Source organism: Sminthopsis crassicaudata, chromosome 1 (genome assembly GCF_048593235.1).
Source record: "Sminthopsis crassicaudata isolate SCR6 chromosome 1, ASM4859323v1, whole genome shotgun sequence".
Taxonomy (NCBI): domain Eukaryota; kingdom Metazoa; phylum Chordata; class Mammalia; order Dasyuromorphia; family Dasyuridae; genus Sminthopsis; species Sminthopsis crassicaudata.
The window spans coordinates 612,185,776-612,257,864 of record NC_133617.1 but is presented as its reverse complement, the minus strand read 5'-3'; the positions used below and the strand labels follow the sequence as shown (position 1 = coordinate 612,257,864).

General features: G+C 34.3%; 1 non-coding gene across 1 annotated transcript; it reads right to left on the bottom strand.

Moving 5' to 3' along the window:
• Positions 1-30,818: 30,818 nt before the first annotated feature.
• On the bottom strand, positions 30,819-30,923 carry LOC141552315 (U6 spliceosomal RNA). The gene has a single exon (XR_012485121.1). It is a non-coding gene; the product is annotated as a U6 spliceosomal RNA (small nuclear RNA).
• Positions 30,924-72,089: the final 41,166 nt, after the last annotated feature.

Below are 72,089 nucleotides of genomic sequence, written 5' to 3'. Positions count from 1 at the left end.
AGAGCAGCATGGCATAGTAATAAGGAAGCTGAGTGTAAAACCAGAAAAATCTGGATTCAATTGTGGCTTTTTATACATAATGGCTATGTGACTCTGGATAATTTGGTTAATCTCTCACTGCTCTAGGCAACTTTCTTAGACTTTAAGACAGAGAAAGTACCATTTTGCATTGATAGAAGATGTTTTTTCACTAAGGAATTCCAATGAAATGATAAGACAGTCTCTAACTTTATATAGCTCATCTACATTTCAAACCTAAATAAATATTTATTAAGTACTTACTATATCTCAGACATTATGCTAAACCCTGGAATTTAATAATGAAAGGAAAAAACATTCTCTGCCCTCCAGGAGTTTAAAATTAAATGTAGAAAAATACAAACTCTGTACAAATAAGGAAAACAGGGTTAAATGACATAGCTAGTAAATGTTTGAGATCAGACTTGGATTCAGGAAGAGGAGTATTTCTAATGTCAAATCTGGTACTCTATATACTGTGCCACCTAGCTGTAATAGCTAAGCATTTGACAGTAAGGATTCCTTCTCTTTTTTCTTATAATTTGCTATTCTGCCCAAAGAGCAGTTTGAAGAAAAATATTGTGGGGTTCCTTAAGGATGAAATTAAAAGAAGAAGGTATTTTAATATTTTAGAGGAAGTAAAAAGAAAAGAAAAAGAAAGAATTTGGGCACATAGAGGAAAAAAGGAATTCAAGTTAAGAACCTTCATTTTGTATCACATATAAGGAGATGACCTTTTACTTTATAGGAAAGTGGTTTGGAAAATTTCCTACATATACATCCTTGAGGAAAAATGTGGGGAGAGATATAAGGTTAGTTAAATACCTTTAATAGGCACTTCAAAGTTCTGGTTATTAAATCATTTCTACAGATTTTCAAGAGTTATCAGTCCCCACTGCAAGCCAAAGCCACTCCTTGATAGAACATCATAAATTTGAAAGACAAATCACATGTGGACATTTTACACAAAGGAGAACTCTATCTCCTACACAGGGTACATTTTTCAATGTCGGTATAGGGTTGCATCTGCCAACTGACAGATGTGAAACACTGGCCTATGGGGATTACTTTTTTGCTAGTTTTCAGACCTACATGATTTTGCAAGAAGGCTTGCAGTAATACTTAGAGACACCAGCTGGTTCTGTAATGCTTGATTGGTTCTGTTGACTTATAGGAACCTAAACATCTCCCCTCTCTCTTCCCCACAGGTCTCACACCAAAAGGAGGTCACAGACAATAAATCAGTCAAAGTGACCTCTGTGGGTTCAGTTCTTTATAAAGTAACTAACTCCTGTTGCTGCTCATGAGGAAAAAGAAGGCAAGAGTAATTAGGCATATTCCCTGCTATTATTAATCAATCAATAAGCATATATTGAATGCCTATTGTGTATTAGGTACTATGCAACTAGGTGTTATTGCTAGTTATACAATGACAGAAGTGAAAAATTACCTTCCATCAGTAAGCTTACATTGTATGGTGTGGATTTCTCTTCTGATATATTTTACCCTCATGACAATGCCTCTTGGAATCTCTGTTCAGTTCAAACAATAATGAATGGAAGCATCTTTGAAAAATTAACTCTTAAAGGTGATCAGTATTACTTAATCAAATCAATTTTTCTTTGTCCTTGTCCTTCTTGACTTATCTCTAAGTATGCAATACATCCTTGACATACTTTTCTCCTGACTTTTATTTTATCTGTAATGACCCCTTCTTTGTCCCACCTTCAATACTCCTGTATGCACCTCTGCATTATTTTTTTTCAGTTTTCTTTTCATCTCTTTTCTTTTTATGCTCTCTCAGTAATCTTATTAGACTCATATGGGTTCTCTTGTAATGTCTAGTACAATGTCTCCCTAGTACTCTTAGGTAAAAAAATAGGAACTGCTGTGTTTGCTCTTTGAAGTCGTTTACCATCTAATTCCAACCTGTGTTTCCAAATCCTTCACATCATTTCCCTTAAAGTCTTCACATTCTGAACAAATGTGTGCCTTTTTCATCTTTCCCTTAGCTGGAATATTTCTCCTTCTCTTTTCTGCCTCTTGATATCATTAGTTCCCTTTAATGTGAGCTCAAGGATGTTCAAGTCAAGTCAAGTTAAGATTTTCCAAGTTGTTAATGATTTTTGTTTTCTCCTAAGTTACTTTGTGGGGTGTTTTGGAGTATACATTTTGGTTTTGCTTTTTACTTTTCCTTGTACATGTTGTTGCCTTCTTCCCTTGCCCCCAGAAATTTCCAGTTTGGTTTAAATGGATCACTTCACATTTATAGTGTCACCTAAGTTTTTAAAAACCATTATGTCAGTAGTTTAGAAATGCCTTGGTTTGGTTCTAAGATGGACATCCCTCCATTGTATGGATTGATACTATCACTGGGACACAAATACTATTTCTGATGGTACAGATGTCAACAGGCCTTCTCACCTGTGGTGCTACATTTGTCCTTCAAGGGGCATTTCAAGAATTATCTGTTCCTTCTTTCCATCCAAATATAATTCCATTTAGTTGATATTCATAATTCAATAATTAAGAATAAATTTCAAATGTTCCTATTAAAATGCTAATTCTATGAGAAGAGAGAATGCATTGAACTTATTCACCCTTTATTTATTTAGATGTTAGATCTCATTAATACGGATATTCCTTGTAAAAGTATACATCCTGGGGCAGGTAGGTGGCACAGTGGATAGAGCACCAGTCCTGAAGTTAGGAGGACCTGAATTCAAATATGACCTCAGACACTTAACATTTTTAGCTATGTGACCCTGGTCAAGTCACTTAACCCCAAATGCCTCAGAAAAAATATATATCCAGGTTTTCTGATGCTATATGATCCTTGCCTATGTCTTACTATAGCTGCTCCATAGTGGGTCCATCTAACATGTTTAGGGGCTTCTTCTAGGCCTCTTGATATTATTTAAATGATTATGGGGCATGCATATTGCCCATTATTTTATGGAATTACCCCACCACCTTTGTTTTAAAGTATTTATCTGTTAATATTTCTTTACCTTGCTTCTATTAGTAAATGTATCAAATGCAACCATCCATTCATAGTTAGTTAACAGGATGAAAAATATCAGCAACACAAATGTAATCATTTGTGATACAGAGGACGGAAGTATATTTAGGTGATTATGTTATTTCTATGACTCGGACCTACTCAGAAAATCTGGAAAAATTGTAACCTGCCACCACCAAGTAAACATTAACTTTCTTTATACATATGCAGTTTATTAAAGGAGGTGAGTTTTATTCAAAAGAACTGGCAGAAAAAAAAAAAAAAACAGAGCACTTGGAAAAGAGATGGAAGCTTCCAACAGCCCTCTCTCACAAATTTATGTAACTCCTAATGACACAGATTTCTATATATGACAGGTCACAGCTGTTTTTGCTGTTTGCCTATGGCTCTTTGATATGATTCCATCTGCAATTCCTGGCATTTGTAGCAGGTAACATCAGGTGTTGTCTTCTCTCCAGGCTCCTCCTCCAGTTGCTCTCATTAGGGAATTCCATATGTGTAGCTTCTCCTCTTTTATTGCTAGAGTTATCTTTTGAGCAAGTAGGGCCAAAAAGAACCTTATTTAGGCTATTTTCCCCCTGTCACTGGGTGTAATCTTTATCACCAAGGGGATAAATCTTTATGTCATGGGAGAGACATTTCTCTGCATCACTTAGGATCAGAAAACAAATTTACAAGGAACTATAAGTGGTTTTAGAGATCATGTAATAGAGTGCTTTCATTTATGACTAAGATACCCCATTGCTACCCAGTTTTAGGAAAATTCCAATTCATATTTAATTTCAGTTACAATGACTACTAATCTCAACCCCTTTCCTTCTCTAATAAGGAAACTTTTTAATCCAACAATACACTCCTCACTTGTTTGAAAGTCTTCAAGAGTCTTACTTGCTTCCCAATTAGTTCTCTTAAATGCCTGAAACATTCAAATTCCCAAGGGTTATCAGCTCCCTTTGTTAAGTGCCATCCTTGCCAATGCAGTATTGGGTCAGAGGGAGGCTGTTGTATCATTGCCTTTCCCAGAAATCTGACATGTACACACTAGGAGAATTCAATTTATTTGGGGAAAGGGTAGAGGAGAGAAGACAGTCCTCGCCTACACTCAGTACTGCCAGCACTTCCCTGTGAAAATAGAATCAAAGATTCATAATAATACTAATAATATTCATATAGTATACCATGGTTTACAAAGTCCTTTAATTATTATTTAATTTAAACTTCACAAGAATCCTGTGAAGCAAAGGCATTAAATCATTTTATAAATGAAAAAAATTAAAGCAGATTTAGATTAGGTGATTTATTCAGAGTCACATAGGTAGGGAGTGTCTTAGGAGGAAATTGAAGTTTTTTGTCTCCAAACCCAGCATTCTGGCCATTCTGTGTTTTTCTCAGAAGACAACAGATTTGGAATGAACATTAGACTCAATTTAGATCAACTATATTACTTTATGGAAGAGAAAAAAGAGGCTTAGAGAAGTTGTTTACCTAAGTTCACATAAGGAAGAAATAGTATTCAAGCAGAAGTTCTTAAGGCTTCTTAAACTTTTTTTACTCACAACTTCTTTTTGCCTAAGAAATGTTTATATGACCATGGGTATATAGGTAAACAAAATAGGCATACAAATCAAATATTTACTAATGATGAATCATAATTTTGTGATCCCTATATTTCAGCTGTGCAACCCCATATGGGATCATGACACAAATTTTGCTCTAGACTCTAAACCTAGCATTGCCTTCACTATACCATGCTAACTCAAAAATGACATTATAATAGACTTTTATGGAGGGAAATGGCAAGAATCACAGAAATTGCATATTCAGACAGAATGGAATTAAGGGAAAGTGATCATCTTTATTATGTCTTTTTTGAAAGCTGATGTTCTATGTGGCCCATTCAGAATAGTACAAATTGTGCATGAACATTTTAGTTCAAATTAAGGAAGAGCTACTTTAACAATTAGAGCTATCCAGAGTAAAATGGACTGACCTGTGAGGCATCTTTTGTCACTGAAATAATGAAATAGACTACCATTTGATGTGAAGGTTGATATTTATGTTAAGGTATAATTTGGAATAAAGATGACTGAGACTTAGAGTTTTCCAATTCTAAAATTCCATAAATGGAGTAGAAAGAGCACTGGATTTTCTCCCCTATTTAAATTTAAACTCCATGAAATTTTTCCTGGTTTTTATTTTTATTTTTCCCTATATTCCCCAGGGTTTAGCATAGTATAAGCTCTTATAAATTCTCATTGTCCAACTGATTTTTTTGGATCAGAGAACCTGAGCTGGAATTCCCAGCTCTGCCATTTAACAAGTATTGTGAATTTGAGCAAGGTACTTAACTTTCCAAACCTCAGTTTTTTCATGTTTCAAGTAAGGAAATTGCTAAACTCTCTTCTAGGTCTAAATCTATGATAGTGTGATCATAGTTTGTTTGTGTTGGTCATTTAAACAGTGTTAGAATAAGTGGAGTAGTATATGGTGCATACTCAACAACTTACTGGGAAAAAATGAGTATGCTCTACCCCAAAACTTATAGATATAATTCAGTAAGGCATCTAGGAAGGGCAATGGATAGAATATTGGATTTGGAATCAAGAAGATCCATGTTCAAAGGCAGGGAAGCAAAATGGAGACTAGTAGATGGAAATTGATTTGAAGGGTGGAATCTGCTACTTACTAATTTGGGCAAATTACTTTATATGTTAGAGTCCAGTTCCTCTAGTAGCAAAATGAGCAGTTTGGATTAGAAAGCCTCTAAAATACCTTCTGAGGTAGCCTAAGTGGCATAATTGAGAAAGCACTGGGTTTGTAAGTCAAGAAAAACTTCCAGAGTTCAAATTTGTCCTTGGACATTTATTAGCTGTGTGACTCTGAGCAAGTCATTTAATCCTGTTTATATCTATATCTATATCTATCTGTCTGTCTGTCTATCTATCTATCTATGATTGCCAGTAATATTCTGAATGGTACTAAGGGAATCTTACTTAGAGTTACTTCTGGAGTTATAAAGGCCTAATTTAGGCTGAGATAAAGACCAGATTGAAATGAAGGATCTGAACTTTACTCCAAAGGAAAAAATGTTTCCTATCTATTCCCAAGGAGTATCTTGAGTGCTAACCTTGCAAAGTTGTGGATCTCCAGTTCTGTTTCAGGACTTTAGATACACAGTAAAAAGAAAAAAAAAACATCTGTAAGTGTACTTGAATACCTCAACTCCAGTCACACAATGAGTGCGGCTGTATTTTCACCTTACACTGCGTTTTTATTTCTTTGAAGTTACTCTTTGTTAGAATTAGAAATCTAGAATTTCGTCTCTCCTTGTTTATTTTTTTACTTTAAGTTCAGAGGAAAATGAGGTTTCTCAATGCTTGCTGTATTGAGAAAGAATTGTTCCAGAAGATTGCTGTGGGTTCTTTGGGTCTCCGAATTAGACTAAAGAGGTCCAAAAATGCTTGAGGATTTAGCACTTTGCTGTTGCTGGTCACTGACAGGCATTTTTTTCAAAGTTGCAGAGACAAATTTTTAAAAAAAGATTCTTTCTCCTAAATCCAAGGACAATGGCCAGATTGTATCTCTCTTGTGAAAAGTGTTGAGGTTGTACATCACTCATACTCATGAATAGCAGCATCTAAAAGCATCCAGCAGCTACGTCAAAAACAAAGGACTGGGAAAGGCCGATTGAACAGCAGGTGGCAGCAGAGGATATGTTAAGAAGGGTGATCCTTAACAGGAGGAAACCACAGTGGCTTGTATAGATTCCTATGAGTGAATTCTATAAAGACCAGTTTCTCATGATAATTGACAGGAAATATAGCAGGGATGGTCAGCTGTTTGTACTCATTTCCTCCAAGCCGTTCAGGAGAAAACATCAGAAAATCTAATGTCTGGTTGTACCACCTATATTAAAAATCTAATACTAAATCCTCTGGTTTTAATGATTAAGAATTTTAAACAGCATTCTACAACTATGGAATTCTGGTTTTCCACATATTAGGCAATTGATAAATATTTATGAAGTGAATGAAGGAAATAACTTGTAGTATTGTTTCTAATTTTAAACTAACATTCTAGTATGATAGAATTACTCTAACATAGACTATCTCTCCAGAGGTAAAAGTCTCAGCCAAACTCCAAATGGTTTAGGGCTTGGAAGTCCTAGAGAAGATGTCATTTCAGATTAAGAGCTGGAAGAGATTTTAGAGACCATGAAAGTGTGTTTGAACTAACTTTGAGGGGTAAATGATTAACAGCTGGAGAGTAGAAAGATGAGTAGCATCTCATCTCCCCATAACAGCCATGGGCTTGTCTCTAATACAGCCATATTATCCTTGTCACTCCTTATATCTCCACACAATCCCCATTCTTTGCCCTTCCTCCCACTGGATTTCCATTTTCCAGGATCTGGAAATTCAAGAAGACAAAACACAAGGTGTAAAAAGCACCTGCTCAAACAAAATCCCTTCCTAAAGCTTGGTTCTCCCAGTGTCTCACACCTCAATTCCTAGTTTGTGGCTACTGCACATCCTTCAATAGTCTTACACTGATCTCTCTGCTCTGGGGTGGGAGCCAATGAGTAATCACCTCCACCCTGACCTTCCCCACTCCTTTTCATTTGGGGTATTTTGTTTTGGTAAAAAGAAAAAGTTTATATTAGCATAAGCAGGTATGAATAAATTGAAATAGATAAAATGAAATTGAAGTAGATTGGAATATGAATAGATTGAAAAAATTGCTCCACCATTCTCTTTTCCCATAAATGAATTCCTCAGTTTCCCTAAAGGACATCACTATCTTTTCAGTCTCCCCTATTTTCAACCTCCTCATCATCTTTGATTCCTTACTTAACTAAACACTCCCCAAATTACTAGTGGTTTCTTAATAGCCATATCTGATGACATTTTCTCAGTCCTCAGCCTTATTGACCTCTCTGTATTATCTGACATTGTTTACCACCTACTTTTCCTAAACAATTGCTATCTAATCTGGATCAAAAAAAACCAATAAATGTTGATTATAAAATACTCATGTTGACACAATTAATAAATTTAGAAATAATTTTCTAGTAACTTTGAAAATCTTCCAAATGAAAATGAGTTTTGAACAATTTTTAAAAATGTAAATGCCATACCTTCTGATTAATTTCTCAAAACTAACTAAGATCATAAAATATGAAAATTTACTTACCAAATTTCAGTAAAGACCTTTGTAGAACTGGTGGATTAGATTGAAAAACAAGTATTATGATTTTGAAAACATATTCAGTGATATAGTTCTTTCATTTGTATCCCTGTATCTTTATGAAGTATCTTTTTTCAGTAATAACAACTATATATAATAACAATAAGTAACTATTTCAGTAATAACAAGAATCAAAATAAACTGAATTTTGAATGATTGTTTCACAAAATATTAAATCAAGGTGTTTTAAAAATAATTTTATTATTAATAAATTAAAGTTTCAACATATTTCAGCTTTTACAGAATGGGAGATGCAGCATGGCTCCATGGCAAGGGATTTAGCCAGGCAAACATCAATTTAAGTCCTGCCTCCAAAACATATTACCCTAATAACCCTACCCAAATCACATTAGGTTTCTATGTTCTAGGCCAGTTGTATTTTTATTTTGTTATTTTTGTTATTAAGTCATTCATTTATTTAAACATTTCCCAATTACATTTTAACCTAGTTTTAACTACACTCAATTGGCACCTTTTCTCTAGGCAACTCTCAGAAAAGTCATCTACTTTTATTGGTAGAAATAGTTTCCTTATCTGGGAGATTCTTATAATCAATGAAATCAAAGTCACAGCCACTATTGCTTTGTATTATATATAATTATTAGCTGTATAACATAATAATATAATTTATAAATAAGTAAACATAAATATTAAAATTATGTGATAAAAATCACTGATCAAAACAGATTTGGAGAACTCTGATCAAGTCTTTTACTAGAAAGAGAATCTTATACCGGTAGTTAAGTGGCAAGTCTTATGACTCCAAGTTCAATATTCTTTTCACCATGCAAATGGGTCTAGAGAAATGAAATGTACAACAAAGAATAATTTTGCATTATACCATTTTTTGCATGATACCAGTTCATGTGAATGGCTTTTTTTTTTCTCATGAAAAATTGAATACAGGTTTCATCAAGGATACCACTCAGACTAGTATTAAAATGTGTCTGCCAGAGACTTGTGTGTCAATAAAGCAAAGTATTCTTAGCCAAAGAGAGATGTTAATGGAAAACTAGTCATTATTACTTTAAAGAAATTAGCAGTAAAGATAAAGAAAACAAGCATTAAAACCTTTGTTCATCTTAGATAGACCTCTTTGGAAAAGCAATAATGGTATAGAGACAAAGGTCATTGTAGAGTCTGAGTATTTCTGCATTAACTTCAACAAAACAAAGTAAAACTAGAAACTTTGCAGAGTCAATCAAGAGGAACATCCCAGGGGCACATGGGGTGAGCAGAGACTGTTCTTGATGACACCAATTTATAACCTAGGCATCCGGCTACAAGAAAAAGTCAAAGAAGCAATGAAGCATTAACAAGAGCTCCTGAATATCAGAGGAAAACAACTTTAAACATCTCAATGAGCATATGCTAGGTACAGATTATACTTCATTTGTGTTTGTCTCAGTAGTGTTAAGGAGCATACATTCATTACCTATTTTGAAGACAATGTCAAATTCCACTTGCAAACTGATTCCACTAATTAAAAAGATCTTAGAGACAAGCATGACTCCTCACTTAGTGAGCCCTTGGGCCTTCCTGATTTCACTTCAGAATCCCCATTTTTCTTCTTTTTTTCCTCCTTAAGTTTATGAAGAGTCTTTGAGCCTCAACTCTGAAATTCTATGATTCTGTGACCTCTGCTTTCATGACAGTTCTTCTAAGAGGCCTATCTGTGACTGTCAACGTTTCCCCCTTGATAATGATCAACACTGAATCTGCTACCTGGAGGGGTCAACACATTAACCCACATTAACAGACAGTTTTCATTATCTGTGTCTGAGGATCTTCTTCACCAACTCCCTTTGAGAAAAGAAAGCTAAGGTGGTTAGTTGAGGTCAAATAATCTTTTTCAAGGAAATCGAAATGGAAAATCAGTGGAAAAATCAGCAAATCACAAAGATGAATACCAAATACCAAATCTAAAATTTCTTACTTAGCATATCACATTACTCCAGGTTGAATATTATATTAATAGTGATGTGCTATGAGCGAGTTTCTTCCCCTTCCCCTGTTCCCCAAACTTCTCCATCATCTGTCTGAGGTCTGAAATTCCAATAATTATAATTACTCTTTTGGATACAAGATTATTTACAAAAGTCATCTGAGAAAATGAGTACATAGAGTTGGCACAATTATAAGATAGGTGGAGTTTGTCATTAGCACATTCTGGCTTTCTTACTTTTCTTACCTTTCACTACAAATTGTCTACTTGTCTTTCTTTTTATTCTGAGCTTCTCATAATCTCCAAATATCTCCTATCATGGAAGAAAGATAATTAAAATAATTTAGAAAAATTGTAAATGAATGATAGCTTAAAATGTTATCCTTTACAGGGATGTTAGAATTGTAAAAGAAAATTCTTGGTGATAGAAAGGGCATGAATGTCTCATGAAAGAATTTTGGAAACTTTGACATATGAGGAAGTTGGTGTGTGTGTGTGTGTGTGTGTGTGTGTGTGTGTGTGTGTGTGTGTTGTGGTTTCCTATTACCTATCAAATTAAAGCATGAAGGAAATCACCTTTTCCACCTATTCGTTAATATGCACTAACATGGATGATTTAACTCATCTAGCAGAGAACAAAATTTGGGATGAAAGAGACACAAAGAAGGTAAATTTTGCAAAGGAGATCAAGAAAACTCCAGAGATAGTGAGGAGAGGCACAGATAGGATGTAATGTTCTTCTCTTTGAGCTCCAAGGAAGGAAGTCATGGAGTTTCTAGAGTAGGGAAAGGGAGAAAGAAGGTTAACTCTAATTCCTCTAAATTTTTATTTTATGTCTTAATACAACTTATCATTATACATATACATTTATCTCAATTATTTTTTGTATTTGTATCTTTAATTTAAACAGTCTAGAGGAGAGATGATTTTATTTTTAAGCAATTGTGTCAAAATAAAAAAAAAAAGATTTCAACTATGAATTTTTAGTTGTCAAGGATACTGTGAAAATCTTAAATAGCAGCAAGACTTCAAAGTAAATCCTTTGACCAAACTGGTACTTATTTATTATCAAAAAAATTCACAAGGTTGGAAAGTATAACATAGATAAGCAAGTTCTGAAGCTCTTGTCATGGATGAGGTATGGAGTGTGAGATATTTCAGGACCAATGCTTTTGAAATGTTCATTCTTTCAGCAACTTTGAAAAAAATAGAATTATCTCCTAAGAATAAAAAAAAGATATTAATATGTTCAGTTCTTCATTTTAAGGCTTTATTAGAATGTTTAAAGTGAACTAAAATGGGGCACAATATCGTATGTTTTGAATAAACATGAGAGAGTCAAGCTGAACTTGTAAGGCCTATGCTTTCTATGAGTTTTTCTTTATCTTGCCTAGGTATAGGTTCTTTTGAGTTGCCACATTCCTAATTGATTTCTGCTAGCACAGTACACTAATGATAAACACAGCAGAATCTATAGTTATCCAGTCCTACAGTTTGCCAGCTATTGATATTGACCTGATTTTGATGGAGAATTGAAATAGAAAAAGAGTTTTCAATGTGTTTTGCCTCAAATCTTCTCTGAAGCTAACTGCAAACCAGTTCCATTTCTCCCTTTTATCTTTGCTAAACAAAAATAAATAAATGTGGCAGGAGAAACTTAATTTAATGGTTTCCTAAAAGTAGTTTGTGAAGATTTATGGCTGTTATCATTAATGAGGATAAAAAGTTACTGAACACTATGATCAAATGGTACTTAATCAATGTGGATTGCAGGATGAAAGAAGAGAATATGTAGAAATAGAATTCTTTTAGGATATTCCCAAAATCTTAGTTCACTTTAAAGTTAAAAACTTAAGACTTTGGGGGCATTCAGTATAATGCAAGACACAATAATGTGTGTTTTGGTATCAATTATACATACAAATCAAAATATATAGACAGAAAGAGATGGATAGATAAATGGATGGATGGATAGATGGATATTGATTGATAGATGAAGATAGATATCAATAGATTGATATATAAAAAAGTAGATAGATAGATATGCTAACTCTAGCAGAGGCTAAGGTCCTTAAAAGAATGAGGCACAGAGCAGGTCAATTTTGAAAAAGAGATTATGAATGTTGCAGAACATAGATAGGGAAGATCCCAGTTGTAACGAAGTGTCCTTTCCCTAGGCTCTAAGAAGTCAGGAGGTCACTGAACTTTTTTATATATACATTCACCAAACATACATTGACACTTCCATCTAACTTGGCTGTTGCACTAGTATTCATTATATAGAAATAGAACATAATGTATTTTAAGATCATTTATAACAACTACAATAATGCATTGACAATACGAATGTATTTTGAAGATTACATAAGTTAAAACTTTCAGAGAAAGGAGATTCTGAACCCTAAACTTACTAAAAAGCTGCAAGTCAATAGGTTTCAATTTCTCCATGTTTTAAACAAGAATAAAAATATTTAATGCCCCTTAAAACTCTAAAAATCCTCAATGTATAAAAATGATCTGAATCTAAGACATCACAAAATAAAAATGCAATAATATTTACAGCTTCTGCCCTAGGGTCCATTGTTTTGTATGGTAAGTGCCCACCTGGCAAGTGCTTCACCTAGTCCACTATTTCAGACAAGTCTCAAGCATACTTTACTTTATGGCCTACTTTATCGATAGCTGTCTTCTTCACAACTATCTTGCTTACATGTCCATTTCCTTTTCCTTTCTCACTCTGAAATCTTTTATTATTATTATTCTTAAAGTTTTTTATTTACAAAGTATATGCATGGGTAATTTTTCAACACTGACCCTTGCAAAGCCTTCTGTTTCCTTTCTCCCAACCCCTCCCCTAGATGGCAGATAGTCTAATACATGTTAAATATGTTAAAATAAATGTTATTTCTAATATATGTATACATTTTATATAGTTATCTTGCTGCACAAGAAAAAACCGGTTCAAGAAGGAAAAGAAAAAAAAACTGGGAAAGAAAAAATGCAAGCAAACAACAGAAAGAGTGAAAATGCTATGTTGTGTTCTACACTCAATTCCTACTGTACTCTCTCTGAGTATAGATGGCTCTCTTCATCACTGAACAATTGGAATTGCTTGGAATCACCCTATTGGTGAGGAGGGCCACGTCCATCAGAATTGATCATCATATAGTCTTGTTATTGCCATGTACAATGATCTCCTGGTCCTGCTCATTTCACTCAGCATCAGTTCATGTAATCTTTCCAGGCCTCTCTGAAGTCATCCTGCTGGTTGTTTCTGAAATCATTTTAAAATCAACTATGACTTGATTGTCATTTCTTGTAGAAGGGAATGTTTCAATTTAATTCCCTATGGTCCTACTTAGCATTCCTAAAATTTTATGGATCAAAATACTTGACCATCACTTCTCTGTATGTGCTGTTTTTCCATTTGAATGTAAACTCCATGAGGATAGGAACTCTCTTTGCTTTTTTATCCCCAGCTCTTTTTAGCTCTTGATTAATAGCAAGCACTTAATAGTTTTCATTAATTATTTTCAACCTTATGTCGTTTTTTGCCTAAGGGAACAGAAGGATTGTGGTAGCATGGATTTGGAGCTGAAAATGATCTAATCCTAAACCATTTTACAGATAAGGAAATTGAATTAGAGATTTTTTTTTTTTTTTTAAGTGGCTTACCTAACCATTAGGTATCTGAGATGAGATTGGGCTGGAAAATGTTCTTCTCTGTATTTCGTTGAGTCATTTTTTAAAGGAATTTGCCACCGTTGTGGGAGAGGGTTGTGAGTTCCAGCCTTTGCTCTACCATCTTGGAGAGTGGAGAGAGTGGAGATTTGAACCCACATTTTACTGGATCCCAGTCCAGTGTCCTAACCATAACAAAGCTCACTTTTGAAAAAGATTATATATATATATATATATATATATATATATATATATATATATATATATATATATATATATATATATATAAAAATAAAATCAGGGATATATATCCCTGATGCCATGGTCCTCTTAGAAAAAGGACAAACAAGTTTCAGCTCCTTAAACTGGAGAAATAAGTTATGAGCAGTTTTTGAACTGCACTGGTGTAAAAAGCATAGGAGAAATCACAAATTAATCAACAATTTGTCTCTTCTATCACATCATGACATAATAGCTTTTCATCATATCCAAACTATTAAAATAATCATCTTTACCCATTTGTTGATGAACATGAGCCCTGTCTCCCCCCAAAAGCAACAATGCTTTCAAGAAGGTATCATCCCTGACCTCCAGAAGAAGCTTTCTGAGAAACTGGAAAGTGATCTCGGATACCAGGTCTCTTGGGAAAACTCAGGTAAAAGTGTTAGGCTTTTTTTTTTTTTCTTCCCAAAGTTGTCTTTCGTTTCGGTTTCCGCATCGCCGGGACTTCATTTTGTCCCGGGAGAGCCATGCACTAATCAGCAGGGAAACACAATCCTTGGAGTTTGCATATTACTCAACCCTGGGAACCTGTTCCTGTTGCAGTCCACTAAGGGACAGCATCGGACCGCTCAACTCAGCTGGGGCCAGTCCGGGTCTAAGGAGCTCCTAGACTCGTGGGGAGGCACGAGGGGGCGCTCCGGCACAGGGATTGACTCCCTTTGCTCCCCATTGCTTCAGTAGGAGACCGCGACGTGGGGGAAGGGGAAAAGTGGGGGAGGCAGTCTTTTAGAGCAGGAAGGGATAGAAAAGCCAGGGAGCTAGATTCGATTAATTAATTAATTAATTAATTAATTATATTTCTGAGGGCAGACGTGTGTGGCTTAAAAAAAGAAAGAAAGAAAGAAAGAAATCACAGGCACAAGCACACGCAGATGCGCACGGGCTGCTGCGGGTGACGGTGGGCAGCTTCCTTTTTTTCTTTGGACTTGGATAAACTTGAATCTCTCCAGCGGGAGAGAGCCCAAGCTGGGGTGGCTCCGCGGGTTGGTATATAGAAGTCTTCGAGTCTTAGGCAGTTCCCTGTTTAAATAAATCTTAGTAACCAATGGAGAACAATCCACACATTAATCTTGTGTAATTAGCGTTATAACCCTTGGCAGTTCGAGAACCACCAAAGACAAAGCTTTATGTAAATCAACCCCTTCTTCTCTTTCCTTCTCCCAACCCCCCTCCCTTTCCCCGACTCTCCCCTTCTCTTCCCCTCTGCTCCCCCCTTCTCTGTGTCTCTGACGCTGTTTTCGAGTCTGCTTTTAATGATACGGTACACTGAGTAACTTAAAATTAATTATAAGGTTCTTGACTGAAAAAGAGAGAGGGAGCGAGAGAGAAGAAGGAGAAGGGGGAGGAAAGGGGAGGGTATAGAGGCAGTGCTATTAAGTGGGTTTAGAATACAGACAGTTAGCCACCTGCACTTGGCAGAACTGCCCGGCAAAGGACACAGCACATTGTGTGGGGAGCTTTAGTGTCGGGGATGTGAAGTCTTCTCTAAGCCATACTTGGGGGACAGATTTCAGGCTGGAGACCTGGCTACTTCTGGGAAAGGGCTGCCAGGCTTCAAGCAGGTATGCTGTGTCTCCTTTAAGAACTGGTGGTTGGCACTCACTTTAGAAGGGTACATTTTCGAAGAGACACATTGTGGGGAGTCAAGAGAGCGCGAATTAAATGAGATCATGTGGGGAAAAAAAGAATCATACTAAACAACACATAGGTCTCTAGCTGCAAATGAAGGGGTTGTGTATCCGTCCATTGGTGAGCAATTGGATACGGACCCAGGAGCAGAGGAAGAAAGAAGGCAAAAGAAAGTGGGGGAAGATCTCATAACTAGGTCCTGGATTTGTCTGCATAGTTTACTATTTCTGAGGGCATTGCGTGAAACCAGTAAATTTTTAGTTGCTTCTGAGGACTGGCTTGTTATTTTATGACATGTACTTATTTAAAGGCTCTTTTGTAAGTGCAAAAATAGTGCACATTCCAAATAGTGCGCAAGTCTCTGTGTTGAAGCTGGAAGTCAATATCATTGGGTGCTGCAAAATTCAACGTGGGGGAAGAATCTTATCCTATGGAGAGAGACCCCAAATATTTGATTTTGCTTTTCACAAACCAGAACCTGAATGATTTGTATATTATGCAGAGGATTAAAAGAATGCCGTCTCTGGAAAGTGGCATTGTGCTATTCTCCATCTAACCTGTATGTCTAATTAAAACCAAATTTTAATACAAATCTGTTTACCTACTTGCCACCTATGTTATCTTGTATTTTGTCCATTCCACTCCCTAAATTAGCAAAATGCCATATAGCGTTTAAGATCCGGCAGTTCATAAACCAAAGTAGGCATCTACTCACTTTGTTTACGAAACTGAATAGAATGGAAGATGGAGGGAAGAGACTTCATTTAACAGAACAACTGATCTGTATAAATAAAATATTCATTAAAAAAAAAAAAAAACAAAAAAAAAAAACCAAAGTGGATTTGGTTTACTCTGCAGCCCGTAATTTAAACAGCACCTATCTGCTCTAGATATAGTTGCTATGCACATTTATACTGGTGAGTTTGAAATTTAGAACAAGGTTTTGATTTATTCTCTTTCCATCAGTGATTAATGCACCATAATTAGCTAATCTCAAAGCCATTATTTACAACTCGGGTAGACAAAGGGAAAACTGATGATCCAAGACTTAAATTCGGTTTGAAATTATGAAAAGCAAAGAAAAGCTTTATTTTTCTTACTTGTCTTTTCTTCTCTCAATTCCACGATATAAAAAAAGCAAATTTCCCTTTCTATAGAATTAAAAGAGATAAATAACTTTTTTAATTAGCTAGGTTTATTTTTCGGAAATAGGATTTTGTTGGTACTACGGGGAGGAGGGAGAAACTTGAAATAATGTTATCTTTTTAAACAAAGCATTTTCAGCTTCACTTTCCCAGAGAAACGGGATTTCCATTTTAGAAACGTATAAATCTGGGGACTGATCCAATAACTGCACCCCAGTTCAGGGGCTAAATGAGAGCCAGCGGATAGGGTTTGTTCATCAGAACTAAGGTGATCCACAACTCACTTCCAGTTGATCAATGATGGACAGAAACAACTACACCCAGAGAAGGAACACTGGGAAGTGAATGTAAATTGTTAGCACTACTGTCTATCTACCCAGGTTACTTACACCTTCGGAATCTAATACTTAATGTGCAACAAGAAAATAGGATTTACACACATATATTGTATCTAGGTTATATTGTAACACATGTAAAATGTATGGGATTGCCTGTCATTTAGGGGAGGGAGTAGAGGGAGGGAGGGGATAATTTGGAAAAATGAATACAAGGGATAATATTATAAAAAATATTACTCATGCATATATACTGTCAAAAATTTATATTAAACAAAAGAACTAAGATGATCCACAAATTCCATCTACTTTGAGGATGTGGGAAGTAAAAGTGGACATTCTCTTACAGGGAAGACCAATATCCAAAAGGAAAATAGATTCCCTTTTCGCTTACTCTCTCCACTTTCAAGTCTTTCTAAAACCTCGGTCTCTAATCCGAATAGAGGTACCTTTCCTAGGTATCCTGTCTGGGAGGTCTCGGGATTCCCCAAGGCAGTCCAACTAACCTCTGACTCCTGGCGCTTTCTCCCCTCCCCTGGGGTTAGGAACAATTAGCCCCAGACCCGCGGTCAGTCGTCCGAGTCTCCAAAAAAGAAGGCAGCCACCGTAGGTCACCTTTTAGTCACTTCTGCTGTTCACTCCCCCTTATTTATCAAAGGCCACAATGCAGAGACATTCTCAAACGGTCACCCCAGGAAAACCTGTTCCGGCATGATTTTCTACAAATATCCCTTGGCACGAAGACATTATCATTATCATTATTATTATTGGTAAGGTAAAACGCTAAAGAAGACATTGGAAAGCTCACTGTAGGAATTATAGGTGTATAGGAACGGGATTATGGAAGGGATGGAAGCAATGATTCTGGGAAATAAAGAAAAAAAAAGAAAGAAAAAAAGGCTCTTTTTTTTTTTTTTTTTTTTCCCAGTGAAATCTGATTTGGAGACCGAAAATTGAAAATGAACCACGAAAATCTAAATGTGTCTTCCAGGCAGCAATACACAATGAGATTAATAATCATTTTGGAGCACTAATAGGGGGAGGAAGAACCAAATGGCAATCCGGCAAACAAAAGTCTTTTAAGTGCCGAGGTATTGGGGAGCCAGGGGGAGGTATGATTGGGGAAGGAGGGGTGAAAGGAGAGGACCCAGAATGCTTTGTTTATGCGAACCAGAGTCCCTAAATCTAAATCATTAGGGAAGCTATACCTCCAAAGCAGAGGCATTAGAAGAAGAAAATCAAACGAGGAACCAGTACCTTCCTGCTCCCCTCTTCACTGTCCTCCTCCCCACCCCCCGCCATCGGCCGCTTTAGTCTTCCCAGATATGCTCAGCCTTGAGGCTCCTTCCATTTCCTGCTCTCTCCCTTAACCTCCCCTTTCCCCCCTTCAGCCTCCCCCCCTCCATCAACAAACAATGCTGGAAGGTTGAAAGGAGAAGAGAGACAGAGACTTAGAGAGGCAAGCACGGAGACATCCCCAGGGTGAAAATCTGGAGGCGGAAAGAAACCCCAACTAGCTTTTAAAGCTAAAACAAGCACGATGCAACCAGTTTACTTGCATGTTTTCAATCTGCCTCACTGATTTGGATACGGTTGTGGGAGCGATATTGTAGACTGAGACAAACTATCCAAATCTCCCAAGCTCCCAAGAATTTGAAATTTTGTTTATGAACAATCCTCAATTAAAAACAATATTATTATATTCCAAATTAATTCATAAATTGCAGGGTGTGGTGAAGAGACATCTGTTTAATTTAAGCAATGAATATATGAGATCTTAGGCTGTTTGGGGGTCTACCGCTAAAGATTATTATCCATAACCCCCGCCCCCATGTCCCTGAAAAGAAATGGATTAGAGATGGTATCAAGCAGGATTATGAATTTACCGAGGACAGATGGAGCTGGATAGAATAATTTCAAATAACAAAGAAAATGGTTGGGACATAGTTTGATGCGAATTGTTAGTAAGAACGAACTGAGTTCTACACCCAAACTCAGGACAAATCCATCCGGATCTCTTCGTAGTAGTGCGTTACAATCTCTCTGCCCTCACCCAGCCCCTCACACTGAGAGGCTGAATTGTGACCTCGCAAAAGGTTCTGCCAGGCTTCTTTCCACGCTAGCAGAACGTTTTCCTGGAGTTTAGTCTAGTCTGCCCACGGACAAAGCCAATTTCTTTTAGCAGACAACCTCACCCCAATTAGTGCTTTGCAAGGAGGCATACACCTGCTCCAGGGAAGGTAGTGGCTGTAGTGGGTGGTGGTTTTGTTTTTGGAGGCGGGTGGGAGGAGTGTGTCAGACTTTGAATGCGACCTCTATAGGATAAACATCAGGAATATTTTCAGAGTACAGAAGTCCAAAGAGGTTTTTCTTGGTGTTTTTGCCTGTTGCTGCTTTCAGTATATACTGTCGACTTCCCCGAAATCTACCCCAAGCCCTGCTACCTCAGTCTTTTCCCATTCTGCCTTTTATTTAGCACAATTACACCCTTTGCAAAGTTTGAGACTCCCCTGGACATAGAGATATGATTTTGAAAGAAAAGAGAATGGCACAACGAAGCATGAGAGAATGGAATAGAGAGAATGAAACTGGTTCCAAGCGTCTTCCTTTTAAAATTTTAATTTTATTGACACGTCTCTGAAAGGTTTGTTTTGGTATAAAACAGATCTGCAAATTCCAAAAGCAAACACACGGACACATTGTGTATATCAGATGTTGGGTATAAAAATGGTTTATTGATTGAAATAATAGAAGCATTATTTTGATTTGTCTTGACATGATGGCTGATTTATAGATCTTTTCCCCATTGATTTCTTCGTGCTGTCCAGACACATGGAAATGATAAAATCTCACCAAAATGCACCTTCGTGCTAATCAGGAATAGAAGACGAGTATTATTAATTTATATCTTAGGTATTGCTTATCGTCATGGATGATGGGGGAAGAAAAAAGGGGCCTGCTCGGCCTTATTCTTCTGCTTGGATTTTTTCCTTAAAAAAAATAAGACATATTCACAAAGACACAGACACACACACACACACACACACACACACACACACACACACACACTCTAATGCATCTGTTTTCACTTTGCACTTTCAATGAGCTGAGAGGGACAATAGTGTGAGAAACATCTGAAAATATGAGGAGACAGACCTGCATGTGTGTTTCATTTCTCCGGGGTTAGGGGAGAAAACAACAAAAGGGACAGAGAGCAAACACATACAAACACCGCCCCCCGTTTCTATCCCCATCCCCCTCAACCCCAGCTTCCTTCACAAAGGGTGCGTTGACCCAGAGCTAGCACAAGGCAAATAAAATCGACGAGAATGGGTGGGGATAAGGAGAAAGGGAGGAGGAGATTCGGGAAAAGATCAAGAACAATTAAGAAGTAAACTAGAGCTGGGCAGGAGGAAAGGAAAGGTGGGGGGGGGGGAATGGAAGATATTCTTCTATTTCTAGATGGATATTTTAAAGTTTCTTTAAAACGTAACGAGGTGTTTGTTTGTTTCTCCCATTTCCGATTAGGTCAAATAAAAACTTATGTCTATTAAATCATTTAAGGGAGCAATCCCAGGGGAAGCTAAATCTGGAGTCTCTTAATTGCTCCTGTCTAGCCTTCGGGAAGGCAAGGGTTGATTTTCTTCCCTGCCTGTGGAACTGTTCTCTTCGCCAGTGGAACGCCTTGGAGCTGCCCCACTCCCAGATTAGGGATGGGCTAAGGAAGGAAAGACAAACAAGAGAGAGCGAGATAGCTTTGTTCAGTCACCAGACGGTGACCACGTTGCCCCCCCTCCCCGCCCTCTCCTCCACTCCCCAGGAAAAAAAAAAAAAAAAAAAAGACGCAGTGGAAAAGACCAGTGGGGAAAGTAAAAAGCTGGAGGAGCTGCGGGATTTAATGACAGTGAAAGTATTAAAAGGAATCGGATTGAGAGAGAGCAGGCGGGCGAGCAGCAAGGGAGGGAAAGGAGGAGGGGGAGAGTGAGCCTTACAGCATCTGTCTAATGCAGCCAATAGATGTAACATTAGTGATATTGGAGAGGGAGCTAGAGAGGCTGCAGCCGGCGGGTCGGGAGAGCTGGGATTACAAGGACCTTCCCAATCCGATTAGCCACTGCTCCTCTTCAGCCAGACCCTTCAACAAGGGAATCTTCTGGTGCACCACCCGGGTTGGCTCTGCGGGGGCCGCGGGAGCTTGCCAAAGGAAATCAGGGGAGATTCTGGGGCCGGAAGGGAACCTAGAAGACTGGGAGGGAATCTGTAGTAGAAGTGAAAGGAGAGTAAGGGGGAGTTGAGCAATAAAATGGGCCCTTGTCCTGGGCTACCCCTATCCCCTACTCCAGATTGCCCTTTTGCTTTCCTTTCGCAAAAGAAAGAGCCAAGTCCCTGGAGGGACTCGCCCAATTTTTGAGCCTGAATGTCCCAGAGGAGGGACCAAGCTCCAGAGGGAGGTTCCTGACTCTAGAGGATTTTTTTTTTTTTTTTAATGATTGATTTCTCAGCCTGTTGCTACAGCTGGCCTTAAAGGATGAGCCTGTCTCTCCAGAGCTTCTCCAGGGCGTCTTCATATGCATTTGCAAGGTTGACCTAGCTGGGGGGTATGAACTGTTTTTAATCATTTTAAGAACAATTTCAAACTTGGCACGGTCAGCTCCCTCCAGCTCCTCACCTCAGGCAGCCGAAGGAAGGAAGTTCATTCACTTGCAGTCGCTTCCTTATCTCGCCTCTGGCTGGAATGTCTTCCCTCTGCAGAGGAGGCTGCCTTCTCTCGTTGATTCCGGAGATAATTGGCCATCTCTCTCCTCTGATTACTTAAAATTTAGAAAACTTGCTCTCTGGAGTGCGCACAGCATCTTTCAACTACGTCTGTTTACCTCGGGAGATAGCCTCATAGTATGGAGGATTCTACCTCCTCCCAGCTTCTTAAAAAAAAAAAAAAAAAAAAAAAAAGAATAAATGATTAAAAAAATCAAAACAAACCTTCGAATGAGTACGCCCAATTTTATGCTTCATCTCCTCTGTGTGTATGTGTTAGATTCTCTCTGCCAATCGAAGGAAGAGAGCGTTTAGGGGCATTTGCAATTCCTTTTGTCACTTGCCACTCTCTCAGTATATAGATTTTACATATCATTTGTTTACCAAATTAGTTTCTGTTTCCTCATCCCAATAAGTGGGTAATGCATTCTTGGATTAATTGCCCTAGTAATGGAGGGCTGGAATGTTTAGCACAGTCACCAGATTTACACAAAGACTTAATAACAAGAATAGTATGATAGCTTAAGACTACTCAATATTCTTTGTTATCCTAAATCACCCTTGCACTCTTACTGAAAAAAAAACAAAACAAAACAAAACAAAAAACCACCACCACCACCACCACCACCACCAACAACAACAACAACAACAACAAAACCCTCAAGTTTTTCCCTCCAGGCACTATAACCTAGGTGAACATGGTAGGAAAGCAACCTTGTAGTTTAAGCAAAGTTGGCTGTATATACATCCTTGACTTCAGTTCTCCCAGTGACAGGATGCTTTTTCTGGCTATTATCAGTTTATTGCCACATCTCATCGATTAAATGCTATTTTCCCTATATGTCATTCATCCAAAGCATGATCTAACCCCACTGATTTGCACTGAATTTGTGAATTGTAAAATCAGTATGCTTATTAAAATTTAGGGAGGAATTATTTCAGATTAAAAAATATATATATCTTTAAGGTCCTTTTAGCTTTAGATGTTTTTTATTCCATGTGTTCCAATAAGTATTTTAAAATCTCTTAGTTATGTAGAAAACACAAGTTGCACACCAACTTCATATTTTCTTATTTGATTGAAAAGTGTAGTATGCAAGAAGACTTCAGCCTAACTTTTCTGATAACAAACTGGATTAAATCAATATTTATTCACATCTCAATAAAGGCATAAAAAAAATCCTTGATTCCTTGTTGGCCATTTATCCAGCTCCCAAATAATTTGGGATTTTTGTCCAATACAGTAATGATCTTGTTCTATGAAGAATAGGACTTTTTAAAAAAGAGTTATAAAGAATCTCTGAGATACTCATTTAATTCTTTATAGACTGATCAATTTCCTCTATTGTACATAAACATATACTCTCTATAGCCTTTTATCTCTACATTTATTTGCAGAAAATGCCTAGAAAGGAACTGTGCCCAATGTGTCCAATCTAGGCCTTTCTCTCCACTTGTGGTTAGAAACCAAAGGAATGTTGAGACTTCATGAATATAGGGAATGCAGGTGTATGCCAGGTAATGGAAATAATTTATGCTAGAATACTACTATTCTTCAGAATTTAGTTTTCTCTAGTTATAGATTTTAAAAATGTTGAAACTCTTCTCCCTCAACATACAATTCAAAATAAAGTTTATTCTATCACATCATCTTTCTAGATTAGAGGAATATATTAAACAATCTCAATTTAAATGTTTAAGGTAGGATTTGAACTAAGGTTTCCTGATTCTGAAATTTTATTGTCAAGCAATTTTCAGATAGGGAAATCTATCTACTAATGCAGTTGGCACTTTCTCCAAAATTTCTAGTCTTGGAAAAATATTTAGATAACTGATAGGTTAAATGGTTTGTTCAGGATGACACAGCCAGTTGTGTCTGAGGCATGATTTGAATCCAAGTATTCCTGACTTCAAAGTCTGTTCTCTATCTACCCATTATGATGCCTCTCTAACCCATCTATTATCCAATTTTTTTTAGTTGGATCAGATTCTTCATGACAAAAGCAAGAACTATTGGCTCATTTTACAAAAGAGGAAATTGAGGAACCCAGGGATAAGTGACTTGCTCAAGGTCAGACAACTAGTAAGTGTTGGAGGCCAGATTTGAATTCATGAAGAGTCTTACTAATTCTGGGCCTGGTGCTTTCTTCTAATATACTATTTATCTGCCCCATCTCTACCTTTGACTTGCTCTGTTTAATTAATTTGAATTATGACTACCAGCAGCCTCTGTATTTCCTGAATGAAGAATTCCTCCCCTTCCAACATGTGTAACATCTTATATCTTCAACCCCTTGCTCATTTTCATTGTCTGTCTCTAAATCTTTTTATTGTGTTCTTGTGGCAATAGGAATTACATGCAATATTTTGAGTGTATTTGAAATTAATGATTGAATCAAAAAGCATTTATTAAATACTTGCTATATTTCAAGTACTAGACTAAGTACTGGGGATACATATCACATTCAAAAACAGTCCATTCCTCCTGTTTATCTTTTGTCTGAAACCATTGCAATTAAGCATGGAATTGTTCAATACTTTTTTAAAAGATAATAGATATTTTTGGCTATAGTAATGCAAGGAGGTTATATGGTAAAGTGAAAGAAATAATCACTCAAAATGATAAAACTGATGATTCTTGAAATTTGGAATACTATGTTCAAGGATAGGATTTATTTTCTTTCTAATATCTTTCCTGTTGGTTTGGTGTTCAGTTACTTTAGTGGTGTTCAACTCTTTATAATTTGTCTTTTTTCTTTTTGTTGAGGCATTTGGGGTTAAGTAACTTGCCCAGGGTCACACAGCTAGGAAGTGTCTGACGTCAGATTTAAACTCAGGTCTTCCTGTCTCCAGGTTCAGGATTTCATCTATTGCACTGGACCGACCACCTAGGTCCCCATTTCCTGATAGTTTCTAACATTTTCTGGTTTTTTGGGGGGACAAGGCTAATGTCTTGAGGATAGCCTACAAGAATTCCTTTAATCTTTTCTTGAATTCATAGATACAGAGATTTAGAATCAGAAAAGAATCTTAGAAGCCATGTAGTCCATTGTCATCAATTTACTGATTAGGAAATTGAAACTGATAGAATAATGACTTGTCTGAGGATGCCTAGGAAGTAAGTAGTACAAGTGGGATCAGAATCCCATGTACTCTCACTCCAAATCCAGTGCTTCTCCCTAATCCCCCCTTCTTTTCCCATATGCCACATTACATTTCCAAAATGAAAAACCTACCAGCGCTTGATATTTTCAGGTGGTGTCTCATATGTTAGTATTAACTATCCTCAAATCTACTTAGTTTGTGATATCAGGCAAACTTAAGCCAGTCCAGGATTTTATGGTCACAGTTGTGATTAATAACTTAAAGTCCAACATCTTATAAGTCTATTCTCAATGATTCCTTTCAAGACTTTGTCTTTTCCTTCCACTCTAGTAGCTCCTTTCTCCTATTGGGGAGTTCCTCTCAGAACGTCTATTTTTCATTTTCTGGATTATGATATCATGTTCTGAAACTAATAGTTTCCCTTCCCTTTCAGTTCTTTTTTATGCATGGTCTCCCCCTTATTAAAATGTAAGGTCCTTGGGATAGTAACTATTTTGTTAATTGCTTTTATTTATATCCTCAGTACTTAACAAAGTTCATGGCACAAAATAAGTGTTTAATAAAATACTTGTTAACTTGAATTTTAAATTTACTGCATTGTTGACACTGAATTTCATTACTACTTTTCACTTGCTATTTCAATGTCATCATCAAACTTGGACATTTCATTGCACAATTCTTCCAAGTTATTTTAACCAAAGTTAAATGACTAACTTTAGCTCTTATCCTAGGGGAACCCACAGTTATCACTTCTATATTTAGCAAGGTTCCTGTTTTTTCCCTAATGTTTTGATAATCATCTAGAATTAGAAGGGCACTTGTAGATCTTGTTTTTTGGCCAATAACAATAGCTAATTTTATATAGTGTTTTAAAGTTTGCATAGAAATTTTCATATGTTATCCTAACAACAATTCTTGGAGGAGGTGTATTATCTTCATTTTTACAGATAAGAAACCTGAGAGAAATTAAGTGATTTGTCCAGAATTGAGACTGAATTGAAACTCAGTTTTTCAAGGCTCCAAGTCCAGTCCTCCATCCGCTATGATCTTATGTCTATGACAAAGCATTCTTTCTCCTAATCCCATGGTAACTTCATTGAAAGAAAGCAAAAATCAAAACAGACCTTATCCTTTGAAAGTCTAAGTAAATCACTTCCATTGATTTTTGCCTTTGTACTTATTGACCCCTCTAAAGAAGTGACTTATGTTAGAAGGAGATGATTTGCTTCATAGAAGCTGTGGTTGCTTTTTCTTCAATGGGATATGCTTATTTATTCAAGCAATGCTCATGTTATTTAAAGCAGAGTCTGTCAATTTACTGAGAATGGGAGAAAAACTTACTGATCTCTTCCTGGATCCTACTTCTTGTGGATGGAAATCATGGTGGCAACCTATGAATCTCCTATTCCAGTCGCCTTTCAGATAACAGATTATGTATTTTGGTCTCAGCCACAGAATTTTATTTTTTGGTTACTTCCTACATTTTAGACTGGTATTTTCCCATGAAGCTGATTTGCTTCTATCCAGCATATGACATTCTGTGTGCTTGTAACTATAGTGCACTTTTTGGGTAAATTATGTGAGGTTTCTTTTTTGAATTATGAACACTGAGGTCCTTTCCAGTTCTCTGATTCCAAGATTCTATTTGCTAAGTGGTATCTTTCAGCTAGGATTGGACCCAGACTCTGGAAGTCCTTCATTTGAATTCTCTCTCAGGCACTCATTAGCTATATAACCTCAGGCAAGTTTTAATCTCTATCAAAGTTTTATCATGCATAAAATGGGGATAATAATGACACCTACCTTAAAGCTAGGTGGGGATCAAACTAAATAAATTTAAGCAAATCTTAAGGCATTATATAAATGCTAGTTATCATTATAGTTATTGTTATAGCTATTATTATTCAATAGATTGCCATCATAAAACATACAGTTAAAAGGAACCATAAAGATCATCTATTTCAGTTCTAATTTGGAGTCCTTGAACTTAAAAAAAAAAAAAAAAGATACAAAAATTAGCATAATTGCTTTCCTTTGTAATGATATATATGTTATTTTATATAATAAATAATTATATAAATTATTTTGAAAAGACCAGAATGTTCCATGGGATCATGACCCACAGAAATGGTTTGAAGTCCATAATCTAGTCCAGCCACCTAAATTGATAGATGAGGAAATTGTGGCTCAGAGAGTTAAAGTAATTTGCTCCAAATTACGTAATTTTAAATGATAGCATAGGAGAACTTAAAATTTCAATCTTCCCAAAGTCTAAAGTAAAAATGGAGACAGAGAATTCAATCTTTCATCAATCCTTTTCATCCCTGAATGCACTCTTGCATTGTAAAAATTAATCCAGTCATGTGTGGCAGAAAAAGCCTGGATCTGAGAAATTGGTGCCTAGCCTGGTCTTGAGAAAATACATTAACCTTGCCATACCTTTGTTTCTTCTTCTGCCAAGGAGAAATAGTGATTTACATCCTCCTTTCTTCATAAGTTTGTCTCCTTTTCTACCTAATACCAAATGAGATACTGTATACTGAAGTGCTTTGAAAAGTATTAAATGCTAAACATGCAATACATTATGATTATTGTCATCAAGGGTTCCTACTGATTCTGAGGTTGATTTCCTGTCTTTGATATATTTGAAGAACCTCTTATTACTGACTTTAGTCTTCTACAAAGTGCTCTTCATTTCTCTCATGACTTCCTCATTTCTTGTTAGTACCTGATCTATTGCATTTTGTGGGTTTCTCTCTTTTCTTCATTGGACGATTTTTTAATATTTCAAAAAATTCTTCCTCCCACCCCTTCTGTAACATGATTGTCTTTTACTTTGCCAGCTAATAATGTAGAATTTTTATGAAATGTCAGGCCTTTTCAATATATGACATACACTTTCCCTTGGCATCCAATAAAACATTTTTGAATACCTCTAACCTTCCAGTAGCCTTTTATTTTTTAATATTACATGTATACATGTATATGTATATATATATATATATATATATATAGTTAATAAATGACCATAGTTAATTGATATTTTTGTTCTAAAACTTGTGTTGCTGTGGGATGGATAATTTTGGCTTTGTATACTTTTCATAAAAATCAATCATTTTGCTATCACTTTCTTGTAATATTTTGGTTGCAGTATTCCTTGAACCCATTTTTGTCCATTTCTCAGAACTATTAGAGAAAAGGGGAAAAACACAACAATTTTAGTATAATTCCTTTTTAGTACATCTCCCTCATATGTTTCTTCAAAAAGCAAATTTTTTTCAAAAATTTTCAAAAATCAAAACATGATTTATGGTTGATTGCTTTAATACATTTGCCATGAAAGAATGATGATTGCAGTATTGTTACATCTCAGAATTTTAAAGAAGTGAACAAAAGTTTTACAAAATATTTTGGTTCTAGTTTTTCTTCCATATGTAAGGGGAAAATTTAGAATACTTCCTTTTGGGCATTATAAAGGAGCTCTCGTGATATTCCTCCCAGAATATTTGATCTGGCTAGGTAAAAGAAGAGAGGGCACCTGTAGAAGAAGCATTTCTGACAATGTAGCAGGTGAGAGGTACATAAAGTTTTTTGAACAGTCTTATTTTATTTTATATATTGAAATGCCTTGTTGATGATTATTAAATTAATAAAAAAATTAGTTCAAAAGTTTCCTTAAGTCACTTATATAGAAAGTTAAGGAAATGTGCTTTTTCCATCATCATAGAACTCCATGTCTACAAAATGTTTGACAAAATTTAACTAGAGGTTTTTAAAAAATAGAATTCAGAAAATTTTATTATATATTCTAAATCTACCTGCTATTTTATGATTAAAGACATAAGACTTTCCTAACCATTGAAATAGAGGTATCCTGAGATTGCACTTAGGATTATATATTACCTATTAGCTTTCTAGAATGCTTGGAATTTGCGTCTCTAATTTCTCACTATGAATTAAGGTCTTGAAGTTCCCTCTTAAAATGAAAAACAAGATATCCAAGAGAGATAGTACACTTTTCCATTGTGACTTTGGCTTAATTCATAACTTAGGTCATGGAAGCTCTCAGGGTATAAAGTAAGAGAACATAGCATAGGTAGTTTTGATAGAGATGATCACAAGAGATCCAAAGAAAGAGAGTGAGGGTATATAGGGGGCAGAATTGTGTAATTTTTAAATAGAGATTAAAAAATAATTGATTTCAACATTATGAGAAAGATAAGAGGTCAAAATTATTCATGCTTAGTGATAGCAATAGGAGATAAATTTCAGCATCCTAGCACATACACATGAAGATTTTACAAGGTGGCTAATAAAAAGGAAGAAAGATTAGATTGAAAATCATTTCAAAAAATCTTCTTGAACTTGCACTGCCTTGCCTGTGATATGATGTGATGTGTGTGTGTGTGTGTGTGTGTGTGTAGACTTATATTAATCCTCTCTGTATACAGACATAATTCACAATTTTGCCAGAATCATAGGTACCCCAAATCATAGTCAGGGGAGTCTACTCTTTTTAGTCTAATTCAAATAGACTTTTACTTAAATCATTACACATGACTCAAATAAATTTTAGTTGAGCCTGCAAAAAAATCTATAATAACCTCTAGTAAAATCTCATTACAGTAAATTGGGTTCTACTAAACTGAAGTTTGCAAAAATCTGAACAGTCTGGCCTGACATTTACCTTTATTCAAAACTTTTTTATTCATAGAAATTATGGGAATAATGAATAGAAACCTGCAGGTATAATATTTTAAAAATATACATTTTTAAAACCTGCTTTGTAGTACTCACATATATATTAGATTCTCAGTTTCTTCATTTGTAAATTGAGAGAGTTGGAACAGATTTACAAGGTCCTTTCCAAAATGAATCCTATGACTTGCATTTCTGTAATTGGTATGGTTATTAATTACCTCACACTAGGCAATATTCTTTTAGTCTAATTTGAGTTACTAGATATAAGTTGAGATTAACATATTTCTTTTAAAAATGTTCTGTGATTTGAACTTTTCATCAACTGCTTACCCCAGTTAGGGAAACTCTATTCAATTAGTCAAAATCAATATAATTTCATATACACTGTAAATTACAATGTTTCTGCTACAAAATATGAACTTAGTTATAACTAAATTTTACTTAATTTAAATTTTATTTTTTAAAATTCTGAACTAACACTTTTTCTGTATATAGCAGAACACAAAAAGATTCTATATGATATTGTGAATCTCCAACCTATGCTGTTTTTAAAAATATATATTAAAATTCATACTTTCTTTTAAAATTGTCTTTCCTTCTTGCTTATTTGAACTTTCTCTAATTCTCTTCAGTGGTGCCGGTAAAATGTCCAGTAGTGACTGAAACACTGGCATTACACTGGGATGAAGGTTATGGATTTCAGTCTTGACTGTCCTGTCAAGGCAAGGCCTTGAATTCATAGAATTTTAAAGATGAGAGGAAATTTAGAAACCATCTGGTCAAATCCTCTCATTTTTAGAGATGAGGACATTGAATATCCTCATCTACAAAAAATTTTAGTGGATTTAGAGTCAGAGGTAATATGTTCTAAGTTTGTCTCTGATGCTACATGTATGGTCTTAAACAAATAATTTTATTTTTGTGGAACTCATTTACTTTTTTCTTTCTTACTTTTTAATATGGAATACTTCATGAATTAGCATGTCATCCTTGCCCACAGGCCATACTAATCTCTGCTATTGTTCCAATTTTAAAATATGTACTTCCTAAGCAAGCACTGTAATTCATTTTCCATATTTGTAAAATGGGGATGTTGGATTACATTAGTAAAGTCAAAGTCCATTAAAAATGAAGCTCAGTAAGCCATACGTGAGGGCCATATATTTTGTTTTAAAATGTAATATTACCAATATTTTATTGTATTCTTACTTGTTTTGTTGAATATTACAGTTACATTTTCATATAGTTTGGGTCACACTTGGGAATGTGGTTGACACTTTTGGATTCAATAGCTTCTTTCATTCAGCTCTAGAGTTATGTCCTCCAATCTCTCTTACATTCAGTTTCCTCAGTTGTAAAGTAGGCTAATGATATTTATACTACTTACTTAAGAGGATTATTGTGAGAAAAAGAAAGTGTTTTTTGCAAACCTTAAAAGACAAATTCAATGCTATAAATTATTTGAGATAATATCATGCAATGGAAGAAGGTTTAGATTGGAATCCAAGGTTCTAAGTTTCAATTCAGAATCTTCTATTTATTATCTGTGTAACACTTAACTTCTCTAACAGAGTTTTCTTATTTGTAGAAGGAGGAGTGCCTGAAAGTCCTTTCTGTGTTTGAACTGATTATCCAATTATTAAGTGGCAGAACCAGAATTTGTACCCAGGTCCTCTGGCTCTAAGTCGGTTCTCTTTCCAAATCATTTTATCTCTCAGCATCTCAATTTCCTGCTCCATAAAGTTAGAGGGTTGGACTAGGTAATCTCCAAAGTCTTTTCCAGCTCTCAATCCTGTGATACTATAAAAAAGATTCTGACAATGATAAAAACCTGTCTGTTTGCTGAACCAAGAATCAGGATCATTATTTTGTGACCATGAATTTACAGGAGCTTCTCATCGCTTTATTTATTATTCTGCTATCAAATCTTCATTTACCAATCTGCTTTGTGACTTTTGGCAATGCACTTTCTTATTGAAAATATAAACCAGTGTGTATAGCTTAGAAAAGTTCCATGCAGTTGCAGCTTTCCCAAACTGAGATAGCAAATCTGCAGCTAAGGCCAGCAGCCTGAAAGGCACAATTTCCTATGTTCCATTTCTTGTTTAAATACATGATTCCTTAAAGGATTGTGCCATCCTAGCTGGGAGAAAAGAAAGAAAATTTCTTGGAATATAGCTATAGTAACATGACTTCTGTGAAAAAATTCTTTTAAAAAACAAACAAACAAACAAACAAATAAATAAATATTTGTTGGCACTGGCATCCAGTGGAGGTTTACTGGAGTGAAGGCCTTCCTCCACCTTCCTCAACTTCTCCCTGAACTCCACCAGCTCCCTTGAATCAATATATTCATCAGCAAATATAATCTGTGTTAGCCACTGTTACAGTCCTGAAGAAGAATGGCTGCTGGGGCTATGGGCTAAGAAAATCATGAAAAGCCTTTCCTCTGCTTGGAGATAATTATCATTCTTCTAAGTTTGGATCAGATTAATGATAACAAAAAATTTAGCAAAATAAAGATAATTGAATCGCTGCTAATTTTTAACAGATACATTTCCATCCATCTTTTCCTTTTGTTCTTTAACACATCAATTTTCTATTCTACACAAATGCCCTTATTATCCCATACAAATGGAAAGTCTTTGTTATTGATGGTACAGATTTGTGTCTGGTGTGAGTATGGCTTAAAAACAGTGTTGAAGCTTCAAGGGTATATTAGAGATCACCTGATACAAATGGAAGCAAGATACCTGTGTTCAGTTCTTTACTGTCTTTGAATCTCAGCTTCTTTCCTTAATGGTAATATTTGCATAAGCTACTTCACTGAATTATAATGAAGTAAGTACTTTGTCAACTATAAAGGTCTATATAAACCTGTTATTATCATTATCACACTACCATCATTATCATCATCCTTGCCACCTTCTTCCTCTTCCTCCTTCTTCTCCTCCTCCTTCTCTTCTTTCTCCTCCTTATCATCATCAACCATCAACAAAGTATCTTGCTAAAGTCATATAGCTAGTTAGTAGAACTTGAACTGAAGTCTCCTGACTCCGAGGGTGTTACTCTTTCACTGTTAAAGGATTCAAATCATATGTGTGTGTGTGTGTGTGTGTATATATATATATATACATATATATATATATATTTATATTTATATATATATATATATATTTATATTTATATCTTCTTGGGATGTTTTGGAAAAATATTATTCATGTTTAGTTGAATTTTAATTCAACTTTTATTATGAGTAAAGGCCACAGAGAGACAAAGATTGAAAGACAGATATACATACAGAGACAGAGGAGAGAGAGAATATAAATAAATAGGATAAATAAAAATATATACTGTATGCCTTATTTGATATTTTCAAAGACAAGGCCAAGTAGCATTATATTTTTATGCTTTATTATTTAGAAAATGAATTATGCATAAACTGTTCTCAGAATATCAGAACAACTCATTAACATAGCTACAAGGCTTCCCAATAGCTTTTTTTTTTTTTAATTTAAAGAAGTGAAGAATATGTGTATAGGCAGTAAGGACAGGTGTAAGGGTTGAAGATTAGGTTATTTTTGGTCACCTTGAATGGTCAAATTGTCAGCATCATGATGTAAGTAGCCAAAAACTCTGGATAAACTCCCCTGCTTGGTCATCATGACGCAGTCAAAAGAGAAATAGTAAAAGATAATTCAATTGAATCATGTAAACAGATTTTCCCCCCTTAGTCTCCTCCAAGGAGAATTTGATTTAAAGTAATTATACTGTCAATTTGAACAAAGGATCGAAATTAGACTATGATAATTTTTCTGCAATTATACATATTTGCTCCAAATTATGTTTACTAATATATTATTAATCTTTGGAATTACAGAAGCATAACTATCATTCATTCACTCAATTAGCATTTTTAAAGGAAGGACAAATAAAATATCCTAAGGGTCAATGAGGCCTGTTTGCTGACTTGGGGCAAACCTTCTCTTTGCATTTTAAGCCCTTTGAGGGCAGTGAATATTTTTTGTACTTCCAGGTACCTTCTGTAGTACCTAGCATATATTAATCCTTTACAAATGTGTTGAACTGAATTGAATATTAGTCCACTAGAACTTGATTAAAAGTTACTCCAAGTGATCCTACAAGTTAGCTGACTAACTTACAAACAAATTGACTAGTTGTATTAATAGAAGAAATTTCTCCACTGGCATTCTCCATATTAATGAAATCAAAGACGTGGACAAAAAAAAAAAAACTTCCATCAGAAACAAAATAGTTGGGGAGAATTAAAATAGAGTGTCTAAACTGACAAAAATGATAACATTGGAGATGAGGACATTAGCAAATTTAATTCACATTCTAATTCCTACCTATTTTTCTACATGCCAAAAAAGGCAATTTTGCAAGCTAACATATATAAAGGATTATTTTGTATTGAAATATTTATTAAAGTACTAAACCACTTAGATATTTTTGATAGTCTGTGTGAGATCTCATTCATTTTTAATCCAGTAAAACTTGAATACATAAAATAATTTCATCTGATAGTGATATATACATAGTCCTAATGTTTATATTTTCAACTTTTCAAAATTCCAAAAATTTACAGCAAACTAAATTTAACTCATTTTTGCTAAGGATACTGGAGGCCCACTTTTGTATTCTGAATGTCAGCACCAAAGAACATTTGATAAAATAAGTTTTATATGTTATTTATGAGGAAGACACTTAAGGATTTAAATAATTCTTTAAAATATTTACATTTTTTCCCTCCTGACTTTTTGTTGTACACTGTGTTTTATAGAGCTTCTTTTGTATTTGATGGAGATTTCAAACTAGAGATTTATAGTTCAACACCTCACCACAAATTTTGTAAATATTCAGTGGGGGCTTGGTCCTGGAACATAAACACTTCTTCCTATTGAAGGTCTGAAGAAAAGCAGAGCTCTCATTTATTATGTGATATCCAGAAGACTAAAGAGATGTGGGACTCCCTCCCCCTACAACCTCAGCCCCAGGAACATCTTCTTCAGCAAGAAAAATGAAATGTCATCATGCTGAGGTGAATCATAACGAATGTGATGTCTTGGCTGACACTGAAAATAAATGAAAGAAAGTTGTGAGAAATATTGGTGATTTTTTTCCCTAGGAGATTGGGAACAGCTTTATAAATTAAACAGTATGTGATGACAGCTTAGGGGCAGTAAGTAAACTACTCAGCAGATAATCACCATGGAAACTAAAAAAGTTTAACCATCAGCAAACTAAAATAAGTACTTTTGAATTTAGCAGTTAGATAGGACAATATAGAATATTTTAAAAAATCTCTTCTTGGTGAATTGATAATGAAGAAAAAAGATACAATTGGAGAGTGCATAACTTTAAAAGTCCAGAAAAGAAGAGCCATCGAGTCTAGGTATGATTAAAAAAATAATAATAACAATAGCAACAATAGTTTATATAGCATTTAAAGTTCATAAAGTGATTTAGCTATGTTGACTCCTTTGATGTATGTAAGTTCTCCTGTTCCAAATGTTATGTCTGTATTCAACATTTCTATGTTTTAATTCTGTAAAGCAGGATTTATAGATTTTCTACATATTTTATTTTATTTCCTATGTTACACATGAGAAAACGAAGGGTCAGAGTAGTGAAATGGGATTAAGATGTAGAACTGAAAGGAATCTCAAAGACCATCTCATCAAATTCCCTCTTTTTACAAAACTGAGGCCCAGAAAGGTTGTGTCATGCTTTAGAGTGTTAGGATTTGAAGTTGTTTCCTCATATTAGAGCCAATGCTCTTTTCATCATATTCTTAAGTGACTTATTCAAGGTTGCACAGGTGGTAGGAGATAAAGATGTCACTAAAACACAATTCTTAAGGCTCTAAAACCAGAGCATGTGTGTCAAGTTTTGTAGAATATTTGTTCAGGTTGCCTTAGGCAAAACTATGATTTTCATTACTTCCATTTCCCCTTTCTGGACTCTATTCTCCTTTTTATTGTTCCCCTTGCTTTAGGGGCCCTGGTATGCTATACTTTCTTTACATTTCTTTTCGTCAGAAAATTGAAAATTTTAAAGGGATTCCCAGTGAATCAAGAATACTTTATCTGAGGTTTATAGACTTATTTTTCTTATATTTTGGCAACCATATTTCAGTATAATTGATTTCCTTTGTAATCCTGTGAATTTTATGCATTTAAAAACTATACTCTGAGAAAGGGTCCATGGAATTTATCACACTGCTAAAAAGATAGATACTAAAATAAAGCAGGTGAAGAATCCCTCCTATAGAAGCTACATTCTTCAGAGATTCCTAATTGTGGATGATATTATGATGATTTCATCAAGCTCTGGAATTGCAATTGGCTAAATGAGTTGTGCAATCGCTCCAAAGAGTTCAGTTTAACTATACATATAGGAAAAGCCAAATGGATGAGAAATGCTTGCTGTCCATTAAAAATGTGTAAAACAAAGGTATGGATAGACCATCTAATTGGTCCAACACTATGTATATTTTAGATGTACATTCCAAGTGGGCAATGGATTGGGTCTAGAAGGGAATGGCAAGAAGAGGCTGGATTGTATTTCAGATTCATATTGCATTTTTTCCAGTGTTATTATTATGAGAATGAAAGTCATGAAATGCCATAATTTCTGAAGAATTAAAATTATGACATTTAAATGGTAATGTACATAATAATAATGATGACAGTACCCAGAAAAGCATGATGGGAGAAATAAGAATACAGTATGTTGTTAATGGAAAATTGCACACACAGCAGATGCCAAAAAAATTATCTTCAAAGATATATATGAGTGGAAAAGAAAGTGTACTGGCCATACAGAATAAACAAGGGATAGCTAATAGCTTGCTTGTTCCACCATTACCCACGTACTGTCAGAAGATATAAGGGAGAACTTTGGAGGGAACACTCCTGGAGGATAGCCTCCTGGAGGATTTGCAATAGAACAGGTATGAGAGTTTTCTATTATATAAAAATATGGATGGGTAAAGCTTTGTACCAATAATGGGGGTATCCATATCAAAGAGATTGCATGTAATTATTGGAGCATTGATAAAAATATAAATTATTACTAAGTTTCAGTGTATTATCCTTCTGTCCAGAATTTGTATTTTAATAAGAACAGTGAGAGGAAGTCTCCAAAATATGTGAAATTTCTGACTGGATAGAAGTGGGTAGGAACTTGATTTCTCTATAATTATTTTATGAAGGCAATTTCTTATTCTACTCTAAGGTCATCTGGCATCTATTTCTGGATCTAACAGCAAAAAGTTAGCTTATACCTGACTGCTGCCAACTCTGAGAGCTCCCTATCCAAGCCTGAAGCAAATTTGGAGAATAAATAACCTTGAGAACTAGCATATGATAGAGTTGTCCATGAAATACTGTCATCTTTTCTGATTATCATCTTTTCTAAGAGAACATTTCAAAAGGTTATTTGGCACTAGGTATAGGGGAGTCCTTGCAAATATGCCCAGCAATTTGTCTAGCTGCAGAGTAGCTGGCCTGAGATAACTTGCTGCTTAACATTGTCAGAGGAAAGTCAGTTTTATTTTGGCCCAAGTTGCCCAAATCCTTGATTTAATTCTTTTCTTTGCAAATGGCTAAATTTTGTTACCACTGGTTTATTTAATGCTGTACCTCAACAACAAGGTTAATAAATGTGAGTGACTTGTCTATACAAGGTTAATAGTTCAAATGACTCAATTAAAAACACAACTGAATTAACTGACTTCTAATGGTTACTGGTCATTTTGATTTCATATAGAATCAGCCTATAAATTAAGTTAGTAATTTTAATCATTTACAATTTTGAAGGCATTATAGTTTAGTTCCACACCTCTGTAAAAGTAACAATATTTGAACACTGTTAAGAGACAAAATATAGCTTTATTGATCCTTGATGTTAAAACACTTTATTTGGAATAGAATGGCCAGAACCAAGGAAATTTATTTTGTATAGTGGCAAACTACTTTTTGTTCCATTCTCCCAAATGAAACAAAAAAAATAAACAAAAAAAAGCCATGATCTATAATCTTAATCTCACATAATAAGCACTTCAATAAATATGTTGAATTGTATAAATTTCATTTAAATGGAATTTGATCTGATTTTTAGTTGACAAATATCTTTTGGGAAATGGAAGTGAATATTTGCAAGGTAAAGGCTCTCAACTAATATTTCACATTAAAACATTTCCCTTAATTCCATGTCAAAATGTTCTTTAACATTGTTTAAAAATATTTTGAGTTCTAAATCCTATCCTCATCTTCCTCTCCCACTTTTCCCATTTTGATGCTTGGAAATAGCTGAATATTATATATCATAAATCTTTAGTCATGTACCAGAGAGCTGAATTTTCACTTTTCATCTGGATATCTAGATGTGATCAAGTAATCAGCTGAAATCATCTGTGATCTGAAGATCTGAAATAGTTTCTCTCATGCTTTGTAGTGACAATGTTTTTCTTTTTGTTCTGGGAGCCAAAGGTGAAAATCTGAAAGGTTATAGTTCAATCTTCACATTTTTATGACCCTGTTAGCCTGTCTAAGGACAGAATATAAGATTGGTATTCAGATGACATTGTCTGGTTCGTAGCCTCTCCAATGACTTGATAAGTCACTCACCCTTGCTCCTTTTTTCTACATTTACTGATTGGGACTTTCCACTATGTAATTCAAAAATATATCAAGTCCCTTTGAATCCTAGTTTATATAAAGATAAGAGTTAATTATTGCTTCTATAAATAATGAAATATTGTTTGATAATCAGTTTTATTATTTTCTACTCCTCCATCCTAAAAATTAGTATAGTATCCAATTTAAGTAATTTTAGTCAGAATCGAATAAATATTTATTTCAAATATATCTCTATGTTAATTTATACATACTAACAAATCAGAAAAATAATACTGCATAATAGTCCTTAGAAATCTCTATTTCTTCTTATCTGTATGTGTGTGTTCCTTTAATAATTAACATTTCAAAAGGTTGTTTGGCATTAGGCATCAAGGAGTCTTTGCAAAGACCTGGCACAAGAACGTATGTGGAGATAGCAAAAGGTTGGATCAAACCTTTTGAAGGCAAATAATCATGCCCAATCCAAACAAATGTTTCATAAAGCTTGGAAAGAGCGGCTTAGCATGCGAACCTTAAAAAAATTGGGGGGGAGGGGAGGTATTTCCCTAGAGTCCAGGAAAGGAAAAACCAGGAGGCAATATCTCAGATTTCCATTCCAACCATCATTTCACTGTTCAGTCTCAGCCATGGATTTATTTAATTTTGTATTTTCATGGGAGAAATTTCTTAAACACATATGATCTTTACAGGTATGTATTTGAGCAGAATATGCTAGGTGATTATGTTTTATAAGGAGGTGGATTGATACTTTTTTTATCTGAAGAGTTTGTACATTTTTAATCAAAAGATCTAAATTACAACTATAATCATGTGGAGTCGCATTCTGTTTATACATTCTACTTGTAGAGTCCGTGGGTTTCATTTGCACCTGCCAATGACTTACTGATAAATATCCATTGGTGGGAGCTTAGCAGCACTGGGCCAGAGGGTTAGATAAATACCACATGACATACTAAGCATTGAAGGCTAGTATTTTCTCAGTTCTTTTTGGAAACTTTGGCATCCACAAGCTTTGCCTTTAAGATAAGTGAGAGAGAAGTTTGGGCTCTTTGCCATATAAAGCATATAAATAGATTAAAACAAAACAAAACAAAAACCAATGCATGTGCAAAAGCAGGCTTCCATTATTGTCTGTTTCTTAACCTTCTCCTACATATATATATATATCTATATATCATGAATAAGTTCAGTTTTGTAGTTGAATTTTAATTCTAAAGTTACCACAATGACTGCTGAAGTTTATAGGTCTCATTTTATATTATATTTCGGCAGGGAAATAGAGAATATAATCAAAATCTGACCTTCCACTTTAATTACCTAAACAGAGAATTTGCTTACTTTACTTTGGGAACGGATGTGATCCATCACAGTAGCCCATAAATAAGGTGTCAAACTGTTAGACTGATCAATGAAAATAAATTATTGAAAAATAATGTGACTGTAAGGTATCCAAGGGAAATGGACTTGGTGTTATTTTAAAATGAACATCCTCCACTCCTAAAATAATTATTATTTTAAGCATGAACAGTCCTATTCTAAATGGTTTTTCCAACCTTCAAATACAGATTTCTGCAAAGGCACTCTGATGAAATGTCTTCAGAGCTGGTTCTAGAGAGAAGACCTGATTTCTAGACTCATCTCTGATACATATCAGTGTGTGTGCGTGTGTGATCCTGGGCAAGTCATGGTGCCCCAGGAAATTATAAAGAATTTGTATAAGTATTTAAATAAGTTTAAGTCTCCCCTAAGTCTGGAAATGGGTGATTTAATTTAAAGTCAGTCTTTTCTTACTTTCATATATTTTATTTGATGTTTTATTTGGGAACATATGTCTAGTAAGGGCAAGAGGATGGGGCAGTGGAGGTAAGAAATCTCTTAGTAATTATGCATGTCTTTCTGCTTGACAGTATCCTCCTTAAAGAAAGCTTAAAAAGACAGTCAGAAGTCTGAGCTCACAACATCAAAACTATCAGTTGCTAACATTTTACTATGAACTTTTGGTGTATCTTCAGTTACTGTGACTGGGCTTAAAGTTCTAGATTCTACTTTTTCCTTTGCTATGTTACTTCAATTCTGGAGCCTTCAGTTGTTTTTTGTTTTTATTTTTGTTATTGGACAATCTATAACATATTTCTAACTACGACTGCCTTGCAATTGACGAGCTTCTGGTACTGGTAGGTATTATGTAACCTGGGGTAGTTTACCTTAAATAGCTAAGAAGGCTCATAATCAGACTTTAGTTGGTTTGGTGTACTGGGTATATAAAATAATCCAAGAGTTAATGACAAAGGTTTAATAGAATTTCCGTGGCTCTGAGAGGATAGATGCCTTTATGACCTAAACTGTCCATAGTCACAGTGAATTGGGAGGCTGAGGGGAATAGCATTTTATTCAAATGATAAGCTTTTTGATCTTAAAGAAAATTGTTTTTGCTGCATTGCCTTATTATTGTATCTAAGAACACTCAATTCCTAAATCATTGTTACTAAAATGACTTGAGCTAGACCAGACCCATAATCCTGGTACCCAACTGTCAGTACTGATTAGTTACTTTAAAAAGTTGACAACCTAATGATCCATCAATGTGTGTTGGATGCCAGCCATGCCTTAACCCCAAAGAATGAAGCTAAGATTGACAAGTTAGTAGCAAAAGACAGGCCTTTCTGAGTTGCTGGTAAGCACAATAGCTACAATTCCTCTATTACATTTCTGTGCTCCTTGATACCCCTGGAAAGAGGCCTTGTTTTCTGAAGATAGGAAAATACCTTTATTGTCGTTGGGAATTGTATAACTAGAATCGTCCAGTAGAAAGGGGGAAACTAATGATGTGGGTTAGATGACCATAATTCTAAAAGGATATTCAGAAGTATCTGAGAAGTGGTAGGCTCTAGGCTGCAGGAAAATGTAGAACTTTAAGGTTTTATTAAACCTTATATTGTGTAGGACTCATATTGGTGGAGAGAAAACAAGTTCAAAACATTTCTGCAAAAGCATGAAGGAATAAGGTAAGAAGAAAAGCTTTGCAGGGCAGCTCAGTAAAGAGAAGAAAGCTGGTATTATGTGCAGAGGGCTTAGGTAGAGAAAAATTGTAATCTGATTTATTTTGCAGCATTAGGTAAAATTACTTAGCCTTTCTTTCCTGAATTGCACAGTGGAAAAAATAATAGCTTCCTACTTTTTTTGGCATTTGAGGAAAATGAATTAATTCTATAAGGCTTTTTGAAGCTGAAATGTACCATATAAATACTAATTATATCAGCATTTGGGATGTCAGGTAGGGAAGTGAGTCCTCTATAGTCACCTATGAACTAATCAATCAAGTATTTATTAAAGACCTCTTTGTCTAGGCACTAGAATTAAAAATACAAAAAATGAAACAAATCCTACTCTCAGGGAGCATAAATTCTAATAGTAAACTATATACAACTGTGTTTAAAAATGTTATATATGATATAAATGTGCACAAATGTATATTTGTATATGTAAAGGGTATTTATATAGCATATGGTATTAATATGTACTAATATACTATATTATGTGCACATATATAAAGAATATTTAAATAGTATAAAGATGTCATATGATGCATGTGTACACATATATACAAGTACCTGTATATATTTGTATCTATAAAAAACATTCAAATAGTATGTAGTTTAAAGATATACATGTATATATGTTATTTAAATAGTGTGTGATATAAAGATGCACCAGTAAATACATGTATAAGAGTATATTTAAATACTAAGTATAATGTTGTAATATATACATATATATACATGTACATGTACATGCATATAATTGTGGACATTGAAATAATATCTGTATACATTTATTATGTATAGATATACATTTTTATATACACACTGAATGTAGACTACAAGAACAACCACTTTTGTGAAAAGTGAACATAGTGGACTATTTGATATGAAACTGACTATTTCTGGCCAAAACATGCTGTTATTCTATGAATTATGAAATTTAAACATATTTTACATAGGAGAGAAATAGTTAAAGGTGGAGGTGTTCTGTGTCTTGCCCTTTGTAATAGCTGCATTGGTGAAGGAGTAAAAGATATTACATAGCAAAAAGTATTTTTCCATCCCTTAATCAATAGTTACAAAACAAGGTAAAACTTCTCACTAGCAGAATCAGACATGAGAATATGATCATAAATAGAAGGATAGTACATAGATTTTCTTAGTAACAATTATATAAAGATATGCACAGTGACACACACACACACACACACATATATATATATACACACACACACACACACACACACACACACATTAGAGCTAAATTCTAATATAACAATTACAAAATAAATTAAAGGGTATTTAAATAGAATTTTTAGTGACTCACTTTGTGATTAAATAAAAATCAAAGAGCTAGTACATTTCTATCAAATAGTCAAAGAGAAGAAAGTGGAAAATTAAATCATAAAGCAGTTTTTTTTTTGATAAGTAATGGGCACCTGAGAATAGCATTTCCATTGACTAAATGCAATTGTCTCTACTGAATATGCTACTGTCACTATAAATGTAATTAACATGCAATGATTTAAGCAACAGAGTAAACTGTAGGCACACATGAATTACCTGGTTAATTATGGGAAAAGGAGTTTTAGTTTTAAAAGAGTAGACTTGAATCATTTCTGGTTCCTTGATATTTATTTTTTGCAGGTATAACGAATATATTATCCTAATAGGTAAAAATGCAACAGAAATCCAATATAGTAGAGAAGGCATATCAGGTACTTTTATAACTATAGTAGGATCTCTGGCTTCTAATTATTGTTATTCAAAAAACATGTAAGCTGAAATGATAGTGTTTAAAAGAAAAAATATTCCATAGTTATTGATCTTTCCTACCCATTTTTCTTCCCTCTCTCTCTGTCCCTCTTTTTTTTTCCCTGATTTTCATCACTTTCTCCCTTTCATCCTCTATTTCTATTTCTCCCTTCTTTTCTCTCTTCTTTTCAATCTCCCTCCTTTTTTCCTTTCTTCTTCCTTTCTTCTATTCTTTCTCTCTGTCTCTTTGTCTTTGTTGTTCTCTGTCTCTGTTTCCCTCTTTATGTTTCTCTCTGTGTCTCTGTCTTTCTGTTTCTTTCCCTATTTCTTTCTTTGTGAGTGTGTGTGTATGTCTCTATCTGTGTCTCTCTGCTTGTTGTCCTTCTCTATGTCTCTCCCTCTCTGTGTATATCTCTGTTTTACTCTTTTTTTTTCTCTGTGTCTCTATCTCTGTCTTTGTCTCTGTCTCTCTCTGCTTCTATCTCTGTCATCTCTGTCTGTCTGTCTCTATCTCTTTCTCCTTTCTTCTTCTTCTTCCAGACCTATCATTTCTTCAGAGTAGAGGGGTCCAAATATGGAAAATTTCACCCCCATATAGATAACAAAATCAAAACATTGTAATTCAGATCTGGAGGAACCTTAGAAAATGTTAAATCCAACTTTCTCATTTTACTTATGAAGATATCAAGGTACAGAGAGGCTAAGTGGCTTGCCCAAAATCACATAGGTAGCTATTGTCTAAGGTAGAATTCAAACTCAGGTCTTCCTGACTCTATCCTTTATCCACTGAACCATCTGGTTTTTATATTAAACCATCTATTATTTTTATAAAATTATTTATTTTATTTTTAACTTATGAGATAAAATATTTATGTAGCATAATGGAATAAAAAGTTGATTACACATAAACTACAAATCTATTTGTAAAACTTTCTTTTAGATATATAATAAAGTTATGTAACTTTCTTTTTTCTTTTTTTCTTTCTTCTACTCTGTTCTAGAATTGACTACGATTAGTCACAAATATGTACACACACATTATACAATTGTATTATTACTTCTATTCTATATATAACTTCTATTCTTTTTAAATTTCAAAAATTTTTCCACCTAATAACATTTTTTTCTAATTAAATGCAAAGATAGTTTTCAACATTCATTTTTGTAAGATTTTGAATTCCACAATTTTCTTCCTCTATCCCTTTTCTCTGCCCCATTTCCCAAAACAGCAAAGCAATTTGAGATAAGCTATATATGTACAATCATGCTAAGCATATCTTCATATTGGTCATATTGTAAAAGAAAAATCAGAAGAAAACAGAGAAACCATGAGAATGAAAAAAATAAACAAGTAAAACTGTGAAAACAGTATGATTCAATATGTATTCAATTTCCATAGTTATTTCTCTGGATGTAGATGGAATTTTTCACCACAAGTCTATTGGAATTGTCTTGGATTACTATATTCCAGAGAAGAGCTAAATCTCTTATAGTTGGTTATCACACAATATTGCTGAACTGCATACAATGTTCTTCTAGTTCTGCTCACTTCACTCAATATCACTTCATGTAAATCTTTCCAGATTTTTCTGAAATTTACCCATTTATCCTTTTTATAGAAAAATAGATTCATATATCACAACTTGTTCACCCATTCCTCAATTGATGGATATCTACTCAATTTCCAGTTCTTTGCCACCACAAAAAAAGAGATGCCATATTTTTTTTAACCTGTGAGTCCTTTTCCCTTTTTTATGATTTCCTTGGTTTACAGACCCTCTGTCTTAAGGAATTGCCATAAAATTCAGTGACAGGGTCATAGAAACACTATGGAACAAAGGAATGCTGACTTTCTGACTCCCGAGTTGGCCTTCCACCTATACACTATTTCTTGTTTCTTATAATTTGTTAGCTTGGACAATTTACTAAAGCCTTCTAATTAAATAAATTGTCCCTAAGATCTATGCTAACTTCAGTATACAATGCCATTTAAAACATTTGATCAAAAGGTTTTCCCTCTCGGTTTTCCCAAAAATCCCTTACTCATATCATGGCCAAAGTCATCTTCCTGGTACCCAAGTGTGGCCATCTGAGCTTTCTTCTTGGAATTCTGGTTCCCGATGCCACGGCTGGCCTCTCTCCACCACATCATAGTATCTGTGCAAAGTCGTTGTTGTCCTGTTGGGCTCTGTGTGATAGGGAGCAGAACTTGAAGGAAGTAGTGATATAGACTCCCTGAGATCTTAGCATTAATGTATCTTCTCCCATTTTATCATCAAAGGATCCTAAAACACACATATAGAGTAAAAAAAGAGGGCATATATCCAATCCCTTAATTTTATAGATGGGGAAACTATTATTATTAAGCCGAGAGGCTTAATGTTTTACCCAAGGTTATGCTGTTAGTAAATAGCTGAGAGAATTACTGGTATTTATGTGTTCCTGGTATCCCAAATATTATTTAGGTCCCAAATATGATATAGAAAAGAATAGAGGTGAACAGGTCATTTGGGACTGGGTTTAGGTAAGAGGAGAAGAATGAGTAATGAAGAAGCTGTATTTCAGGTCTAACTGAGGACTGCGTATCTGCTTGTATCTGCTGAATTTCTTCCCCATTCCCTGTCCTGAGAAAGTGAAACTTGGTGGTGGACATCAGAATGTGGCACACTTTGAATGTTGGAAGAAATACAAACTATCTTGCCATTCAGATCCATTTAGAGTCTCTAAAACTACATAAAGCATTTGAATGTGAATCTTATTTCTCTCCCTATGTTTCATCTCTGTGACATTGGGCAAATTATTGCACTTTTTGGACCTTAGTTTTTCATCTGTAAAATGAGGATTAATTAGATTATTGGTTCTCAGATTTTGGTTTGAGGACCCCTGTAACCTGAGACCCTTTCAGGGTATTTATAAGATCAAATCTACTTTCATAATAATACTATTTTAATTTATAATATATTAAATATCAATAGTTATGCAAGAGTGTGTTGGATCTCACTGGATATTGACAATCAATAAATTTTCATTGTAAGCATTTACATACTGAAAATGGGCAAATACTATAATATAAATCAAAGCTTGATTTAATGTTGTTTGTCTAAATTTAATAAAGCATTTGAAAAAATATTGATAATGTGGATTAACTTTTAAAATGTGTATATCCTTACCCCTTCATCCTTAACTCTCCCATCCTTGCCCTGAAGATCTTGTTATTAAACATTTACTAGGATAGCCTTTGAAATAATACAAATTTTTAAAAAGTGGTCTTTAGGGGTGGAGTCCTCAATGAATGTTTTTAAGAGTGCTAAATATTGAAATTCCTGGATTAGATGATTTCAAAATTCTTTTTTAGTCCCGAATTTACAATACTGGGGAAAAAGCAAGAATTGAAGATATTTATAGTGGTAAAAGAGACAATTTGGGGGTTGGAGGGTTAGGCATCTAATCTATCTTTAGGTACTTGAAGGGCTGTCATAAAGAAGAGGGATTAGACTCATTCTGCTTGGCCCCAGAGGGCAGGACACAAAGTGGATGGAAGTTTCAGGTCAGTTTAGAGTTTGAGATAAGGAAAGGACTTCTCTAATTTAATACCATCCAGAAGGGGAATGGTCTCCCTCAGGACTTTCCTCTTCCCTTGAAGTCTTCAAGAAAAGGTACCGTGTCAGGTACCTTCTATATCAGAGCTTGTTGAGGCATGGGTTGAGTTTTGAGATTCTGTGATAACTTCCAAAAAAAATTCTATATTCTTGCCAAACTGGACTAGCCAGCCACTGTTCCTGTTTCTTATCTTCATCTGTGTTGCCTTTTGGCTTGGATGCAGGTTATCCTTCAAGAATGGGGTAGACGAAAGGGACACAATTCCACTTGCATAAATTCTTTCTTCCAGATTAATTTCAAGAATGATTCCTTCATCTTCTGAGCTAAAATTATACCTCCCTATTCAATCTCTGAGAATTAAAGAATTACAGAATGTCAGAGTTGAATTACAAAATTTGGAGGTCGTCTATCCAACCCATTACTGAACAGAAACAGCATTTACAATAACTTTTACAGGTGGTGATCTCCATTGAAGGTCAATTACTCAACAGAGCTCATTCCACATTTAGAGGGCTTTAGTTGTTAGGAAGTTTTTATTTACACCAGACCTAAATCTGCCTATACAACTTCTTCCCTTCCATTTTCCTACCTTTGCTCTTTGAGGCAAAAAAAAGGAAGCAGAAGCAGAAGCAGCTTAATTACTTCGACATATCACCTCTTCAAATAATTGTTTTTAATCTATTTATTTTAATACACATTTCCAAAAACTGAATTCTGAATTTCTCCCTTTCCCCCCACCCCTCTGTCACTCACTGAGAAGGCAAGAATGTGAAGCCAATTATAAATGTGAAATAATACAAAACACATTTTCACATTAGTCATTTTGCAAAATAAATAAAACAAAAGCAAAAACAAGAAAAATAATGCAGTGAAAAAACTATGCTTCCATGTACACTCAAATCCCATCAGTTGTTTTTCTGGAGGTGGATCGCATTTTTTCATCATTAATTTTTGGGAATTGTTTTCTATAATTGTATTGATCAGAATAGCTAAGTTATTCACTGTTGATCATTGTATATTATTGCTATTATTGTATACAATGTTTCCCTTGTTCTCATTTTTTTATTTCTTGATTTACTCGGGCTTATAGTTTTAGCTAAAATTCTGCCTTTTATAAGAAGTCTTTCCCGATTTCCTTCAATTTTAGCATCTTCCCTTCATTAGTTATCTCTATTTTATCTGGTCTACAGTTTAATTGTATATAGCTGTTTTATATGGTGTCCTCCTATTAGATGGTGAACAACTGGAACACAGCAACTGTCTGCCCTTTTTCCTCCTCTTTGTAAACTAAATATAGTGCCTGGAACATATTAAGGGTTTAAAAAGTATTTATCAAATCACTGACTGATTCATTGAAAAAATTGTGTTCTCATATCTCCTTACCATTTTATTCATTCCCTTTTTGAATTCTATTCACTTATCACAATCTGATTTATATTATGCTTACATGGTGCATTAGTCTACTATTAGTAATAGTATACAATTTTTTTTTTTTTTGCTGAGTCAATTGGAGTTAAGTGACTTGCCCAAGGTCACCAGCTAGAAAGTGTAAAGTGTCTGGGGCCAGATTTGAACTCAGGTCTTCCTGACTTTAGGGCTGGTACTCTATCCACTATACCATCTAGTTGCTCAGATTTTCTCATATATAAATTCCTTAGAGTAGTGACATCCTCAGATCATTGCCTTTTTTTTTTAAATAACATTTTCAAAATACAAAGATCATTTTCAACATTCATCTTTACAAAATCTTGTATTCCAATTTCTCTCCCTCCTTTTCTCCTGACCCCTCCTAGACAACAAGTAATCTGATATAGGTTAAATATGTACATTTTTTTCTAAACATATTTCCACATTTATCATGCTGCACAAGGAAAATCAGAACAAAAAGAAAAAATTAGTAAGGAAAAAATCAAGCAAACAACAACAAAAAGGTGAAAATACTAAGTTGTGATCCACATTCAGTACCCATCATCCTCTTTTTGGATGCAGGTGGGTTTCTCCATCACAAATCTATTGGAATTGGTCTGAATCACCTCATTACTGAAAAGAACCAAGACCATTACAGTTGATCATCACATATCTTGTTTCTATGTTCAATGTTAATTTGATTCTGCTCATTTCACGTAGTGTCACTTCATGCAAGTCTCTCCAGGCCTTTCTGAAATCATCCTGCCGATCATTTCTTATAGAAAAACAATATTCTATTACTAGTCATATATCATAATTTATTCAGTCATTCCCAAATCTATCGGCATCCACTCAGTTTCTAGTTCCTTGCCACTATAAAAAGAGCTGCTCCAAACATTTTTGCACATGTGGGTCCTTTTGCCTTTTTTATGAATTCTTTGGGCTACAGACCCAGTAGAGCCACTGCTGTGCTATGCACAGTTTGATAGTGCTTGGCACATAGTTCCAAAATTCTTTCCAGAATGATTAGATCAGTTCACAACTTTTCCTACATCCCCTCCAGCATTTATCCTTATCTTTTCTTGTCATCTTAGTCAATCTGAAAGTTGTGTAGTGGTGCCTCAGAGTTGTCTTAATTTGCATTTCTCTAATCAATTCACTGACTATTCTTTATATTTATATGTGTCTTTATTGTTTACTCCAATAGAATACAAACTTGAGGACAGCAGCTGTTTTATTCTTATCTTTCTATCCTTAGCACATAGCATATTGTTGAGTACAAAGTAGTCATGCATTAAAACATAGTTGACTATTTGAGGGTAGAAACTATATCTTATCTATTTTAGATCCCCTGGTACATTGCATATAACAGATAATTAATAAACAACGAATTGAATTTTAGAATTGTTAATATTTCTAATATATTTTCAGAATTATTTCATATAATGCAGGAAAGATAGAAATATTAGGAGTTTTGATTGCAAATCCTTGGCACATCCATAGGATAACAAAATCCTTGGCTTTTTATCAGTAAAGTGAGTCAGCAATGTGGAGAAGGCTTGGACACTGAGCATTGAATGATTATTGTTATTGTTCACTTTTTATTAATAGAAACATCTGTGGGGAGATGAATATAAGCATTGCAGCATTCATATACAGTTTTCTTAGTCTTTAAAGTTTCTCTTCTTTTTCCTCTGAAATATGTGCTACAATTCAGAGAAGTTTTTGGCAGTTTGTGCTGATAAAATACTATCTACCCACCCACATCATGCTGGTCTCATCACCTCACACATGCCACTTTATCTCATGTATTATATCTCAACATCCTAGACCCTAAGCCTGAAATATCATCAAGAAAAGTTATAGCAGAGGAACTAAGGGGAATTAGTTTGAGGTTTATAACTTTTGTTTAAACCACTGTCACCACAGTGAGAAGCCTGAACTTTATCAAAAAAGATGCACAATTTCTGACTCAGGATTAATTGTCTGGGAATCTTAGTCATCTTGTCTTCCAAGTCTACTTGAAAATTACTATTTTCTATGACTTTAACTAACAGCATAGCCTATGGTATTAAGGATTTTTACTTCATATGCTCCTATGTTAAGCTAATTTAAAATCATTCTATAAACTTGATATCTATTTAGTTCAATATTATTCCATATCTACCGGTTGCAAAATAGTATGCTAGGAATTAGGAGTGATCCAAAGGTTAGATATGACACAGTCTTTGGAATGTGCACATAAAATACATGATAAAATAGACAATATCATGAGATATGTGTAGATGAAAGATATAAGCAATATGCTACTCAAGGTCCACCCCATGGGTGTGATTATTGTTATAGGTATGGTGGAAGTGAGGCTTCCTGATGAAGAGTTCTTTAAAAGATAGCTAAGAATTCAGTAGTTAAAAGGTGAATATAATTTTACAAATACTGTTACAAAAGGTGCAATATTTGCTAAGTTTGCAGCAGCATAATAGATGATTGCAGCATCAAAAATATCTATTGAATTGATGAAGTTTGGTGATGACAGTGACTTCTTCCCTCATTACTCAGAATGAGTTTCCATAAAGCTACCAATTAGAATTTGAACAGAAAGCTCTGAATTGATGCAGGGAGTCAGAGGTACTGCCACTCTTGGCAATGATCAATGGTACTCACTTAGGGACCATTCCATCAGTGGCATTTCAATTTGACCTCCAGTTTTGGACAAATAAACATCATGAAGTCTTTTTTTCTGTAAGTGCTGTTTGTGTGCACTAACAGTGTAGATTGTAGTGACCTACCAATTTTTACAAGCAGCTTGGGGTCCAGTTCAACTTCCTATAAATCAACCCCAAAGTACCTTTCATGTTTTCTGACTGCTTGCTGGAGTTGGGTCATTGCTGTGCAAAGTCACTGAGCTAATTTTTGTGTGTCTGTACAACTTTACTAACCATACTCTGAGCAACCAGTGATATGGTCAAAGTGTTCTGGGTTGCCGAAAAACACATTTTTTTCAACTGTTCATTGGCAGACTTTTAATAATAGTGTACAACTAATCAACTGTGATCAATTGACCTGTTTCCTTCTAGGCATATTACCAACTATACTCATAAAAATACTACTGTGTATCTTATGAATGTGATTATATAAGTAAAGGACATATATCCTAAAAAATCTTCATATACATGCATACATATGGTAATATATACATTATTGTTAAGAAAAAAGGCTTTGTAAAACTTAAAGATCCATATGGATAAGCTCTTATTATATTTATATATTCTGTGTGTTTATGTTGCAATAATTCTTAGATATATTCCTAGCATGATTTTTAGACAAATCAATCAGTACAGTCCTCTACTTGTCAGCATAATGCAATAATCAATATTAGGTCTTTCCCCATCACTCTCCTGCAGGTAAACTGTGATGATTGATTGTTATCGAAGTTAGAGTTGGAATGTCCTGGAACCACTATGAAAATGGGCAAAGCCCTAGAGAAAAGTACAAAACCAGTGATAATTTGAAATTTCTAAAACTATTGAAAACAAGGAAATATTGTAGGAATTAGGATTTTTCAATTTGCAGAAGAGAAAACGGTTTAGGTATTTAGTGTTGTGGTTCTGAACAACTGGATATTTTTAGGTATATTGGACTATTATTGTGAGGAACTATGACATTGTTTACCTATATAGACTCTGGCAGAGACACAAGGATGCTATCTCCATGAATTCAGTAGATTGAGTACTTTAAAAGGACAGGATTGACCTGAATGTTCACAGGTACTCATAAAAACATATCATTTCCTAGCAAGTTTCCATAGCTAAAAAGTATATTTTTGAAAAAATTCTCCTGTCAGAATTACTCATTGATCTTCACTTTTCTTTGCATTGCCTCTTCTATTGTTACTACTTAATAGCATCTTCTTTTTTTACTCTGATGTGATGTCTCCTCATCCAATCTGTTTGTTCTTGGGAGAAATTCTTATTGACCTCCCCAAATAGACTTTGCTCTATTATTAGCTCTAGTGTCTTATTCTTGACCATGACCAGTCTGCAGAAATACAGGTGCATAGTTACCTCTGATTGTTTCTACCTGTGTAGCATTGGTCAAACCACTTATGAGGAAATGATTGAATGGAAGGAATGAACCAAATATTTATAAATTATCTACTATGTTCTTGGCACCGGGCTAAATGCTTTACAAGAATTATTTCATTTTATTCTCAAAAAACTTGAGATAGGTGCTATTATTATTCCCATTTTACAGCCAAACAAAAAAGTTAAGTGGCTTGCCCAGAGTTATGATGTAGCTAGTTTATTCTAAGAATATGAACACTTTCCTCTGACAGGATGGATGGATGAGAACATTTAGTTCCAATGACTATGAAAGTGATTGAATCAGGCACTGTGGAATAGAGCTTGGTCAAACATTGAAGTTGCAAAGGGCATCCACTGCATACTGGTCATTTTGATTTTTGTTTTGCCACAGGACTTTGATGATTCTGAAAAAGGAAGTAAGATTGATGACTGTGCAACTCTGAATAATGTAAGTCCAATTAACATGCAAGTCAAGACTTCACTCTGTGATGTTATTGGTTCTCTTTGAAATGAAGAATGAACAATTACAAATGTCTGAGATAAAATTTGAACTCATGTCTTCCTGACTCAAGGTCTAATACTCTATTGATTGTATAATGTACCTGCCTTTAAGTATCTCTGAGCCTTATCTATAAAAATGAAGAATTTGGGTTATTTTTCTTCAAAGGTCTGTGCCAGATCAAGGCTTCTATTATTTTATGTTTTTAATAGCCCTTAACACTTATTTAACCAACTAACCATAAGGTATAACTCTTTTTTTGGATATTATTCACAGCCTTTGTAAGTCTGAGTCAGATTAGTTCAAAATATAATTTCTGTTACTGCAGCTACATATTGAGCTGCCATGGCAGCATGTGTTATTGAATCTACTACAAGGGTAAAATATACCAATTTTGAAGATACAGCATTGGGACAAATGGTCTTTCAGGCCATTTTTCATTTTTTCCAGGATTTTGAGCTCTAGTTATTTGCTTGACATCATTTAGACTCTACACACTCTACTCATAGCTTCCCTCCTTTTTCTATCCATATAATTCCCAAGAAAATACAAGCACTAGATCCTAAAAAAGCCCTTTTAAATTGTAGCTGCCATAATTTTCATTTATACACAAGCTAATTAGGCCAATGTTTTCCTTATCATGCATCCAATAACATAAGCCATTTGGACTTTGACAGAACTGCATACTCCCCAATTAGATGAATATCTCTGCTTCACTCAGAAGTGAAAAAAAAACAAAACAAAACAATAACAATTCATCATACTTGTAAAGAGCATTTCATTAATGGGCAGAGTGGAACATACTTCTCATTATGTGTCATTTAATTGTTATGTATTTAAAATGAGAAATATTTCTAATATTCTTTCCAAACTTTCAAATGCTTCAAATTGATGATGCCCCTTGTTGGCAGTGATGATATCACAAGATGAATTCAAAGCACTGATTGCTTTAACACTTAAAAAGCTTGGAGTGTACCAATTATTCAGGCTGCTAAGTGAAAGTAAAAATGTCAGCTTTGCAATATCTAATCTCATACCCACAAAGGTTCATGAATTACACATGTGGTGGAAGGAAAGGGAGAAATCAAGTTTGACTAAAAGTCCTTTTCCATAGAAAATTTGCTGAAGCTGTTTTTTTTTAATGTATTCTAGTGATTAATCAATTTGATTTAAATGGTTAGAATTATTTAAGGTCTGTACTTGGAATTTACCGAGAACTCAAGACATGTTTATATTTATGGCATCCCCTAAGTAAACAGCATATGCTTAATGCTTTTAAAATGTTCTATGGTAAAATTTAGGTCACCACTTACTTGTTAGCTAGCATCTATGAAGATGACATTGCCATATTTGATTAAGAGTATACTTCTTCTGATGTTCTTTCTGTCATTTCTGTAATTGTAAGTGATTTGTTAAAAGTCAATATTAAATATGTCTTGGATTAAAAAATGCTTAGTTTAAATTTCTTGTCTATCTTTTTAAATTCTTTTTCTTTCTTTTTCTACTTTTCTTTTCTTCCTTTTCTCTTTAAAAAAACCTGACATTTACATAAGACTTTAAATTCATTTTCTCATTTCAGTATTACCAGAAGTCAGCAGAATTGGTATTAAAACAGGTATGATCCCCATTTTACAGATGAGGAAACTGAGATTTAGAGAAATTAAAGCAAGTAGCAAATAATTACATAGCTTATAACTGTCAAAGGTAAGATTTGAACTAGAATCATTTTTATTCTGGATCCAACACTCCATATTGTACTGGTTGTTAGCTTTCATACTTGAAGAGGACTTTTAAGTACGACATCATTATATTGGGGGTCATCATATAGTGTTTCTGATTATGGCTGATCAGACCAATGTGAGTTTGGAAGACTCTACTATAGATTGGGCAAAAACAGCGATTATAGTATTTATTCAAAAGATAAAAACCATCTCTCTAGATAAAATTCTTTTGAGAAAAAACCAGAAGGACTACAGGGCCTCGTAAAACTGGAGAGATCTGTCATATCTTTATTATCTTTTTTTCATATCTTTATTTTCTTAAGATATTGCTTTCTAGTAATTACTAACAATTAAATGACCAATAAGGAAACATTTATTTAATGCCATTTATGTTCCAGGCATTGTAGCAGGTATTACAAAAGACAAAAATTAAATAGCCAAACATAACAATTTTCTCATTTTTGTCAATGATATCACTACCTTCACTCCAATTCAATGTCACCAAGTCCTATTAATTCCCCTTCAAAATATCTCTTAAATTTGTCTTGTCTCTCAATTTTCCTTCTTCCTATTTGTTTTAGAGCTACAACATGAATTATTTGGTTAGTACATCATTTTCCTAAATGACTTTCAAACAATTTGTCTTGCACAACACCAAAAGATTAGTTTATCTAAAACACATTTTCTAGTAGGATTAGGAATTCAAGGTCTTTGGTTCAAACACCATCTTTGACACATTATCTATACTTCTCTGAGCCTCAGTTTCCTTATCTGTGAAATGAAAAGGGGGAGGCAGATTAGATTTCTTCTTAAATTCCTTCCAGCTTCAAAGATGATAATAGTATCATCAATTTGCTGAAAATATCTTTATTGTTCATCAGATCAAGCTTTAAATTCAGGCTTACTTTCACAACTCCATAAACTAGATTAACTTTATTTGAAAAGGGATAACAAAATCACTTGCTTAGAAAAGTAAGAAACTAGAAAGGTTCTTAATGTATATGTCTTTACCCAACTGATTAATACAAACAGTAATTAAACTCTTTAAGATAGCTCTCAGAATTTCATGCAAGACTGACAATTAGTCATTAATGATTATCTTTTGGATGTCACTTTCTAGGAATCTTGATTACTTCTTCCACAGAGAAATAGTCAAGATCATAGACATCCTGAAAAAAAACAAAACAAAACTGTTAGTCACAATGCCTATGACTCTAAGATGGTGGCATTTTTTGTTTGTTTTTGTTTTTATAAGCAACAAACATTTATTAAAAGTAGTTAATATGTGCTAGGTACTAGGGCAAGTGTTGGAGATACAAGAAAAGGCAAAGCAGTTTCTGACCTCAGAGAGCTTACAATATAATGGGAAAAAGATGCATGGTATCATCTTGATATTTTCTGAATCATATCATCAGAATATACTTTCTAGGGCCCTCTTAATTCCTAGACAAAACAGAGAATTTGGATGATTTATCTTCCCTTTATTTGTGCTTTATCCTCATGTTCTCCTTGATTTCTATGCTTTATGAAGAATTTGTATTTTTAGAAGAGTGTCTAAAGGAAAGAAAATGTAAAAATAAATCTCCAATGTAGACTATCTAGCCCTATTCTAGGGCTAGGGAATATTTTAAGATTTTCATTTCTAAACATGTTCTACCATCCTCCTCTACCGAGATGGCCATTATTTGTAAGAGGAAAAAACTTGTTTAATGAAATTAGTGAACACATTAGTCAGTACTATGAATCAATATTCTGCTTCCTTAGTCTTCCTCAACTGTAAAATTGGTAATAATTATCTTTCTTCACTTATCACTTACAACACAGGGTTGTTGGAAGGATCAATTGAGATAATAATTATAAATGCTTAGCACAGTACCTGGAACATTGTAGGCATTATATAAATGCTAGCAATTTATTATTATCATTAAATTTTGAATCTATTATTTAGGGTCAAATTTAATAATGATAATTGCATTTAACTCTGAATACATAATTCAGTTATGTTTTTGTTCTTTCCATTTACGTTGTTATTAGTGGGCATTTTTTTTTCTCCTTAGAATTATTTAAATAAATAACTAAATGAATAAACTAAATAAATAAATGAACTAAATAGTTCAAATAACTTCCTATATTGCTCTGAATTTTTCTTACTCATTATCTATTATGGCTAAGTGATATTCTATAACATTAACATATTCTATTTTATTAACTTAGTTCCCAGTAAATGGGCATTTACTTTGTTTCCAATTCTTTGCTGTTGCAAAACATGTTACTATAAATATTTTGATGTACGATACCTTTCTACATTTTACCTTTTTAGGTCAAATATATGTGACCTATGCTTAGTGATGGAGATCTTTGGGTCAAAGGGTACAGTGAAGGAGATTTTTCAAGACTATTCTGGTATCCTTCACATCATATCACAAGGTGACCAAGTATTCTACTTTTGTGGAGAAAGGACTCTTTGGCTTAATACTTCCATATTTACCTACAATATTCTCAGAAACATTATGTTAGAAAACTCTATTTCATATGGTCTACAGAAGACCTTAGAGATCATGGAATGAAACTATTTGGGAGTCAGGGACATAAATAGTTTACAAACTGTGTTTTTGCAAAAATATAGCACTCTTAAGAAGTACCTTTGTGGTAAAAGAAGAATAGATAAGGAGACAATTTCAATATGTGCCTGCTCAATCAACATTACATTCAATACTAGATTTTGCCCATACCAATGCATCATGAGTTGATGTCATTTAGCTCAGTTTTTTAACTTTGTAAAAGAAGAAAGTGAATTCAGAGAAGAGGAACGGTTTCTCCAAAGTCACATATGACTTGAACTCAGGTCATCTGAATCAAAATCCACTATATTATATTATTCTAGAAAATGGGAGAGTTAGATTAGATGATCTTCAAGGTCCATTTCTAGACCTAAAATTCAGTGACCCATTGATTTTTGTATCCTTTGCTTACAAAAAAGGCATATAGAAGACATACAAAGTATTTTGAATTCCACCGAAAATAAGAATATGGAAAAGATATGATAGAAAATATGGATTAGGCTGGTAATTTTAATTTCCAGAACTTAGAAGTCTTTTTCTTATCAAGTGATAGTGGGAATGTTTGCCACCTGGTGTAATGAAGCTAGAATAAAAAATCCAGTGTTCGGTCTCTATTTCAAATACTGTCAATGTGATCTTAGGAAGGAAAGATTTTGCAGAAGATTGATTTTCTATTTATCCAAGAAAGATATTTGTATAACATGCAAGGGTGTCTTAAACATCAAGACAGATTTTTAAGAGTTCTTTAGTCAATTTACAATTTTGGGAAATTATGATTAGTTTTTGGGTGCCATGTATTAACCCAGAGCTTTATGATATTTCTTGTTAAGACTGGGATAGATACTGCACTGAATCCTGGTAAAGAAGAGACAGCATTGTACCTGAAAAGAATAATAGACAACTAGACAACTGGTCCCTGTTAATTGATTATGGAAAACCTGATAAGCTCAAATGAAAGTCTTGTGTGCCTTTATCTCATCAGGAGTTTCTGAATCAGTAGAGTGTATAATCATGAATTTTAAGCAAATGCCAAAGGGTTTATTCAATAGATTTGGCTTCAGGATTCAATATGGATGTCATGTGAACAGATGCCCTAAAGAGTCTGAATGTAAGTATTTTAAAAAGATTAAGCATTTTAAGCCATTGTAAACCATTATTAGTGGTTGTAAAATATTAAACGAATAGAGGAAAACATTTCATAACCTTTAAAATAGATGGCCTAAGTGGAATGAGAATTGAGTTGGTACATCCTCAGGCTGATTTTGGCCTTCTGGATGTAAAATATTTATCAACTTTTTTTGTTTGTTTTCTTGAACTTCTTTTTAATTTTTCAAGATCTTTTACAGCTAGTATAATAAAGTATACATATAACAAAACATAATGCCTTTAAAACATGCATCATCTTGAGAAACTCTAGCTCTATTATTTACTGGATCTTCTACTCAACAATCCATATCAAACCATGAAATCTCAATGCAATATGCATAAATGTTACTCCATGGTTTTCAGCAATAATGACCAGTCAAGAAGCATTTATTAAGCACTTGTTACATAATAATTTCATTTCTGTTTAGAAATGTTCTGGCTCAGAAAGATAAAATATGTCGATATCTTTATAGGAATAATTATCCTTTTAGATTTCAAATGCTGATACCATAAACTATGTATAGGTGAAAAAGATGAATTAAATCAAGAGGATCCAATAAATACATTTGTGTATCTTTCACAATACATATGCATATATGGCACATATATTTGATTTTACAAATGAATTCCTAAAATTTGTAAGATTCTTTTTAATTGCTGAAGGGTAAATATTTCCAAATACAGCTGTATTAACCCTGGCCAGTATTTGTATTGGCTTCTTAATTGTTATAAAAACATGTATTTTTATACAATTATCATTAACCTACAAACAATAACCTTCTGCATGTTTGAAGTGGCTGCCGAGCTTGTTATTATAGACTTCTTTCAGGGCTGTTCATTTGGTATGCTGTGTTTTTAACACAAATGTAACCCACTCTGCATTTTCCATTTAAAATGCATAAGGCAAAGTGCATCATAACAGGATGTAACTACGTATTAATCAAATTAGCACCACACTTCAAAGGCTCTAGCTTTTTACGGGGCTACTGTTAGATCACAATTCATGATGGAAAGAAGCAGCATAATGAAAGGCTTGGCAAGGGAGCTGTTTATTTTCTTTCCAGAAAGATATAGTGTGGGTTAATTTTCATGACGGGAAAAAATGTAGAGAAAGAGTAACAGTAAGCATTAAGCTAAAGTACAATAAATGGAATTTAGAATACTATGGTGGCTTTGCAACTGAGAAATATAAATTCTTCAATTATTCGATGACACAAAGAAACTCAATGACCTATTGTTAAATTATTAAAACTTCATGACTTAAGTGGAGAAAAAGTGAAAATATTCAATATCAAGGTTGAAAACAGGGAAGTTCATATTACTTTTTGCCATTGTGTACAGTATACAATGTTGCTCAAGATTACAAATAGGCATTTTAGTGTTCTTGTTATGTAAATTTTATTGAAAATATGTGATATGCACTTCAGTTGATATTTTAATCAATTATTTTTCCATTGATAAGTAATTAACCTAGTGTAATGTAAAATATGCATTTGATGTGTCACTGACACTAAAAAAGCAAGACAGTTAAAATTTGAAAAAAAAAAAGAACAAAGAGGAATTTAGGTCACTGGTGAAAGAAAAATCAGCTCTATTATAAAGTACTTATGCTTATGGTTTTTCATAGGATACAAAATTGTTCCTCATAACCCATACAGTAATTATTTCTTTTTCTATTTTGGGGAGAAATACTCTCCCTTTCCACAATTTCCAGATGAAAATAGTCAGAACAGATAAATTATTCTAGGTTTCATTTTTTCCTTATGCACAAGCATAAATAGATTAGGTTTTTCTCAGAGGCAAAGGGATGGATGATAGGCTATTGCATAATTTCCATTCCTTTACTTATAAAATGAAGAGGTTAAATCAATGTGTCCTTAAGGCCCCTTTCAGTTCTAACATTTATATGTCTATATCTATGTCTTTGTCTATGTCTATGTCTCTGTCTCATCTATGTTGATGTCTATAACTATATTTCATTTTTATGTCTGTGTTTCATGATTATGTTTATGTGAAGGTCAAGCAAGTCACTGAGTGGAGATTTAGACTTTGGTCTTCTGATTCTATCCAAACTCTAAGCAAAAATTAAGGTAATAATTTTTGGGGGGCAGTGGATAGAGCACCAGCCTTGAATTCAGGAGGACCTGAGTTCAAATCTGGTCTCAGACATTTAACACTTCCTAGCTGTGTGACCCTGGGCAAGTCACTTAACCCCAGCCTCAGGGGGGCGGGGAAAGGTAATAATTTTTTTATTAGTCAGATGAAACATTTAAAAAATGACTAAGACTTTCACGTAGATTATCTCAATGATATTTCTTAAAGATATTGTGAGCTAGAACAATATTCATGTTTTTCTCTAATTCCAATTGCCCAAGCTTAGAGAGACTTAAATATCAGTCATTAGGAAAATGAGGGCCAGACTTATTTTTGTCTCCTTAATAATTAATGCAATTTATTAAATAGCTGTGTGCTAAGCAAAGGAGTTACAACTATTTCCCCCCAAATAATAATAGTAATTAAAAAAATCTCTGCCCTCAAGGAGTTCATATTCTAATTATGGGAGAGAACATATAGAAAATATATATAAGAAGGCTCAGTTATAGGGCAAATGGAAAGACTTAGTAGTTCACATGGTGCAGAGACAGCAATAAGACTCCATATTTTCTATTTTATGAAAAGGATTGTAATTAATGACTTCCTAATGAAGTGAATTGCGTGTTCATGTCTATCCGTCAGAGGTAGTGGCTGCTCAACTATAGGGATGGTGTCAGTGGGTGTGTGTGTGAAGAGATTAAGATGATTCTGTTCAGAAAAAAATGAGAAGAAGAATACAGTGGGATTGGGACAGGTATAGGCTCAATGGAAGGGAACAGGGATGGGGGGTGACTAATAGTGGGAAGGACTCATTCAATGAGATTTTATTCACTAGAGAGCAGAGACTTTGACTTCCATTTCTTGCTACCTTCTAAAGCTCCTAATTCAGTGCTGGGCACAGAATAGTTTCTTAATAAAAGCTGACTGAATGAAAAAGAATGAATGAAGGACATGTATAGGAGCTATATAAAAGAAGTAAACAAACTTCTGTAGGAGATTTGGCAGTGATCCTTTTGATTTTTCTTTATCCAAAGCAACCATGTTATATTAGCTGGCTTACTACCAGTTCCATTTTCCCCCCACTTTAAATCTTTTTTCCTCCATATATGCTTCATTTGGGAAGAACAGAAACCCATATTATGGCTTACATACTTCAACATGAAAAGCATATAAAAGGACTTTATAGCCATGCTTCTATTTTCATTATCTAAGTGTATTAGTAAAAGCAAATCTATTATGTCTTCCTTTTGGGAAGCCAAAAACATCTGGAATTTATGTTATGAGAAACTGCCTTGACAGGCTTTATTTGACATGCACATCGACTGCTGAGAGAAAATCACTAGAGAAAAATGTTATCCTAAGTTACGATGCTGTCCTGAAAATCGAAGATTTAAGCTGGTTTGTTGGCTATGTCCTGAAGATGCATTAAAATATGAAGGTAGAAAATGGACAGCTGTTTCAAAGAGATCAAATCCGCATTATCCTAACTGATAAACAAATGTGTAATACAATATATAATTCTGGTGCATGGTTACAGGACAGAGATAATTCTTAAGAGCAGGGGCTCAAGTGATTTGTCACCAGGACTCAAGATGGAATGAATGCTTTGTATTACATTGCTGCATGCTTTGCTTTTATTTAATGTGAGGTTATATCATTTTTATTTGATTTTTTTATTTATATTTCAAGATCCATCCTCCAGTGCCTCTACCTACTTCATCACCTAAAAGTTACATTGGTAGTAAAATGAAACTGCTTGTACTGACAAAATCATTCTGGCTCATTTGAACACTGATAACAGAATTCAACCCCCCAACCCTTAGAATGGCACTGGAAACATTTTCATCAACTATTTCTTACATAGATTCCATATCTTAGTTGGGGTGAAGCTTTTCCTGATTATCCCATTCTGACTTTGGACCTCATGGCAATATCTCTTGTGCAAGCAGAAAGATGGAGAAAATACTTCTTTTATATAGCTCCTATACATAAAGTGCCACACAAGATTGTTCATCAAAAGCAAGTTGCCTCATCAAGTCTGCAAAAGCAGTTTTTATCAGAGTGGATATCAGCCTCAAGTTTAATGTCTGGGAAAAACCTGAATGTACACCTTACCAGTCCCCTTAATATCATTCCTATTCTACTCTTACTCATGCCTCTAAATGACACTATGAAACAAGGATTGTAGGATAGTGTGTTTTTTTTTTATATTTTTAAAATTAATTTTATAATTATAACTTTTTTGACAGTACATATGCATGGGTAATTTTTTTTTACAACATTATCCCTTGCACTCACTTCTATTCCAAATTTTCCCTCCTTCCCTCCACCCCTTCCCCTAGATGGCAGGCAGTCCCATACATGTTAAATGTGTTATAGTATGTAGGATAGTGTGTTAATCAGTATACACTTGGAAAGGGATGAGTAGATAGACTATTCTCTTCGTTCTGAATTTTTCCAGGGAGTTTCTCTTATACTGCTTTCTAATAAGTCTATTTTCTTTTTTTTTCTTTTTTTATTATATATATATATATTTTTATAATATTATCCCTTGTATTCATTTTTCCAAATTACCTCCCCTCCCTGTATTCCCTCCCCCCGATGACAGGCAATCCCATACATTTTACATGTGTTACAATATAGTCTAGGTACAATACATGTGTGTGAATATCATTTTCTTGTTGCACAATAAACATTAGAATCCGAAGGTACATGCAACCTGGGCAGACAGATATTAGTGCTAACAATTTACATTCACTTCCCAGTGTTTCTTCTCCGGGTGTAGCTACCTCTGTCCATCATTGATCAACTGGAAGTGAGTTGGATCTTCTTTATGTTGAAGATTTCCACTTCCATCAGAATACATCCTCATACAGTATTGTTGTTGAAGTGTACAGTGATCTTCTGGTTCTGCTCATTTCACTCAGCATCAGTTGATTTAAGTCTCTCCAGGCCTCTCTGTATTCCTCCTGCTGGTCATTTCTTACAGAGCAATAATATTCCATAACCTTCATATACCACAATTTACCCAACCATTCTCCAACTGATGGACATCCATTCATCTTCCAGTTTCTAGCTACAACAAAAAGAGCTGCCACAAACATTTTGGCACATATATGTCTCTTTCCGCTCTTTAGTATTTCTTTGGGATATAATCCCAGTAGTAGCGCTGCTGGGTCAAAGGGTATGCACAGTTTGATAACTTTTTGGGCATAATTCCAGATTGCTCTCCAGAATGGAGGGATTCTTTCATAAGTCTATTTTCTAATATGCCTTAAAGAATTGAGCTCCTCTTGTGGAGATTCAGATTACCTTATGTATCTGAGAAATGAAAGGCTACTTTAAAAATACTTTTTAAACTATTACTTTTAATTTTTAGCAGTTAAGAAAAATCCAGCTTTTACTCATCAATCCAATTTTCTTGTTTGGTTAATGTTAAAGAAGGACAAGTAGGTGGGGCAGTGCATTGAGGACTAGGCTTGGAAAATCTTTTTGACTTCAAATTCAACTCCAGACACTTACTAGCTGTGTGAACTTGGAAAAGTCATTTAACTTGATTTGCCCCAGTTTCTTTATCTATAAAATGAACTGGAGAAAGAAATAGCAAATTTTTGCTAAGAAAACTCCATAAAAAGTCACAAAGAGACAAACAAGGCTGGAAATGACTAAACTACAATGACATCAAAGAACATTCAGCTGGAATCAAATCTTTTAGTTAATAATTCAAATGAATTCTTTTGGAGGCTCCAAATCCTACTTTAATGCTTACTAGTCCTGTGACTCTGGGTAAAATGCTCAATCTTTCTTTACTTCAGTTTCCTCTTCTGTAAAATGGGAAAAAATAATAACACTGACCTAATAGGGGTGTTGGGAGGATCCAATGAGATACTATTTATATTCTATAAAATTAATTATTTACTATAATCACTCAATATTTCAAGTGAAATTTGAATCCAGATGAAATTATTTTATATGAAAACTTATCAGATAGCTATTATAAAACAATTATCAAAAAGCTATTATCACATAGCATTCTATGGTTCAAGCCAAATATTAACAACATTCAATTACGTTTTTTTCATTACTTAATTTCCTCTCAGAATCTTAAAGGGTGAAAAACATTCTTATAATATTTTATAAAGAAATTTAATTTTTGCACACAATTGCCAGTGTTAAGGATACTATGTAGACACCCTTCTTTATTTTTCCAACAAAAGGGAAGGGAGCATATATTTTCCTTTCTGTTTCTATTTGTTTTTCCAACACTTCTGTATTTCCTAACACTTTTCCCAACAGCTCTATGGAATGATCAGAATGGGTTGCTATTGAAGAAAGTGACCCATGACTACAACTCTTAAGATGTGATAGGAGAATATCATTCTTCAAGAGTTTCCCCTTTGTAACCCAGTAAACCAGAGGAAAGGAGTGGCACACATCTCCATCAGGTGTGGCCTCTTACCAGCTAATGTAGTTCATAAAACATTTATGAGGTGGACCCCACTTATGATCTCACGGAAAAATGACTCTCCATATAATACATGCTGACTGTTCCAAGATGAGGACTAATGCATTTATGTGTGCCAATTAGAGTTTTCCTCTTTTAGGATTTTGGAAATGATAACCATGATTGAAGCTATAAAGTTTTGTATTTAGAAAGCATTTGTCCTTGGAAGAGTATGAAGTTCAGAGAGATAATACTCAATTTCATTTGGAGGATTAAAACTTTTAGACTGGAAAAAATAAGTCCAGTCAGGTCAATAGCAGGAGCAGAACTCTCTAATAGATCACATTCCATTGTAGAAATCTGTTACTTGTTAGAAATATACTTGAGCAGAAGGATTATATAGCATTTGGTTACAAGTAAGAAAAGGAAGCTTGGGAGAGGTACAAAAATGAAGACCAAACATAACTTTTTGCATAAGGATAAAAATAGGAAAGGCATTGCTTCAGACAAATTAAGACCTGAGAAAGGTTTTAGATTAAAAATGCCAAGGTTCCCATTGCCCCTGGGATCATTGGCAAGTCATCTTGACCTATGTTTTGCCTTGAACTCCAATAACTGGAGGAGAGAGTGAGGATGATGACTTTGTACAGGTCTCTCTCTCACTTAAATCCAATTTACTTACAAGTTAAGATATCACCTTGCTGATGTCATTGAACCTCTCCAAGAATGAAGAATGGATGTAACACAAAAATGGGAAATGTCTGGGAGATTAGGACAAGTTTGAACTAAATTAGGCAACTTCCTGCAGTGCTTCTTATATTTCTGGGATTGTAAGAGAACGCAGAACATTCCATTAATAGAATGTATTTCCATCATTGACAAACTGATGCCATCAATTGGAGTTTTGGGATATTTATAGTTGGAAGCTTGGTTCAACTATGAAAAGAATAGGTAGAATATTGGACTTTGAGGGAGGAAGGCTTGAATTCAAATGTGATTTTAGGCACTCAAATATATCTTAGGTTAGGTTTTCTCATCATAAAAGTGTAATAATAATAATAGAATCTGTTTCACAGATTTATTGTGAGAATCAAGATAACATTACCAATGTTTTGCATGCCCTAAAGTGATATAGAAATACTATTATTATTGTTACTGTTGTCACCAGAGAGTAGATTGTTAGGATAGAATCTTTGATTCCCCATTCCCCCATTCCCCTCCTTACTTTGTCCTGGCCAGGATACACAGTACAAGTACAGTGAATCATTCAAATTCCAGAAGCTATTTTTGTACAGTGTAGATATCTTCAGTGAATCAAAAAGTATTTATGAACACCTATTACATATCAGGTATTATGCTGAGTACTGTGAATAAAAAGGCCAAACAAAATGGAACAATTTCTGTCCTTTAGGATCTTATCTCAATTGGAAAGACAGACAATCTGTGCATATAGTATACATATATATGCATAATGCATATATATAAACATATGTTTAAACATTTGTATTTGTATGCATAAGCATATTTATATACTTGTATTCATATATATAATGATAAATATAATATTTTTGGGAGGGGATGATGGTGTTAGCAGCTGGAAATATCAGGGAATGTTTATAAAACTAGTTTATAAAAACTAGCTCATCCTTGTTCATATCCTCCTTTCTTCCAACCCTGACTCCCTGAAGCACTTTTAGCTTTTCTGAGTACTGAGGAAATACTGTTCAGGTATTTAAATGTTAAACTGGAAATCCTAAAAATTAAAAGTGGGGTCAACAAAATAGAGTGTAAAAAGAAAATTGAAGTAATAAATAAAAACTAAGAGTTGGCCTTATAAAAAAATACATAAACCATTAGATAAATTCATAAAAAGAGAAGAAAACAAAATCAGCACTATTAAAAATGAAAAGGGTGAATATACTAATGAAGATGAAATTAAAGAAATTATAAGGAGTTATTTTACCCAACTGTATGCCAACATATTTAACAATTTCAGTGAAATAAAAAAAATTACAAAAATATAAATTGCTTATATTAGCAAAAGAGGAAATAGAATATCCTAATAGAGATATAAGAAAAAGAATTTAAACAAACCAGAAATGAGCTTCCTAAGAAAAAAAAAGCACCAGGAAAAGATGGATTTAGGAGTGAATTTTATTTTAACATTTAAATATCATCTAATCCCAATATTAAATAAATTACTTAAAAAATAGGCAAAGAAGGGACTCTACCAAACTATTTTTATGAAATAAATATGATGCTGATACCTAAATCAGGAAAACAGAGAAATAAAATTAAAAGCCAAATTTATTAATGAATATGGATGTAAAAATCCTAAATAAAATGCTAACTAAAAGATTACAATATATTACAAAGATTGTACATTACGACCAAGTTTTGGCTACAGATAATAAAAGATCCTTGGCAAGTTAAAGAACAAGAATCTAACAGTCTATCACATGAAGAATGGTTAAAAGAACTAGGGATGTTTTGTTTGTAGACTGAAGAGAGATGTAATAGCTGTTTCCAAATATCTGAAAGATCATTACATAGAAGAGGGAGAAGATTTATCTTTCATGGCAGAGAGCAGAATTAGGAATGAAATATAAAAATAATGAGAAAGGAGGTCAATGTAAAAAGTATTACAATAATTATAATTGTCCAAAATTAGATCAGACTATTTTGTATTTCTGTTACTGTAGCTAATTAAAGAGATAGTGGGTATGTGTTAGGGATGTTATAAAAAGTATTTCTCTCATTCTGAAGAAGGTTAGAATCCACAATCTAAGGTACTCACCTTCCTTCTTTGAGATTATAGAATTTCCCCATTGTATTTCCTTGAAATAGTCTTCATTTCTTAGCATACAACTTGGACAAGCCACTCTTTTATGCTCTCTAATTTAATCCCTCTTCATGCTGTGGAAACCTAGTTTCTCTAAAAATCCTTTATGTTTTATGATTCCTTTGTATCTTGGTTCTTTTCAGGTTGTCTGTTTGTCTCATATTTGCTTTTTTTTTTTCCTTTTATCCTCTGTGGAGAATTCACCTTATTTACATATGATCTCGAAGCATTCCACTGTCAGTCAATTGGATAAAAATTTATCTGATACTCATCTAGTTTTACTTAAGAAAGTAATATTGATTGGAGACCTACTATGTATTCAGTCCTGACAAGTGCTGTGCAAAAAGAAACAAAGATATATACTCTTTGTCTCTAAGCAGTTTAAAATTGAAAGGTAGAGACACCATTAATGATCATGAAATAGTTACAAAATGGTAAATACTATTCTACATTTTCCATTCCTTTTTTTTTTTTATCAAAGACTTTAAAAAAAACTTTCCATGTTCATTCCATCTATTTTGTAACTTTTTACCCTTTAATCTACATTCTGATTTTGATCAGTCAAGCTGAGTCTTCTCCCTTTAAGGTCACCAACAATTTTTTTTCCCCTGAGCCAATTGGGGTTAAGTGACTTGCCCAGGGTCATACAGCTAAAAAGTGTTGAGTGTTTGAGGCCAAATTTGAACTCAGGTCTTCTTGACTTCAGGGCTGGTGCTTTATCTACTGTGCTACCTAGCTGCCCCAACAAATTCTTAATTTCCAAATACAATAGTTTTTCTCTGTCCTGATCATTCTTGACCAATTTGCAACATTTGATATTGTTGAAGTCTTTCTCCTAGATGCTCCCTCCTTCCTGGGTTTTGTTATTCCACCAATACACAATAACACTTTCTCTGCATATCTCTCTTTAGGGCTTCTTAAAGCTTTTCCTTTCTTGTGATTTCTTTTCATCTGAGAAATTTTTAGGTAACCTCAAGGATATAGGTATAAAAAACAGGTATACAAATCAAATATTTACTGATAATAAATAATAATTTCATGATCCCCATATTCAGTTATGAGACCCCCATATGGAGTCACAGTCCCATAGTTTAAGAAGCTGGGGTCTTTAGAACTGGGTGACTTCGTGAAGGTCACATTGTAAATATATATCAGAGGCAACACTTATACATAGGTTTTTGTAGCTCCAAGACCATGTCCACTATGCCACACTGTCTCCTGAAAAAGAATGAAAGATGACAAAATTTGTTTTTAGAGCTTTATATTAAGAAGAAGGCATGACCAGTGGTTCTTTGTTGAACAATTTTTTTTAATCCTTATATATGCAAAGCCTTTTATACTTTTCAAAGTGCTTTCCCATTATTATTTCATCTACACCATCTGTTAGGAACTTTTTCATTTACTTTTCTCCACATCCCCAAAATACAGATACTCTCAACTCCCCTCCCCACTGCCAGTCATAGGGGAAGAGATTTCTTCTCTTAGTTTCACTCCTAATTCTACTATTTTTTTTATCCCTAGAGTATCCCTATCAGCTACTATTATAATATCTCTGCAGCAACTTTATTTTCTCCCTTTCTACTAACTCCTTTACTCCTTTTCCATTGTCACCTCTAGTCTCTTAAAAAAATCCACTGATTCTGTTGAGTTATATAGTTATCATCCCATTTCTTTTTTTAAAATGAGTGGCTCAAGAAAATGTCAAAATGGGTATATGATTTAAATTTAAAGAGTGATAAGCAAATTAGAGGAAAAAAGGATAGTCTACCTCTCAGATCTGTGGAGAAGGAAGGAATTTATGGTCAAAAAAGAACTAGATACATTATGGAGTGTAAAATAGATAATTTTGATTTTATTAAGTCAAAAAGGTTTTGTACAAACAAACCAATGCAGATAAGATTAGAAAGGAAGCAGAAAACTGGGAAAAATTTTTTTTTACATCCAGGGGTTTTTATAAAGGCCTCATTTCTTCTTTTTTTAAGTTTTTATTTTCAAAACATATACATGGTTAATTTTTCAACATTGACCCTTGCATAGCCTTGTATTTCAGATTTTCCCCTTCTTCCCCCCACTCCCTCCCCTAGATGGCAAGCAATCTAATATATGTTATACATGTTAAAATATACGTTAAATCCAATATGTGTAAACATATTTATACAATTCTTTTGCTGCATAAGAAAAAGCAGATCAAAAAGGAAAATGAGTAAGAAAGCAAAATGCAAGTGAACAACAAGAGTGAGAATGTTATGTTGTGATTCATATTCAATTCTCACACTAATCTCTGGATATAAATGGCTCTCTTTTTCACAAGATCATTGGAATTGGTATCAATCATCTCATTGCTGGAAAGAGTCACATTCATCAGAATTGATCGTCATATAATATTGATATTGCTGTGTACAATGATTTCCTGGTTCTGCCCATTTCACATCAGCTCTTGTGAGTCTCTCCAGGCCTCTCTAAAATCATCCTCCTGATCGTTTCTTACAGAAAAATACTATTCCATCACATTCATATGCCATAACTTATTCAGCCATTCTCTAACTGATGGGCATCCACTCAATTTCTAGTTTCTTGCCACTACGAAAAGGGCTGCCACAAACATTTTTGCACATATGGGTCCCTTTCCCTCCTTTAAGATCTCTTTGTGATACAGGCCCAATTGAAACACTGACTATTGGAACTAGCCTGAATCACCTAGCTATTGAAAAGAGCCACATCCATTAGAATTGATCATCATATAATCTTGCTGTTACTAAGTACAATGTTCTCCTGATTCTACTCACTTTATTAAGTATGATCTGAACTCCCTTTCTTAGCTTTATCAAATACTTTGTAACTATCTACATTTTGAATCTGGAGGCCAACATTTTATTTTTACTGCATTATTAAGAGTAAATTGTAACAATCAATTGAGAAATACAAAGACCTTTTATGAGCCATTTTCTTTGATATCTCAGCAGTCCATTGGTCTGGGGATAATAGCTATACAATACAAAGAGCTACTGGCCATACTTTCTATTAAAAACCTTTAAAAACAAATTTTGTCATCTTAACTCTTTAACTCCTGGAATATGAATCTTGTCCAAATTCAGTACATGGTTGTGAGTTTCACTCTACCCCTCAAAGGTTTCATCCACTCCTGTTGCTTCAATGATAACTTTTAGATGTTATCCAAATTTTTATATTCTGTTCTCTGTGCTGAGCTCTAGTCTTGCATATTCAATTTGCCTTCTGGACATTTTTACTAGGATATCTCACTATAACCTAAAAATGTCAAAAATGAAACACTATCTTTTCAAGTATTTCTTGATTTTTTAAACTAATTTTTTCCAGGTTTCCAGTTTCTCCTGAACTTGAAATATTAGTATTTTTGTTTCCTCCATTTCCTACATTTGTCATCATGGCTTGTGTATTCTTCTTTTTCAATACCTTTTGAATCTAATATTTGTTTCCTTTGCCATTTAAGCCCTTGCTATATCATATATGAATTATTGCAAAAGTCTCTTAACTGATCTTTGTCTTTAGCCTATTCACCTTCTGATTCATCTTGCATAGTGACACCAAAATCATATTCCTCTAACACTGCTTTCACCATATCACTCTAATTTAAAAAAAAATATTATCTTTAAGTTGCTTGATTTTTTTTCCTCCATTGATCATAAGATAAGAATACTTCATTAAGTACGTACTAGTCTACTTGCAATTCCTGTGTACCTGTGGGACTTATGGCTGAAGGGCTTTGCATTTTAGGATGAGCAAAGAATAGGTTGTTCATTGGTCTCCTTCCTATATTGTCTGAAGCCTGCTGAGATGTGTCAGAGTTGTGTCAGAGAGGAATGGCCACTAGACCAGGAAAAGCTGCCTCCTGAGGAGACTTGAAGAGAAGTGATTCTGCCATTTTGTCTTCTGACCTGCTCTTTTCTGTACCATGTGACAAGTGATTATATCAGATTAAATTTCCTTGAGCAGTGCTGGAGCAATGTTTTATCTCTTTCTCTTTGAGCATATGGCAGTGTGAATATGAGGCCCCTAGATGTTTCTTCTACTTTGTGTTCCTTTGCTGAACCTAGTGGGGTCCATGATGACATTCCTGAGATGGGAATCTTCAGTCTTGAAGGAAAGCTCATGAGTTTCATGAAGCCTCTGCCTCTTCCTTGCCATAATCCTATTGACCCATTCTCTTGTTACTGATTTCTTCCCAGAATCTCCATTTTTGGAAAGGATCTGGACAAGTCGTTCTGGATTCTTGAGATCTAGTTATATGCTTCTCCTCCCCTCTATTTAGTCTCTTTATATAAGGGCAGGATTTGTCTCTCTTTTTCTTTGTATTTTCAGTCTCCTGAGTCTGCTATAATTCTTG